Source organism: Rutidosis leptorrhynchoides, chromosome 2, assembly GCF_046630445.1.
Source record: "Rutidosis leptorrhynchoides isolate AG116_Rl617_1_P2 chromosome 2, CSIRO_AGI_Rlap_v1, whole genome shotgun sequence".
NCBI classification, from domain to species: Eukaryota; Viridiplantae; Streptophyta; class Magnoliopsida; order Asterales; family Asteraceae; genus Rutidosis; species Rutidosis leptorrhynchoides.
In genome coordinates this window covers 608,771,450-608,843,538 of record NC_092334.1, presented here as the reverse complement: position 1 = coordinate 608,843,538, position 72,089 = coordinate 608,771,450, and the positions used below count along the sequence as shown (strand labels likewise).

Sequence of the window (72,089 nt, the reverse complement as noted above, 5' to 3'; positions counted from 1 at the left end):
CTATCATGTCGACACATCTATATATATTTCGGAACAACCATAGACACTCTATATGTGAATGTTGGAGTTAGCTATACAAGGTTGATGTTGATTCCAAAATATATATAGTTTGAGTTGTGATCAATACTGAGATACGTATACACTGGGTCGTGGATTGATTCAAGATAATATTTATCGATTTATTTCTGTACATCTAACTGTGGACAACTAGTTGTAGGTTACTAACGAGGACAGCTGACTTAATAAACTTAAAACATCAAAATATATTAAAAGTGTTGTAAATATATTTTGAACATACTTTGATATATATGTATATATTGTTATAGGTTCGTGAATCAACCAGTGGCCAAGTCTTACTTCCCGACGAAGTAAAAATCTGTGAAAGTGAGTTATAGTCCCACTTTTAAAATCTAATATTTTTGGGATGAGAATACATGCAGGTTTTATAAATGATTTACAAAATAGACACAAGTACGTGAAACTACATTCTATGGTTGAATTATCGAAATCGAATATGCCCCCTTTTATTAAGTCTGGTAATCTAAGAATTAGGGAACAGACACCCTAATTGACGCGAATCCTAAAGATAGATCTATTGGGCCTAACAAACCCCATCCAAAGTACCGGATGCTTTAGTACTTCGAAATTTATATCATATCCGAAGGGTGTCCCGGAATGATGGGGATATTCTTATATATGCATCTTGTTAATGTCGGTTACCAGGTGTTCACCATATGAATGATTTTTATCTCTATGTATGGGATGTGTATTGAAATATGAAAAATCTTGTGGTCTATTATTATGATTTGATATATATAGGTTAAACCTATAACTCACCAACATTTTTGTTGACGTTTTAAGCATGTTTATTCTCAGGTGAGTATTAAGAGCTTCCGCTGTCGCATACTTAAATAAGGACGAGATTTGGAGTCCATGCTTGTATGATATTGTGTAAAAACTGCATTCAAGAAACTTATTTTGTTGTAACATATTTGTATTGTAAACCATTATGTAATGGTCGTGTGTAAACAAGATATTTTAGATTATCATTATTTGATAATCTACGTAAAGCTTTTTAAACCTTTATTGATGAAATAAAGGTTATGGTTTGTTTTAAAATGAATGCAGTCTTTGAAAAAACGTCTCATATAGAGGTCAAAAAGAGTAGCGTCGGAAAAAGATCGAAAAATAAAAATAAGAAAGAAAAAGAGTAACTTATAGAACTTAAAAACACTCGACTAACCCAACCTTATTACTATCACTAACTTAAAATTATAATCGCAAATTGAGATTACTAATTGGAATGATAATTGATACATAGGTAAAAGGTGTCTAAAAATATTAAAGCTTACAAGAAAAACTATATCCCAAATGGCAATAACTTAAAAAGAAACTAAAACTTAAAAAGACGTCGCAAAATTCTAAAGCACCTAAATCTTAGTCTAAAGAAAAAGCAATTAAGGGATTTTACGGCAAAGCCTAAAAATCTATAAATAAAAATAACTATGGCAAAAACTAAGTTTAAATCTAAAAACTAGCGAAAAATACAAATATTACGCTAAAACAATTAAAAAGGAAAAATATAAAAATATACTAAAAGTTGTAAAAAGTACAATTTTTATAAAAATATTATTTTTATATTATTTATTTTATAAAACTATTACTTTTATATATATAAATAAAACTAATTAAAAATAATTATTACAAATTAATTAAATCTTAAACTAAATAATAAATTAATTAACCCTAAATACTAATTAATTAATAATAATAATTAAAACTCCGTAATAAATGCCAAATTAGGGTTGCTGTGTGCCCGTGTCAGACGGCTCCGCGAGTCGCAGTTGGTCTGGTTTAATAACTCCGCTAGTCGCGGAAGGTTCAGGCTCAGACGAGATGCAGGTCAAAATTCAACAGGTCAGTTTTATTTATATTTTATTTATTTATTTTTTCTGTTTTAAATAAAATATATTTATATAAATTTAATAAAACTTATATTTTAAAACCTAAAATAAAAATAGAAATATTTTATAATTTTATAAATAAAACGCTTAAAACTAGATTTATAAACTTTTTTTTTCGGTTTTTGATTTTATGTTTTAAATAAAAACAAAATATTTAAATAAAACTTATGTTTTTATAAAATAAAAATAAAGAAACTTTATAAAACTTAAATATTTAACAAACTCTTAAAAATATTTATATTTTTGTTTTTCTTTTCTATGTTTTCGAATATTTAAAACGTATTTTTACAAAAACGTATTTTTACAAAAACGTATTTTTATAAAAGTAAACTAAAAATAAAAATCTTTTTTTTTTAATATTTAGCGTTGCGCTTTCGGCTATTAATTTCCCCGGCAGCGGCGCCAAAAATAACTTGATGTTATGCGAGGTGTATATAAAATAGCTTTATATTTTACAAGGAAATACTATTAAATACGATACAATTTTACACAAGATATTTATTTTTTTTATTGAATGGATATACTTAAACCTTGCTACAACACTTATAAGCAGTGTACCTAATCGTAAAGTAGTGTAGTTTTTAGTAAGTCCGGTTCGTTCCACAGGGAAAATCTTTAAACAAAGCTTAACGCTATATTAGTTTACTTTTATAAAAATACAAATATATATATAAGTAATATTATTATTATAAAGGGGGGTTTTTTTACCGTTTAATGACCGGTTTGTCGATTTTAAAACTTTAGTTGCAGTTAACACCAAATGTAAAATGTTAAATAAATAAAAGACTTAATTTAAAGCGTAAAGTAAATAACGATAATGAAATTGCGAATAATAAAAGTGCGATAAAATAAACTTGCGATAATTAAAAAGTGCAATTAAATACAATAACAATAAAAGTGCGATAATTAGAATTGCAATTAAATATAAAATAAAGGAAATTAAATATGAAATAAAAGAATTATGCTTATTTAAACTTCCGTAATCATGATGTTTGACGTGTTGATTTTAGTTTTATGCCCATGGGTTAATTCTCCTTTGTCCTGGATTATTTAATATGTCCATATGGATTTGTCCATAATAGTCCATCAGTCATAAATATAAAGAGCGAAAGCCTTCATCAAATTATTCTTATTCCCGAAGTCAAATATTCCAACTAATTGGGGATTCGAATTGTAACAAGGTTTTAATACTTTGTTTAATGAATACACCAGGTTATCGACTGCGTGTAAACCAAGGTTTTACTACTTTGTTAACAATTACACCAATTACCCTTGAATGTAATTCACTCCTGTTTCAACAAGTCTATTAACTATTAATCCAGTTCCGTGTCCGGTAAAATGAATAATTATTGGTATTTATAGATATCCCGCCCACCGTACCCAGTCAAGCGTATGTGGTTATATATAAATACGTCGAATTATAAGTTTGTATATTAAATTAACAAGGTATTGTTTAGTTAATATAAAACCCATTAATAGCCCATAGTCTAATTTCCACAAGTGTCGTTCTTTTATCCAAACCCCAATTATGGTACAAAGCCCAATAACCCAATTTTAGTAATTAGCCCAACATCATGATTACTTCGGATTAAATAAGCATAATAATAACTTAGCTACGAGACATTAAATTAAAAAGGTTGAACATAACTTACAATGATTAAAAGTAGCGTAGCGTTACACGGACAGAATTTCGACTTACACCATTACAACATTCGCTAACATACCCTTATTATTTGGATTAAAATTAAAATTAAAATTAAAATATAAATTATAAATATAAATATTACGTATATAGATAGAGAGATTGATATATATTGGATTAAAAATGATCAGAATTCGTTGGGTTTTATAGGGAGTTTCAGTTTTTGGGGCTCCGCGACTCGCGGCCCATTCCTTCTTCAAACTCCGCGAGTCGCGGAGATCGTTTTTACAGCTCACCCACATTTGGCTCTTTGTTTGCCGACGATTTATTTTATAAATATAATATATATATAATTAATATAATTAATTATATATTATATTATATTTATATACATAATTAACTTGTAATTTTTAGTCCGTTGCGTCGAGCGTTGAGAGTTGACTCTGGTCCCGGTTCCGGATTTTCGAACGTCCTTGCGTACTATTTTATATCTTGTACTTTGCATTTTGAATCTTGTATTCTTGTAATTTCGAGACGTTTCTTATCAATAATTGGAACCTCTTTGATTGTATTTTGTATTTTTGAGCTTTTTGGTCGTTTGCGTCTTCAATTCGTCGAATCTGTCTTTTGTCTTCACCTTTTATTATTTAAACGAATATCACTTGTAAATAGAACAATTGCAACTAAAAGCTTGTCTTTCTTGAGGAATAATACTATGAAATATATGTTCGTTTTTAGCATTATCAAATATTCCCACACTTGAGCGTTTCTTGTCCTCAAGCAATATAGTCTTGAAATACTAGAATCACTTCTTTATTTCTTCACACTTTGTACATCAGTGATTTCTTTACGGCGGTATAAACAATAGTAGTAACGATATGGTTTACAGTCCCACATGACTATAAAATTTAGATCCATTAAGGAAATTGGATCTTTATGAAAATATTTGATCTTTTGAAAATTAAATCTAGTTTTTACCCTAGATAAGTTTTCCAGAATAACCCTTCACCGGTGTTTGCAAATTATTTTTGTGGGTTTGGTGGGTTTCAGATTTGAAAATTTTAGTTTAAAACTTGCGGTTTTGTGTCACCCACTTGCTAACCTTGTATTAGGAAAGCAACACGTCCAGTTTACTTGTCCCGTATATTACCATTTGGTAAACTACCGTCCGGTTGTCAAGGAAAGCGTTGAACAAGCAACTGTTAAGGCAATGTCCCCTGACATGCTTTTAATTATGGTCTATAACGTGTCGGACGCAATTACTATCCTTTGTAGGAGCAATAGTAAAGCTCACCCTTTTAATTTGTCGGTCTCGCACAAGGTCCTGTCTTTGACCATGCTATGCAACCACCGTTCTTACGGTTGACACCCGATTTAGTTCAGGTGACCTAATGAATTCCAGGTGAATTCCTAGGATTTTACGTTCAATGGTAATGAACGCATTGAAAATGGGTTTTCAGAAAACAAATCGGTTTATAATTTGATCAAAATATTTTCTCGTTCAAGCTCGAGTTTAGATATCATTGAATTCCATGAGTTTGTAATTCTCAATCTTTAAGGTCAATCTCTAGGATTGAGTAATATCAGTCTTAAAAGCTGATTTTTAATCTTTAAGGAGATTATCCTTTCTGGGGATCTGATTCATTATTCTTATCCAGCTAATTTGCACGGTGCCCCCCCATTGTACGAGATAAATCCTTCTCATGGTTAGGATAAATCTGACCACTTGGCGACCCTGTTTAATGCTGAGGTCCGTGGATTTCCTGCTGATTTTAGTGATGACTTTTCTAGATTTTTCATCAACCTACAGCTGGTCTGGATGACAACTTCCTGACCTAAATCAAGAAGTGCGTTTCTTTTTCGAAAGACTTTACTTCCTTTTAATGATGGAATTGATTCATCGTGTAGATCCATCTCTTCTTTTCTTTCATCGGGTAAAACAATTTAGTTTAGTCCAAAGCAAAAGTATTTTCAGTTATTTGTTACAGAAATATGTGACATATGTTTAAAATATCTTGGTAAATTTTCCCACACTTGGCTTTTATTTTCCTTTTTATTGTCCTCTATTCCATTTTAAATGAATTTTAACATTTTGGTTTGTTTCTCAATTTATGTCCTTTCCGAGGTAACAATAATTTCGGTGTTAAAACCTAGTTTTATCATTCATAAATATGTATAAACATGATTTTGAGTTCATTTAATTGAAAATTTTGAAAAATTTTACTAGAATTGGGTAGTCAGTATATAAGACTAGGGCTGTTCTTTATTATCAGAGAGCACTAGATTCTAATACAACTACTGCTTTACTAGTATTTTTAATGGTAACCAAGTGTATAAAGTAAAAATTTTAAAATCCGAAAGAATTTAACCCCTTCCCACACTTAAGATCTTGCAATGCCCTCATTTGCAAGAAATCGGTAACAATTTAAATTATTGAGGGTGATTTGTGTGAAAATGATTAAATTTTACCAAAGTTTCCAAACATATTTGTGTTTGCTTGCTGAATGATAAATGGTGTATATCATTTTTTCATTCCGTCTTGTTGTTATTTCACATATATTTTGCATCTTGTCGTCAAAATTAGTTGCTTTTGCTGAACTTAATGCCAGTCTTTGAAAATGCGTTGTTTTACCCTGTTGTGTACATAAGATAAACTGCATACATATATATATATATTTTTGAAGTTTGGTATATTATCCCACATTTAAAAATTATTAAAATCTAATAATAAAATTTAGAAAATAATAAAACTATTACAAATCCAACATAAGTATTAAATGTATCAACATTTCAAATAATAAAATAAATAAAAAACTAAGTAGACTAGGGATGATACTGATACCAGAAGGGGTTCCATGCATAACCATATGTGCTATAAAATGCTTCGGCTGGGTTATACGTAGGATACGGTGGTTGAATCTCTATAGACCAGGGAGGGAATATGGGCGATGGAGTAGGAATATAGTTTCTACCTATATGTTGGCAATAAGCTATGATTTGGTTTTGATGAACTTGCCAATCTTAAAATGCTCTATGTCTAGCATTTTCATACTCTTGTGAAGCTATAAACCTTTGCATTTCTGCCATTTCATTTCCCCCTCCTACATTACCATGTTGTTGGTTTCTCTCAACCTGTGGATGTCTACCATTATATCGTACTGCGGCGTTATTTCGCCTCTTCAAAACTTTCGCACCATGGTATAAATTTAAACCTATTGTATCTCGGGGTTCTGGTTCTTTGATTAGTAATCCCCCCGACTTACATCCACACCGAGATATTCAGCAATCAAAGTAATAAATATACCACCTCCTATTATGCTATGCGGTCTCATCCCCCTAACCATAGCTGATAAATAATAACCCACACAATAAGGTATACTTACAGCTCTTTGTGGGTCTCGAATACACATGTGGTAAAACAAATCCTGTTCATTTACCTTTTCCTTATTCTTACCTCTTTGTGTAATCGAATTAGCTAAAAACCTATGAATTACTCTTAACTCTGCTCTATCTATATCCAAATAAGAGTAATTTCCCCCTTTAAATCGGTGATGGCTAGTCATTTGACTCCATACACCATGCGTATCAAAATTTTCGTCTATCTTTCTACCATTTAGTATCAACCCTCTACAATCGGCAGATGCTAACTCCTCAGGCGTATATATACGTAAAGCCTGAGCCATGTCTAGTAAAGACATGTGGCGCATCGAACCTCCTAACAAAAATCTAATAAAAGATCGATCGGTTAAACTAGCTACCCGATCATTTAATTCTATACTACACAACAATTCTTCACACCATACTTTATATACAGGTCTACGCATGTTGAATAACCGTACCCAATCGTTAAAAGTAGAATTACCATACCTCTGTGCAAGTAATTCGCTAATTGGCCCGGCCAATTCTACAGCTTCTAGTGGTCCCCATTCTATGACCCTAGGTACCTCAACAGCTTTAGAATGAAGAGTATGCAAACCCCTTTGGTATTTTGGATAATCTATCCAAAGTCTGTCAAATCTCAGGTTCGGGTGCAAATCTTCCAAGTGCATATCAGAAAATGTCATGACTGGATGAGGTATATCTTGTTTGTAGTAGTTATCCACCTCCTGTTGTTCCGTATTCTCAGTAGGAGCATTGCGAGCTTGGGATGAAGATTCACCCCTTTCAGTCTGCAAAACACATCAAACACAATTTTTGTGCATCCAAATATGCATTAGTGTCAGCAAAATCATCAATCAAAATAATTACAATGACATGATCAATTTATATCAAACTTAAGCTCATTTTCATATTTTCATCAAATCTACATTTTTTCAATTAAGCATATACGAAAATGTTCGCCAAGTTCATAAGCATTCAACTCAAATAACATGTCAAAATAATCATTACTAGCAATTAAACAAGTTTCAAATGGCATTATCTCTCAAAAATCAAGTTCATGAATTTTAGACTTGAAAAAGTCCACTTTAATTCTCAAAATCATGTTTAGGCTCAAAGTTTGGATCATTTAACTACCTAAACATGTTACACTACTTAATTTAGCAACAATTCATGACAAAAATTGGCCATAACCTGTTTATATCAAAAAGCCCCAAATTGCTCAAGAACACAAACCCTAGATTACTCAAAATTTGAAGTTTAAGGCTTCTAATCATGTTAAATAGCATCAATCTAGGTTATACAAGCATCATACATAAACAATTTAAGCATAATTACACTAAAAAGCATCAAAATCAAATTGGGGAAAAAATTGCTCAAGAACACTAATTTTCGGATTAAATGGTGTTTATGTGTAGAAATTTACCGTTTTTCTTGAGTAATTCCTTGATAGCATCCTTCTCAACATGATTTTAGTAAAATATTTGATGATTAACGGTCAAAAATTGCGAATTTGGGAGTGTTTTCTCGGGTTTTCGCGGGTTATTTTCGCAGTATTTGTGGTGTGGGGATGTTCAACTGATCAGTTTTTGCGTTTTATTTTTTTCCTGTATTTTGATCCCTCCGCGAGTCGCGGTGTTTGACCCTTCAAACTCCGCGAGTCGCGGAGTTTGTATTTTTTTTTATATATCTTATACTAATTAAAACAATTAAGTAATTAATTTTAAAATTTTGTTTCCCTTGTTATTTAGGGTGAGGTCGTTTCGGATCGATGTCCTAGTCCGTCCCTCGACAAAATTTTAAAATTTGTCTTTTTGTAGCGATTGTTTTAAAAGCTTAGATTTTTTTAGTTTTTTAATGTTTTTGTCATACTTTAATTCAATAAGCTTAAAAATAATGATAATAAAAGTTCTCGTCCCTCCTTCGGGTAAAGCAATTTCGGTTCAAAGACCTAGTCTTCAACTTACAACGAATTTTAAAAATCATATTTTTAACTTAATGAGATAAAGTAAATTTTTGTTTTTAAATTCACACAACTTAAATATAAAATTCATAAAATTCAAAATTAATATTAAAAATTCACACTAAACTTGAAATTTGAAATGCATAAAATTAAAAATTCATATTTTAAAAATTAAAAATTCACACCAAACTAAATTTAAAAATTCATATTATAAATTCATACCAAACTTAATTTAAAAATTCATATTATAAATTCACACCAAACTTATATTAATTTTTCAAATATTTACAATTTTAAATATATTGATTTTACAAAGTTTACAATATTAATTTAAGATTTATATATTAATTTTAAAAACATGGTAAAAATAAAATTAAAAATCTTTTTGGCTTTTATCCCACTTTAATCAATCAAATATTATCAAAAATATGCGCCCCTCTTTTCGGTAAAGTAATTTCGGTTCCAAGACCTAATTTAACTCATGACGAATTTTTGAAATATTTTGGGTTGATTGATTAAAGATATTTATACCTTCAGAATAAACTTTAAATTTCGCAGTGATGTAATAAATTTTTGAATGATATCAATAATTTCGGTCGCCAAACCTAATTTTATTTAATACCAATTTAATACTTTATAGCGAATAAATTAGCGTTTATTATCAAAAGGTTAAAAATAAAAATAAAAACAAAAAAAAACTGTACAGACTTACCTGTGAGATAGTATTCTTAGTTATACAATCTATCCCACTCATAAGATAGTCGGTTTAATTGGTTTTCCATGGCTACATAGGCGTAACCTCGAGCATTCAGTGTTTTTTCTTCTAAACATATGAACGGTCCGTCTCTGCATAAAGTTACAAATTCGTTATTTGAATAGGTTTGATTATTTGAACATTTACCTCCATGTGACCATTTTCCGCATTTGTGACATCTTTCTAGGTGTCGTGCTCTTCTTTTCGCTGCGAATTTTGATTTTCCTTTACCAAATTGTAACTTATTATCTTCGCATCTGGATTCTTTTCTTACTCCGTCCAATCTTTCTCTGATTACTGATACTATTTCACTCGGAAGTATGTCATTATTACGTTTAGTGATCAAAGCGTGTAGCATTAGACCATGGTTTAATTCACAGGAAGTCCTCATTTCGTAAAAACCTAAAAAAAAAAAAATCAGAATGGGGGGAGAAGACTAGTTCTTTAGGGTCTGCTAGGGAAAGACCATTCGAGTTCCATTTTCGAGAACTACACGAAAACAGACAATCTAACTCTAACAGAAATACATATTATCCTTTAAAGACTTGATTCTCCCCACACTTAGTTAGCTGTGTTATCGAAATTGTGATTAACTTCATTGTCGAATTCCATCGGACTATCTATGTAGTGTTTAACTCTGTGACCATTAACTTTAAATTCAATCCCATTTGAATTTATTAATTCTATCGTTCCGTATGGGAAAACTTTTTTGACTATGAATGGTCCAGACCATCTTGATTTCAATTTTCCAGGAAATAGCTTGAATCGTGAATTGAAAAGAAGAACTCTGTCTCCTTCTTTGAATTCTTTTAAACTTCTGATTCTTTTATCATGCCATTTCTTCGTTCTTTCCTTATAGATTAACGAATTTTCGTATGCTTCATGTCTTAATTCTTCTAATTCGTTTAGTTGACTTAATTGTAGACGTCCGGCTTCATGTAAATCAAGATTACATGTCTTCAAAGCCCAAAATGCTTTGTGTTCAATTTCTACTGGAAGATGACATGCTTTTCCATAAACAAGTCTAAAAGGTGTGGTTCCAATTGGAGTTTTGTAGGCTGTTCTAAAAGCCCAGAGTGCATCCTCCAATTTAATGGACCATTCCTTCGGATTTGATACTACGGTTTTTTCTAGAATACGTTTTAAAGCTCGGTTGGTATTTTCAACTTGTCCACTTGTTTGTAGATGATAATCAGTGGAGATTTTATGAGTTACTCCATATCTTTTAAGAACTTTCTCAAGTTGATTATTACAGAAATGAGTTCCCCGATCACTTATTAAAGCTTTCGGTGTTCCAAACCTTGCAAAAAGACGTTTTAAAAAGTTGACTACAACTCGTGCATCGTTAGTTGGGAGAGCTTGTGCTTCCGCCTATTTAGATACATAATCAATGGCAACGAGAATGTAGAGATTATTATGAGATTTTGGAAATGGACCCATAAAGTCAATACCCCAAATGTCAAATACTTCACATACTTGAATGACATTTTGTGGCATTTCATCACGTTGACTTATTTTTCCGGCCCTTTGACAAGCATCACAGGATTTGCAAAGAAGGTGTGCGTCTTTGTAAATTGTAGGCCAATAGAATCCAGCATCGTAAACTTTCCTTGCTGTTAGTTGAGGCCCATAATGCCCTCCTGTTGGTCATGTGTGACAATGGTTTAAAATTTTACTAGCTTCATCTCTGAATACACATCGGCGTATTATTCCATCGGGACAACTTTTAAACAGATGTGGATCTTCCCAAAAATAGTGTTTTATATCACTGAAGAATTTCTTTCGTTTTTGGTACGATAATCCTTTTTCAAGGAATCCACAAACTAAGTAGTTTGCATAGTCTGCAAACCATGGAATTTCATTATAATCTATCTTCAATAGATATTCATCAGAAAAGTTGTCTTGTATGGCCGATTCATTTAGAACTTCTAATTCAGGATTTTCAAGACGAGAAAGATGATCAGCGGCGAGATTTTCTGCTCCTCTTTTATCTCGGATTTCAATATCAAACTCTTGTAAGAGTAAGATCCAACGGATTAATCTTGGTTTGGCATCTTGTTTCAAAAATAGGTATCTAAGAGCAGAATGGTCGGTATAGACCACCGTTTTAGCTAGAACGAGATATGATCGAAATTTATCAAAAGCAAAGACAATAGCAAGGAGTTCTTTTTCAGTAGTTGTGTAATTTGTTTGTGCTCCTTGTAACGTCTTACTAGCATAATATATAGGTTGAAATCGTTTTTCAATCCTTTGTCCTAAAACGGCTCCCATTGCAAAATCACTTGCATCGCACATTAATTCAAACGGTAGATTCCAATTTGGTGTTATCATGATCGGCGCATTAGTGAGTTTCTCTTTAAGAATATTAAAAGATTTGATCCATTCATCTGAAAAGATGAATGGAGCATCCTTTTCTAGGAGTTTATTCATAGGAGTGGCAATTTTAGAAAAATCTTTTATGAAACGTCGGTAAAAACCGGCATGCCCTAGAAAACTCCTAACTCCTCTAACATTGGTGGGATGTGGAAGTTTAGCAATTATATCTACTTTAGCTCTATCCACTTCAATTCCTTCTTTTGAAATTTTATGTCCAAGAACGATGCCTTCTTTAACCATAAAATGGCATTTCTCCCAATTAAGAACTAGATTTGATTGTTCGCATCTAATAAGCATTCGTTCAAGATTAGCTAGACATGTTTCAAATGTATCACAGAAGACTGAAAAGTCATCCATGAAAACTTCCATGCATTCTTCTATCATGTCGTGAAAAATCGCCATCATGCACCTTTGAAAGGTTGCAGGGGCGTTGCAAAGTCCAAATGGCATGCGTTTGTAAGCAAAGGTACCATAAGGGCACGTGAATGTGGTTTTTTCTTGATCCTCGGGTGCTATTGGAATTTGAAAATATCCGGAAAATCCATCTAGAAAACAATAGTAACTATTTCCGGCTAATCTTTCCAACATTTGATCAATAAAAGGTAAGGGAAAGTGATCTTTTCTGGTGGCGTCATTTAATTTTCTATAATCAATACACACACGCCATCCTGTTACAGTCCTAGTAGGAATAAGCTCATTTTTCTCATTTGTAATGACAGTCATGCCACCCTTCTTAGGCACGCATTGAACTGGGCTTACCCATGGACTATCAGAAATTGGATATATCAAACCTGCATCTAACAGTTTAATAATTTCTTTCTTAACTACATCTTGCATATTAGGATTTAGTCTTCGTTAGCGTTGCACATACGTTTTATGACCTTCTTCCATAAAGATTTTATGTGTGCAATACGAAGGACTTATTCCTTTAATATCATGAATCTTCCATGCAATGGCTGGTTTATGAGCTTTCAACATAGAAATGAGTTGTGATTTCTCATTTTCAGTAAGAGAAGATGATATTATTACAGGTAATTCAGATTCACCATGTAAATAAGCGTATTCCAAATGGTTTGGAAGTGGCTTTAACTCTAATTTCGGAGGTTCTTCTATCGATGATTTGTATCGATATCTGTCTTCTTCTTTTAGCATTTGAATTTCTTCTATTGTTGGTTCATATCCATTAGCTATAAGTGTAGCTAACATTTCAACTTCATCAATTGGTTCAGTTCCTTCTCCTAAAGAACATTCTCCTGTTCCTTGTAATTCTGAAAATTCTTCTAATAATTCTGCATGTGCATCTATAGTTTGAATATAATAACATGTATCATCTGCAGATTGTGGTTGTTGCATTGCTCTATCAACTGAAAAGGTAACACTCTCATCCTCTATACTTAGGGTCAATTTCTTACCGAACACGTCTATCATTGCTTTAGCCGTGTTTAAGAATGGTCTTCCTAATATGAGAGGAACTTGAGAATCTTCTTCCATGTCCAGAACAACAAAATCTACTGGAAATACTAAAGTACCAACTTTAACTAGCATATTCTCCATTATCCCTCTAGGATATTTTATTGATCTATCGGCTAGTTGTATGCTTATTCTTGTTGGTTTCAATTCTCCAAGGTCTAGTTTAGCGTATAGTGAATACGGCATTAAATTTATACTAGCACCTAAGTCTGCCAATGCTTCTATTGAACTAAGACTACCCAGAAAACATGAAATTGTGAAACTTCCTGGATCAGATAGTTTTTCTGGTATCTTATTCAACAGCACTGCTGAACAATTAGCATTCATAGTAACGGCCGAGAGTTCTTCCATTTTCTTTCTATTTGAGATTAGATCTTTCAAGAATTTAGCATATCTAGGCATTCCTGAAATTACATCAATGAAAGGAAGATTTACATTTATCTATTTAAACATATCCAAGAATTTGGATTGCTCGGCTTCAAGTTTCTCTTTCTTCATTTTACTCGGATAAGGAAGTGGTGGTTGGTATGGTTTAACATAAGGTTTAGCCTTAACTGTGTTATCTTCATTAACCTTTTCAACTACCGGTTCTTTTTCCTTATCTTGTTCAGGTTGTGGTTCTTGTGGAGTAGGAATAGCTTCATCAGAAGTTACAGGTATTTCAGGTGGTTTAAGTGTTGTACCACTTCTTGTGATAATGTCTTTAGCTGTTTCATTCTGGGGGTTTGCATTTGTATCACTAGGTAAACTTTCCGGTTTTCTTTCACCTATTAACCTTGCTAGGTTACTTACTTCTTGTTCCAGATTTTGAATAGAAGCTTGTTGATTTCTAAATGCTTGAGCATTTTGTTCATTGGTTTGTTTTTGAGATGTGAAAAACTGCGTTTGAGTTTCAACTAGCTTTGTCATCATATCTTCTAAATTCGGCTTTTTATCATCGGGTTGTTGTGGTTTGTTTTGAAAATTAGGTCTTTGCTGATTGTAATTATTGTTGGATACTTGTTGATTGCTAGGACCTTGTTGGTTGTTGTATGGAATATTTCGGTTATAGTTCTGATTTTGATTGTAGATCGGTCTTGGCGGTTGATAATTATTCTGATAATTATTTCCAGGCCTTTGGTTTATGTATGAAATATTCTCTCTTTGTTCCATTCTTAATTCAATACAGAGACAATCTTTTGTTAAATGTGGTCCTCCACACTGCTCACAACTAATTCGTATTGAGTGAATATCCTTAGTCATCTTTTCCATTCGTCTCTCCACAACATCTATCTTTGCGGAAATGGAATCTAAGTCATGGCTAGAATCGGCTCTAGCTGCTTTAGATGATCTAACGATATCTTTTTCTTGGTGCCACTCATGTGAGTGGGAAGCAGTGTTATCAATAATTTTATAAGCATCAGTTTCGGTTTTCTTCATAATGGAACCACCAGCTGCTATATCTATGTCTTTTCTTGTAGTGATGTCGCATCCTTGGTAGAATATTTGTACTATTTAACAGGTGTCTAAACCATGTTGCGGACATCCTCTTAATAACTTTCCAAATCTTGTCCACGCCTCATATAGAGTTTCATTTGGCTTCTGTGTGAACGTAACAATTTCTCCTTGAAGTCTTACGGCTTTAGATGCCGGAAAGAATTGTTTAAGAAATTTTTCAACTAAAACGTCCCATGTATCAATCGCCCCTTCAGGTAACGATTCCAACCAATCTTTGGCTTCTTCCTTTAAAGTCCAGGGAAATAACATGAGATATATCTGTTCATCCTCAACTTCTCTTATTTTAAATAGAGTGCAGATCCTATTAAAGGTACGAAGATGTTCATTTAGATCTTCCTTTGGCGCACCACTAAATTGGCATTGATTAGTCACCATATGTAGAATTTGTCCTTTGATTTCATAATCTGGCGCATTAATGTCTAGATGAGTAATTGCGTGACCTTGGCCAGTACGTTTAGCTCTCATTCGGTCTTCCATACTTAAAGGTTCTAGATTCTCCATAATTGAATTTGTTGAATCGGAATCAATAGAGGATTCTGATTTAATGGTTCGTTCCTCAACAATCTCTGTTTGAATGATTGGTGGTTCCGGAGGAAAATTTAATGGTTCAGGATCTATGAATCGTCCCTGAATATTCTCCGGATTCTCAATTGTGAGGTCGAGTTCAAAAAATGGATTATCGGAAATTTGAATTGGAGTACTTGGTCGACTGGATGACGATTCTAAAGAAAAATCAACGGCGGTAATATTTGCTAAATGTCTTGATCTAGTTACAGGTGGTGAACGTACAAAAGGTGGTGAACGTCTTGCTCGGTGCATTCACTGAATATCCTATTAGTTTTTAAAAGGAAAGAAAAATTATATAAGTTATCCAATCAATAGACTTTTCTGATTTTGCCCACGTTTCGAATAGCCAAAAGATGCAGCAGAGGGGCAGGATTCGTTTGGTCTCAATATAATTGAGGACTGTTTGGCTCCAATAACCCGGTCCACGTACAAATCCAACTATTGCTACGAACCAGAAAATTTTGATGTCTATCAATTTAACCACTTAAAATAAATTTTCGTAATTTTAAGAAATTTAGATAAGAAGTAGAATAATAAAAAAAATCTATGTCCTAAAACTAGAATAGCGAGAAATAAGAAAGAAAAAGAGTAGCGTCGGAAAAAGATCGAAAAATAAAAATAAGAAAGAAAAAGAGTAACTTATAGAACTTAAAAACACTCGACTAACCCAACCTTATTACTATCACTAACTTAAAATTATAATCGCAAATTGAGATTACTAATTGGAATGATAATTGATACATAGGTAAAAGGTGTCTAAAAATATTAAAGCTTACAAGAAAAACTATATCTCAAATGGCAATAACTTAAAAAGAAACTAAAACTTAAAAAGGCGTCGCAAAATTCTAAAGCACCTAAATCTTAGTCTAAAGAAAAAGCACTTAAGGGATTTTACGGCAAAGCCTAAAAATCTATAAATAAAAATAACTATGGCAAAAACTAAGTTTAAATCTAAAAACTAGCGAAAAATACAAATATTACGCTAAAACAATTAAAAAGGCAAAATATAAAAATATACTAAAAGTTGTAAAAAGTACAATTTTTATAAAAATATTATTTTTATATTATTTATTTTATAAAACTATTACTTTTATATATATAAATAAAACTAATTAAAAATAATTATTACAAATTAATTAAATCTTAAACTAAATAATAAATTAATTAACCCTAAATACTAATTAATTAATAATAATAATTAAAACTCCGTAATAAATGCCAAATTAGGGTTGCTGTGTGCCCGTGTCAGACGGCTCCGTGAGTCGCGGTTGGTCTGGTTCAATAACTCCGCGAGTCGCGGAGGGTTCAGGCTCAGACGAGATGCAGGTCAAAATTCAACAGGTCAGTTTTATTTATATTTTATTTATTTATTTTTTCTGTTTTAAATAAAATATATTTATATAAATTTAATAAAACTTATATTTTAAAACCTAAAATAAAAATAGAAATATTTTATAGTTTTATAAATAAAACGCTTAAAACTAGATTTATAAATGTTTTTTTTTTCGGTTTTTGATTTTATGTTTTAAATAAAAACAAAATATTTAAATAAAACTTATGTTTTTATAAAATAAAAATAAAGAAACTTTATAAAACTTAAATATTTAACAAACTCTTAAAAATATTTATATTTTTATTTTTATTTTCTATGTTTTCGAATATTTAAAACGTATTTTTATAAAAGTAAACTAAAAATAAAAATCTTTTTTTTAATATTTAGCGTTGCGTTTTCGGCGTTTAATTTCCCCGGCAGCGGCGCCAAAAATAACTTGATGTTATGCGAGGTGTATATAAAATAGCTTTATATTTTACAAGAAAATACTATTAAATACGATACAATTTTACACAAGATATTTTTTTTTTATTGAATGGATATACTTAAACCTTGCTACAACACTTATAGGCAGTGTACCTAATCGTAAAGTAGTGTAGTTTTTAGTAAGTCCGGTTCATTCCACAGGGGAAATCTTTAAACAAAGTTTAACGCTATATTAGTTTACTTTTATAAAAATACAAATATATATATAAGTAATATTATTATTATAAAGGGGGGTTTTTTTACCGTTTAATGACCGGTTTGTCGATTTTAAAACTTTAGTCGCAGTTAACACCAAATGTAAAATGTTAAATAAATAAAAGACTTAATTTAAAGCGTAAAGTAAATAACGATAATGAAATTGCGAATAATAAAAGTGCGATAAAATAAACTTGCGATAATTAAAAAGTGCAATTAAATACAATAACAATAAAAGTGCGATAATTAGAATTGCAATTAAATATAAAATAAAGGAAATTAAATATGAAATAAAAGAATTATGCTTATTTAAACTTCCGTAATCATGATGTTTGACGTGTTGATTTTAGTTTTATGCCCATGGGTTAATTGTCCTTTGTCCTGGATTATTTAATATGTCCATACGGATTTGTCCATAATAGTCCATCAGTCATAAATATAAAGAGCGAAAGCCTTCGTCAAATTATTCTTATTCCCGAAGTCAAATATTCCAACTAATTGGGGATTCGAATTGTAACAAGGTTTTAATACTTTGTTTAATGAATACACTAGGTTATCGACTGCGTGTAAACCAAGGTTTTACTACTTTGTTAACAATTACACCAATTACCCTTTTATGTAATTCACCCCTGTTTCAACAAGTCTATTAACTATTAATCCAGTTCCGTGTCCGGTAAAATGAATAATTATTGGTATTTATAGATATCCCGCCCACCGTACCCAGTCAAGCGTATGTGGTTATATATAAATACGTCGAATTATAAGTTTGTATATTAAATTAACAAGGTATTGTTTAGTTAATATAAAACCCATTAATTGCCCATAGTCTAATTTCCACAAGTGTCGTTCTTTTATCCAAACCCCAATTATGGTACAAAGCCCAATTACCCAATTTTAGTAATTAGCCCAACATCATGATTACTTCGGATTAAATAAGCATAATAATAACTTAGCTACGAGACATTAAATTAAAAATGTTGAACATAACTTACAATGATTAAAAGTAGCGTAGTGTTACACGGACAGAATTTCGACTTACACCATTACAACATTCGCTAACATACCCTTATTGAAATGTCCCGTTCTTATTGATTAAAAACGTTCCATATTAATTGATTTCGTTGCGAGGTTTTGACCTCTATATGAGACGTTTTTCAAAGACTGCATTCATTTTAAAACAAACCATAACCTTTATTTCATCAATAAAGGTTTAAAAAGCTTTACGTAGATTATCAAATAATGATAATCTAAAATATCCTGTTTACACACGACCATTACATAATGGTTTACAATACAAATATGTTACAACAAAAAGTTTCTTGAATGCAGTTTTTACACAATATCATACAAGCATGGACTCCAAATCTCGTCCTTATTTAAGTATGCGACAGCGGAAGCTCTTAATAATCACCTGAGAATAAACATGCTTAAAACGTCAACAAAAATGTTGGTGAGTTATAGGTTTAACCTATATATATCAAATCATAATAATAGACCACAAGATTTCATATTTCAATACACATCCCATACATAGAGATAAAAATCATTCATATGGTGAACACCTGGTAACCGACATTAACAAGATGCATATATAAGAATATCCCCATCATTCCGGGACACCCTTCGGATATGATATAAATTTCGAAGTACTAAAGCATCCGGTACTTTGGATGGGGCTTGTTGGGCCCGATAGATCTATCTTTAGGATTCGCGTCAATTAGGGTGTCTGTTCCCTAATTCTTAGATTACCAGACTTAATAAAAAGGGGCATATTCGATTTCGATAATTCAATCATAGAATGTAGTTTCACGTACTTGTGTCTATTTTGTAAATCATTTATAAAACCTGCATGTATTCTCATCCCAAAAATATTAGATTTTAAAAGTGGGACTATAACTCACTTTCACAGATTTTTACTTCGTCGGGAAGTAAGACTTGGCCACTGGTTGATTCACGAACCTATAACAATATATACATATATATCAAAGTATGTTCAAAATATATTTACAACACTTTTAATATATTTTGATGTTTTAAGTTTATTAAGTCAGCTGTCCTCGTTAGTAACCTACAACTAGTTGTCCACAGTTAGATGTACAGAAATAAATAAATATTATCTTGAATCAATCCACGACCCAGTGTATACGTATCTCAGTATTGATCACAACTCAAACTATATATATTTTGGAATCAACCTCAACCCTGTATAGCTAACTCCAACATTCACATATAGAGTGTCTATGGTTGTTCCGAAATATATATAGATGTGTCGACATGATAGGTCGAAACATTGTATACGTGTCTATGGTATCTCAAGATTACATAATATACAATACAAGTTGATTAAGTTATGGTTGGAATAGATTTGTTACCAATTTTCACGTAGCTAAAATGAGAAAAATTATCCAATCTTGTTTTACCCATAACTTCTTCATTTTAAATCCGTTTTGAGTGAATCAAATTGCGATGGTTTCATATTGAACTCTATTTTATGAATCTAAACAGAAAAGTATAGGTTTATAGTCAGAAAAAGAAGTTACAATTCGTTTTTGTAAAGGTAGTCATTTCAGTCGAAAGAACGACGTCTAGATGACCATTTTAGAAAACATACTTCCACTTTGAGTTTAACCATAATTTTTGGATATAGTTTCATGTTCATAATAAAAATCATTTTCTCAGAATAAAAACTTTTAAATCAAAGTTTATCATAGTTTTTAATTAACTAACCCAAAACAGCCCGCGGTGTTACTACGACGGCGTAAATCCGGTTTTACGGTGTTTTTCGTGTTTCCAGGTTTTAAATCATTAAGTTAGCATATCATATAGATATAGAACATGTGTTTAGTTGATTTTAAAAGTCAAGTTAGAAGGATTAACTTTTGTTTGCGAACAAGTTTAGAATTAACTAAACTATGTTCTAGTGATTACAAGTTTAAACCTTCGAATAAGATAGCTTTATATGTATGAATCGAATGATGTTATGAACATCATTACTACCTTAAGTTCCTTGGATAAACCTACTGGAAAAGAGAAAAATGGATCTAGCTTCAATGGATCCTTGGATGGCTCGAAGTTCTTGAAGCAAAATCATGACACGAAAACAAGTTCAAGTAAGATCATCACTTGAAATAAGATTGTTATAGTTATAGAAATTGAACCAAAGTTTGAATATGATTATTACCTTGTATTAGAATGATAACCTACTGTAAGAAACAAAGATTTCTTGAGGTTGGATGATCACCTTACAAGATTGGAAGTGAGCTAGCAAACTTGAAAGTATTCTTGATTTTATGAAACTAGAACTTTTGGAATTTATGAAGAACACTTAGAACTTGAAGATAGAACTTGAGAGAGATCAATTAGATGAAGAAAATTGAAGAATGAAAGTGTTTGTAGGTGTTTTTGGTCGTTGGTATATGGATTAGATATAAAGGATATGTAATTTTGTTTTCATGTAAATAAGTCATGAATGATTACTCATATTTTTGTAATTTTATGAGATATTTCATGCTAGTTGCCAAATGATGGTTCCCACATGTGTTAGGTGACTCACATGGGCTGCTAAGAGCTGATCATTGGAGTGTATATACCAATAGTACATACATCTAAAAGCTGTGTATTGTACGAGTACGAATACGGGTGCATACGAGTAGAATTGTTGATGAAACTGAACGATGATGTAATTGTAAGCATTTTTGTTAAGTAGAAGTATTTTGATAAGTGTCTTGAAGTCTTTCAAAAGTGTATGAATACATATTAAAACACTACATGTATATACATTTTAACTGAGTCGTTAAGTCATCGTTAGTCGTTACATGTAAATGTTGTTTTGAAACCTTTAGGTTAACGATCTTGTTAAATGTTGTTAACCCAATGTTTATAATATCAAAAGAGATTTTAAATTATTATATTATCATGATATTATGATGTACGAATATCTCTTAATATGATATATATACATTAAATGTCGTTACAACGATAATCGTTACATATATGTCTCGTTTCAAAATCATTAAGTTAGTAGTCTTGTTTTTACATATGTAGTTCATTGTTAATATATTTAATGATATGTTTACTTATCATAATATCATGTTAACTATATATATAACCATATATATGTCATCATATAGTTTTTACAAGTTTTAACGTTCGTGAATCACCGGTCAACTTGGGTGGTCAATTGTCTATATGAAACCTATTTCAATTAATCAAGTCTTAACAAGTTTGATTGCTTAACATGTTGGAAACATTTAATCATGTAAATATCAATCTCAATTAATATATATAAACATGGAAAAGTTCGGGTCACTACAGTACCTACCCGTTAAATAAATTTCGTCCCGAAATTTTAAGCTGTTGAAGGTGTTGACGAATCTTCTGGAAATAGATGCGGGTATTTCTTCTTCATCTGATCTTCACGCTTCCAGGTGAACTCGGGTCCTCTACGAGCATTCCATCGAACCTTAACAATTGGTATCTTGTTTTGCTTAAGTCTTTTAACCTCACGATCCATTATTTCGACGGGTTCTTCGATGAATTGAAGTTTTTCGTTGATTTGGATTTCATCTAACGGAATAGTGAGATCTTATTTAGCAAAACATTTCTTCAAATTCGAGACGTGGAAAGTGTTATGTACAGCCGCGAGTTGTTGAGGTAACTCAAGTCGGTAAGCTACTGGTCCGACACGATCAATAATCTTGAATGGTCCAATATACCTTGGATTTAATTTCCCTCGTTTACCAAATCGAACAACGCCTTTCCAAGGTGCAACTTTAAGCATGACCATCTCTCCAATTTCAAATTCTATATCTTTTCTTTTAATGTCAGCGTAGCTCTTTTGTCGACTTTGGGCGGTTTTCAACCGTTGTTGAATTTGGATGATCTTCTCGGTAGTTTCTTGTATAATCTCTGGACCCGTAATCTGTCTATCCCCTACTTCATTCCAACAAATCGGAGACCTGCACTTTCTACCATAAAGTGCTTCAAACGGCGCCATCTCAATGCTTGAATGGTAGCTGTTGTTGTAGGAAAATTCTGCTAATGGTAGATGTCGATCCCAACTGTTTCCGAAATCAATAACACATGCTCGTAGCATGTCTTCAAGCGTTTGTATTGTCCTTTCGCTCTGCCCATCAGTTTGTGGATGATAGGCAGTACTCATGTCTAGACGAGTTCCTAATGCTTGTTGTAACGTCTACCAGAATCTTGAAATAAATCTGCCATCCCTATCAGAGATAATAGAGATTGGTATTCCATGTCTGGAGACGACTTCCTTCAAATACAGTCGTGCTAACTTCTCCATCTTGTCATCTTCTCTTATTGTCAGGAAGTGTGCTGATTTGGTGAGACGATCAACTATTACCCAAATAGTATCAAAACCACTTGCAGTCCTTGGCAATTTAGTGATGAAATCCATGGTAATGTTTTCCCATTTCCATTCCGGGATTTCGGGTTGTTGAAGTAGACCTGATGGTTTCTGATGCTCAGCTTTGACCTTAGAACACGTCAAACATTCTCCTACGTATTTAGCAACATCGGCTTTCATACCCGGCCACCAAAAATGTTTCTTGAGATCCTTGTACATCTTCCCCGTTCCAGGATGTATTGAGTATCTGGTTTTATGAGCTTCTCTAAGTACCATTTCTCTCATATCTCCAAATTTTGGTACCCAAATCCTTTCAGCCCTATACCGGGTTCCGTCTTCCCGAATATTAAGATGCTTCTCCGATCCTTTGGGTATTTCATCCTTTAAATTTCCCTTTTTTAAAACTCCTTGTTGCGCCTCCTTTATTTGAGTAGTAAGGTTATTATGAATCATTATATTCATAGATTTTACTCGAATGGGTTCTCTGTCCTTCCTGCTCAAGGCATCGGCTACCACATTTGCCTTCCCCGGGTGGTAACGAATCTCAAAGTCGTAATCATTCAATAATTCAATCCACCTACGTTGCCTCATATTCAGTTGTTTCTGATTAAATATGTGTTGAAGACTTTTGTGGTCGGTATATATAATACTTTTGACCCCATATAAGTAGTGCCTCCAAGTCTTTAATGCAAAAACAACCGCGCCTAATTCCAAATCATGCGTCGTATAATTTTGTTCGTGAATCTTCAATTGTCTAGACGCATAAGCAATCACCTTCGTTCGTTGCATTAATACACAACCGAGACCTTGCTTTGATGCATCACAATAAATCACAAAATCATCATTCCCTTCAGGCAATGACAATATAGGTGCCGTAGTTAGCTTTTTCTTCAATAACTGAAACGCTTTCTCTTGTTCATCATTCCATTCAAATTTCTTCCCTTTATGCGTTAATACAGTCAAGGGTTTTGCTATTCTGGAAAAGTCTTGGATGAACCTTCTGTAGTAACCAGCTAGTCCTAAAAATTGGCGTATGTGTTTCGGAGTTTTCGGGGTTTCCCACTTTTCAACAGTTTCTATCTTTGCCGGATCCACCTTAATACCTTCTTTGTTCACTATGTGACCGAGGAATTGAACTTCTTCCAACCAAAATGCACACTTTGAAAACTTAGCGTACAATTCTTTCTTCCTCAATACTTCTAACACCTTTCTCAAATGTTCACCGTGTTCTTGGTCATTCTTTGAGTAAATAAGTATGTCATCAATGAAAACAATGACAAACTTGTCAAGGTATGGTCCACACACTCGGTTCATAAGGTCCATGAACACAGCTGGTGCATTAGTTAAACCAAACGGCATGACCATAAACTCGTAATGACCGTAACGTGTTCTGAAAGCATTCTTTGGAATATCATCTTCTTTCACCCGCATTTGATGATACCCGGAACGTAAGTCAATCTTTGAATAAACAGACGAGCCTTGTAGTTGATCAAATAAGTCTTCGATTCTCGGTAGTGGGTAGCGGTTCTTGATGGTAAGTTTGTTCAACTCTCGGTAGTCGATACACAACCTGAATGTACCATCTTTCTTCTTGACAAACAAAACAGGAGCTCCCCACGGTGATGTGCTTGGTCGAATGAAACCATGCTCTAAAAGTTCTTGTAATTGGCTTTGCAGTTCTTTCATCTCGCTGGGTGCGAGTCTGTAAGGAGCACGAGCTATTGGTGCAGCTCCTGGTACAAGATCTATTTGAAATTCAACGGATCGATGTGGGGGTAATCCCGGTAATTCTTTCGGAAATACATCGGGAAATTCTTTTGCGACGGGAACATCATTGATGCTCTTTTCTTCAGTTTGTACTTTCTCGACGTGTGCTAGAACAGCATAGCAACCTTTTCTTATTAGTTTTTGTGCCTTCAAATTACTAATAAGATGTAGCTTCGTGTTGCCCTTTTCTCCGTACACCATTAAGGGTTTTCCTTTTTCTCGTATAATGCGAATTGCATTTTTGTAACAAACAATCTCTGCTTTCACTTCTTTCAACCAGTCCATACCGATTATCACATCAAAACTCCCTAACTCTACTGGTATCAAGTCAATCTTAAATGTTTCGCTAACCAGTTTAATTTCTCGATTCCGACATATATTATCTGCTGAAATTAATTTACCATTTGCTAATTCGAGTAAAAATTTACTATCCAAAGGCGTTAATGGACAACTTAATTTAGCACAAAAATCTCTACTCATATAGCTTCTATCCGCACCCGAATCAAATAAAACGTAAGCAGATTTATTGTCAATAAGAAACGTACCCGTAACAAGCTCCGGGTCTTCCTGTGCCTCTGCCGCATTAATATTGAAAACTCTTCCGCGGCCTTGTCCATTCGTGTTCTCCTGGTTCGGGCAATTTCTAATAATGTGGCCCGGTTTTCCACATTTATAACAAACTACATTGGCATAACTTGCTCCGACACTACTTGCTCCGCCATTACTCGTTCCGACACCATTTGTTCCTTTCGTTCTATTAACCCCTGGTCCGTAGACCTCACACTTCGCCGCGCTATGACCATTTCTTTTACACTTGTTGCAAAATTTGGTGCAGAACCCCGAGTGATACTTTTCACACCTTTGGCATAGCTGCTTCTGATTGTTGTTGTTGTTGCGGTTATTATTGTTGCTGGGATGATTGTTGTAGTTGCTGTTGTTGTTGTTGTTGTTGTTGTTGTTGGGCCGTTTGTTGGGCCGTTTGTTGTAGTTGCGATTGATGTTGCGATTGTTGGGATAATTGTTGCGATTATTGTTGTTGTTGTATTGGTGATTCTTATCACCGTTTTCCTCCCACTTTCTTTTGACTTGCTTCACATTGGCCTCTTCAGCAGTCTGTTCTTTAATTCTTTCTTCAATCTGGTTCACTAGTTTGTGAGCCATTCTACATGCCTGTTGTATGGAGGCGGGCTCGTGTGAACTTATATCTTCTTGGATTCTTTCCGGTAATCCTTTCACAAACGCGTCGATCTTCTCTTCCTCATCTTCGAACGCTCCCGGACACAATAGGCACAATTCTGTGAATCGTCTTTCGTACGTGGTAATATCAAATCCTTGGGTTCGTAATCCTCTAAGTTCTGTCTTGAGCTTATTGACCTCGGTTCTGGGACGGTACTTCTCGTTCATCAAGTGCTTGAATGCTGACCACGGTAGTGCGTAAGCATCATCTTGTCCCACTTGCTCTAGATAGGTATTCCACCATGTTAACGCAGAACCTGTGAAGGTATGCGTAGCGTACTTCACTTTGTCCTCTTCAGTACACTTACTTATGGCAAACACCGATTCGACCTTCTCGGTCCACCGTTTCAATCCGATCGGTCCTTCGGTTCCATCAAATTCCAAAGGTTTGCAGGCAGTGAATTCTTTGTAGGTGCATCCTACACGATTTCCTGTACTGCTAGATCCAAGGTTATTGTTGGTATGTAGCGCAGCCTGTACTGCGGCTATGTTTGAAGCTAGAAAAGTACGGAATTCCTCTTCATTCATATTCACGGTGTGTCGAGTAGTCGGTGCCATTTCCTTCAAAATAGTCAAATGGAACAAGTTAATCATACAGAATATTAAGAGTAGTTAATAGTATTTCGTAGCATAATATGAACTCATTTATAAAAGCTTTTTCTTCATATTAGCGTTTTATAAGTTTAAATTCGGGTAGTACCTACCCGTTAAGTTCATACTTAGTAGCTAATATACAATTCAACTACTACAATTCTATATGAAAAACTGATTGTAATAATATTTCGCGTTCAAACTTTTATACAATATTTTACAAACTTACAATACCGCTTATTTTACATAAAGCATGAAATATAGCACACAATAACTTTGATACAAGATAGTTGTGAAGATAATTCTAGCTAGTACACAAGTCGTTCAGCAAAGGCAATAAAGATACGTAATTCATACGTCCAGAAACAAGTCATGCATTCTGGTTTTACTAGGACTACTTCCCATCCTTGGTCTTGTGGAACATAACCGTTATGGCCGTTGATAAGACAGCGTGTTGTAACGTCGTCAAAGGGACGAGGGTTACGTAATGTCCAACAGTCCCGTAACAATCTAAAAACCTCATTTCTTACCCCAATTACCGACTCCGTCACTTGTGGAAACGTTTTGTTTAATAGTTGTAGCCCGATGTTCTTGTTCTCACTTTGGTGAGAAGCGAACATTACTAATCCGTAAGCATAACATGCTTCTTTATGTTGCATGTTAGCCGCTTTTTCTAAATCACGAAGTCCAATATTCGGATATATTGAGTCAAAATAATTTCTTAACCCGTTGCGTAAAATAGCATTTGGGTTCCCTGCAATATATACGTCAAAGTAAACACATCGTAACTTATGGGTTTCCCAATGTGATATCCCCCATCTTTCAAACGAAAGTCTCTTATAAACCAAGACATTCTATGAACGTTCTTCGAATGTCTTACAAACTGATCTCGCCTTAAATAGTTGTGCCGAGAAATTCTGACCGACTCTAGACAAGATTTCATCAATCATGTCTCCGGGTAGGTCTCTTAAAATATTGGGTTGTCTATCCATTTTGTGTTTTTAAACTGTAAAATAGACAAGAGTTAGATTCATAAAAAAATACTTATTAATACAAGCAATTTTTACATATATCATAAAGCATAAGCACACTATATTACATATATTACACCACAGGAATACAACTATCTTATTCCGACTCACTCGTTTCTTCTTCTTCGGTTTTGGTTCGTTTTGCTAAGTTTCTAGGGATATATGATGTTCCCCTAATACGAGCCGTCGTTGTCCACATTGGTTTAGAAAAACCTGGTGGTTTAGAGGTTCCCGGGTCATTGTTACAACTTAAGGACTTCGGGGGTTGACGATACATATAAAGTTCATCGGGGTTGGAATTAGATTTCTCTATTTTTATGCCCTTTCTCTTATTATTTTCTTTTGCCTTTTTAAATTCAGTTGGGGTAATTTCTATAACATCATCGGAATTCTCGTCGGAATCCGATTCATCGGAGAATTGGTAATCCTCCCAATATTTTGCTTCCTTGGCGGAAACACCATTGACCATAATTAACCTTGGTCGGTTGGTTGAGGATTCTCTTTTACTTAACCATTTTATTATTTCCTCCACCGGTTCTATTTCTTCTTCCGGTTCCGATTCTTCTTCCGGTTCCGATTCTTCTTCCGGTTCCGACTCTTCTTCCGGTTCCTCTTCGGGAACTTGTGAATCAGTCCACGAATCATTCCAATTTACATTTGACTCTTCATTATTATTAGGTGAGTCAATGGGACTTGTTCTAGAGGTAGACATCTATCACATAATATCAAAAAAGTTAAGAGATTAATATATCACATAATATTCATATGTTAAAAATATATAGTTTCCAACAAAAATGTTAAGCAATCATTTTTAAAGAAAACACGGTCGAAGTCCAGACTCACTAATGCATCCTAACAAACTCGATAAGACACACTAATGCAAATTTTCTGGTTCTCTAAGACCAACGCTCGGATACCAACTGAAATGTCCCGTTCTTATTGATTAAAAACGTTCCATATTAATTGATTTCGTTGCGAGGTTTTGACCTCTATATGAGACGTTTTTCAAAGACTGCATTCATTTTAAAACAAACCATAACCTTTATTTCATCAATAAAGGTTTAAAAAGCTTTACGTAGATTATCAAATAATGATAATCTAAAATATCCTGTTTACACACGACCATTACATAATGGTTTACAATACAAATATGTTACAACAAAAAGTTTCTTGAATGCAGTTTTTACACAATATCATACAAGCATGGACTCCAAATCTCGTCCTTATTTAAGTATACGACAGCGGAAGCTCTTAATAATCACCTGAGAATAAACATGCTTAAAACGTCAACAAAAATGTTGGTGAGTTATAGGTTTAACCTATATATATCAAATCATAATAATAGACCACAAGATTTCATATTTCAATACACATCCCATACATAGAGATAAAAATCATTCATATGGTGAACACCTGGTAACCGACATTAACAAGATGCATATATAAGAATATCCCCATCATTCCGGGACACTCTTCGGATATGATATAAATTTCGAAGTACTAAAGCATCCGGTACTTTGGATGGGGCTTGTTGGGCCCGATAGATCTATCTTTAGGATTCGCGTCAATTAGGGTGTCTGTTCCCTAATTCTTAGATTACCAGACTTAATAAAAAGGGGCATATTCGATTTCGATAATTCAACCATAGAATGTAGTTTCACGTACTTGTGTCTATTTTGTAAATCATTTATAAAACCTGCATGTATTCTCATCCCAAAAATATTAGATTTTAAAAGTGGGACTATAACTCACTTTCACAGATTTTTACTTCGTCGGAAAGTAAGACTTGGCCACTGGTTGATTCACGAACCTATAACAATATATACATATATATCAAAGTATGTTCAAAATATATTTACAACACTTTTAATATATTTTGATGTTTTAAGTTTATTAAGTCAGCTGTCCTCGTTAGTAACCTACAACTAGTTGTCCACAGTTAGATGTACAGAAATAAATAAATATTATCTTGAATCAATCCACGACCCAGTGTATACGTATCTCAGTATTGATCACAACTCAAACTATATATATTTTGGAATCAACCTCAACCCTGTATAGCTAACTCCAACATTCACATATAGAGTGTCTATGGTTGTTCCGAAATATATATAGATGTGTCGACATGATAGGTCGAAACATTGTATACGTGTCTATGGTATCTCAAGATTACATAATATACAATACAAGTTGATTAAGTTATGGTTGGAATAGATTTGTTACCAATTTTCACGTAGCTAAAATGAGAAAAATTATCCAATCTTGTTTTACCCATAACTTCTTCATTTTAAATCCGTTTTGAGTGAATCAAATTGCTATGGTTTCATATTGAACTCTATTTTATGAATCTAAACAGAAAAGTATAGGTTTATAGTCGGAAAAAGAAGTTACAAGTCGTTTTTGTAAAGGTAGTCATTTCAGTCGAAAGAACGACGTCTAGATGACCATTTTAGAAAACATACTTCCACTTTGAGTTTAACCATAATTTTTGGATATAGTTTCATGTTCATAATAAAAATCATTTTCTCAGAATAAAAACTTTTAAATCAAAGTTTATCATAGTTTTTAATTAACTAACCCAAAACAGCCCGTGGTGTTACTACGACGGCGTAAATCCGGTTTTACGGTGTTTTTCGTGTTTTCAGGTTTTAAATCATTAAGTTAGCATATCATATAGATATAGAACATGTGTTTAGTTGATTTTAAAAGTCAAGTTAGAAGGATTAACTTTTGTTTGCGAACAAGTTTAGAATTAACTAAACTATGTTCTAGTGATTACAAGTTTAAACCTTCGAATAAGATAGCTTTATATGTATGAATCGAATGATGTTATGAACATCATTACTACCTTAAGTTCCTTGGATAAACCTACTGGAAAAGAGAAAAATGGATCTAGCTTCAATGGATCCTTGGATGGCTCGAAGTTCTTGAAGCAAAATCATGACACGAAAACAAGTTCAAGTAAGATCATCACTTGAAATAAGATTGTTATAGTTATAGAAATTGAACCAAAGTTTGAATATGATTATTACCTTGTATTAGAATGATAACCTACTGTAAGAAACAAAGATTTCTTGAGGTTGGATGATCACCTTACAAGATTGGAAGTGAGCTAGCAAACTTGAAAGTATTCTTGATTTTATGAAACTAGAACTTTTGGAATTTATGAAGAACACTTAGAACTTGAAGATAGAACTTGAGAGAGATCAATTAGATGAAGAAAATTGAAGAATAAAAGTGTTTGTAGGTGTTTTTGGTCGTTGGTATATGGATTAGATATAAAGGATATGTAATTTTGTTTTTATGTAAATAAGTCATGAATGATTACTCATATTTTTGTAATTTTATGAGATATTTCATGCTAGTTGCCAAATGATGGTTCCCACATGTGTTAGGTGACTCACATGGGCTGCTAAGAGCTGATCATTGGAGTGTATATACCAATAGTACATACATCTAAAAGTTGTGTATTGTACGAGTACGAATACGGGTGCATACGAGTAGAATTGTTGATGAAACTGAACGAGGATGTAATTGTAAGCATTTTTGTTAAGTAGAAGTATTTTGATAAGTGTCTTGAAGTCTTTCAAAAGTGTATGAATACATATTAAAACACTACATGTATATACATTTTAACTGAGTCGTTAAGTCATCGTTAGTCGTTACATGTAAATGTTGTTTTGAAACCTTTAGGTTAACGATCTTGTTAAATGTTGTTAACCCAATGTTTATAATATCAAAAGAGATTTTAAATTATTATATTATCATGATATTATGATGTACGAATATCTCTTAATATGATATATATACATTAAATGTCGTTACAACGATAATCGTTACATATATGTCTCGTTTCAAAATCATTAAGTTAGTAGTCTTGTTTTTACATATGTAGTTCATTGTTAATATATTTAATGATATGTTTACTTATCATAATATCATGTTAACTATATATATAACCATATATATGTCATCATATAGTTTTTACAAGTTTTAACGTTCGTGAATCACCGGTCAACTTGGGTGGTCAATTGTCTATATGAAACCTATTTCAATTAATCAAGTCTTAACAAGTTTGATTGCTTAACATGTTGGAAACATTTAATCATGTAAATATCAATCTCAATTAATATATATAAACATGGAAAAGTTCGGGTCACTACACTTATTATTAGGATTAAAATTAAAATTAAAATTAAAATATAAATTATAAATATAAATATTACGTATATAGATAGAGAGATTGATATATATTGGATTAAAAATGATCAGAATTCGTTGGGTTTTATAGGGAGTTTCAGTTTTTGGGGCTATGCGACTCGCGGCCCATTCCTTCTTCAAACTCCGCGAGTCGCGGAGATCGTTTTTACAGCTCACCCACATTTGGCTCTTTGTTTGCCGACGATTTATTTTATAAATATAATATATATATAATTAATATAATTAATTATATATTATATTATATTTATATACATAATTAACTTGTAATTTTTAGTCCGTTGCGTCGAGCGTTGAGAGTTGACTCTGGTCCCGGTTCCGGATTTTCGAACGTCCTTGCGTACTATTTTATATCTTGTACTTTGCGTTTTGAATCTTGTATTCTTGTAATTTCGAGACGTTTCTTATCAATAATTGGAACCTCTTTGATTGTATTTTGTATTTTTGAGCTTTTTGGTCGTTTGCGTCTTCAATTCGTCGAATCTGTCTTTTGTCTTCACCTTTTATTATTTAAACGAATATCACTTGTAAATAGAACAATTGCAACTAAAAGCTTGTCTTTCTTGAAGAATAATACTATGAAATATATGTTCGTTTTTAGCATTATCAGTATCGCCGGTTGGGTAACTAGATCACGACGGTAGAACTAAATAGCCGTCAATAGGTGACGAATTGTAGATCACGACATCTACCGACGAATTTTTTAGGATGGATGAACTGCAGCCTTTTTAGTTTTTACGTCTAGGTTTTACAGTAATAGAGAATATGATACGATGCAGGTCACGAGAGAGGCATATGAATCTCAAGGTTAACGGACGTTTACATAAACTAACAGCAGGGACTAAATTGGGAACGAAAATGGCATTTAGGGACTACTAAAAATGAGTTTCATTGAGAGGGACTAAAAAAAGAAAACGAACAAACACAGGGACGAATTTAGCAATTTTCTCTTTATTTTAATTTTAACACAGATTTTATTAAGATATTTTTTTCATGTTTTTATTTAATAAATTCACTCTTATCATGCGTTAAATACTGTACATACTAAACATGATACGAGTAAAAGTATCAACCCTCATTGTTTATGTATTCATTCACTTAAGTAACAACTTAACAAGTGTAATGGTCAGAACTAAATAGTATTTTAGGTTAATTAATTCACTTGAAAAAAATTATCTTCTTAAAAAATATATAAAGAAACAACATATTACACGTAGGAAATACCATGTCAGCAAAACAGCGGTTAGCGCATGGTAGTTGAAATTGGCACACGCAAACCCGCGCCAAACTTAAGTAATCCACCATCTCCATCTAACGGCCATAATTCGTCCACGACAGTCAATTCAATTCCCTCTCAATTTCTTCCTCTACAATAAAAACGAAAATCACAAGTTTAATTGGTCAATTGTATCTCCACCACCACAATCACGCCATACACGGTTGTTAAAGATGACCTGTTTAGGAGTTCGTTACGGCGGAGCCGGACATCGATTACTTCACAAACCGGCAACCGGTTTTCTCGACAATCAGTCCGGTCCAATTTCCGGATCTAACCGCCTGCATTCTCTCTCAATTCCAAAATCACCGATTTCTAGAATCTCTACGGCGGCGACTGGTACTCTGACCGCCGTAACTGTTTCCGATTTCGATCGTACAGATAAATTCGACGAATGGATGAGGAATTCGGTGACGGAAATCGTTAAGAATGTAAAACAAGCGCCGTTGTTAGTTCAGATTTACGCCGATGGCGACGTAGTAAAAACAGAGACTGCGGTGACGGCGGAGGATTGGCCGGATGTGGTTAAACGGACACCATCGTCGCCGGACGGAATAATACTGGTGGAAGAGCTCCGGGAGAAGATCGATATGGACGATTCCGGCGACGGAGATGATGGAACGAAAGCGTTCGGTGTATTGATTCAAGGAAGAGATCGAATTAAGTCTTCGGCGTGTTATTTGTTGAAAACGTGTAGAGTGAATGGAGGAATGGGATTATTTTGCACACATTTTTGTTTGATGAAAGTTCATAGTTTCGGTAAAAGTGTTAATTCACAGTTTAATGATTGTTGGTTGTTACAATGAAGCTTTGTTGGTTTGAGTTTCAAAGGTATATAGGAAGGATATAGCAGATGGTGTAAGTGTATATTGTACATTGTGATCATGAATTTATTTGATTAAGATGATCATTTGAATTGGGGGAATTGAATTGTTAAATATATAAATTTGACTATTTTAGTGTTACTGTTGTATTTGATTTGAGGACAGTTAAAAGTTGGTTATGCTTGGTAGATATTATATTACACGTGAATTAACAATGCATAATGAATAAATAAGCAAACTTTGAACATTTAGCTCTGTTCAATTGTATGATGGTGTTACAGTTAACTCAAAACGATAACTTGATATGAAAGTTAGAATATTTCATGAAGATGTTAGTACAGCAATGCGCAATATGAATAGTAGTTCGATTTGGATTTGACCTGATAATACATTACTATAATAACAGATATGTAAAGCTTAATAAGCAGGATAAGTATTCGAATTCGAATTTTAGAGCTCAGTTTTGCATTGTAATATTAGTAGCATTCCTAGAAAAGGCAATACCTGATCACAGGCAATTTGCAGCTTATGAGTAGGCTTAATTCGATAGTAGCCTGAACCAAGAGGATACTTAAAAGGGATCTGTTAGGTTGATTAGCCTTTACACTGGTTGCTTCATTGTCTATAAATATGACCACTTTAGATTATGTATGGGCTATTCTCATTTGTCCCATATATATAGGGTCCTTTATACCAAAACTGAAGATTTTAAGGAAGAACGGGTCGGACTGGTCTAAGCAAACCAGATAGACCCTTCGAAAAAGTCTGTTCATTTATAAGCTCTGTGTAAAACAAATGTAGAATCACAATGACATGAAACTATGAAAGCATCTAAAGAAGAAGTGCAAGAAAATGTTTTGCTTTTATTCCAAACTGTAACTGTTACCAAGACTCAGTTTCTTTGCAATCGGCAAAAGAAATTCAATTACAAAGGTAATACATAGACACAATCTAAAGAACAAGTACAAGAAATTGTTTTGCTATTATTCCAAACTCTGGTTGTTACAGAATTTTAACTAAATACGACATGGGATTGAGTATGAATGAAAATGCAAGTATAATTAAGTTAATCTTGTTACGGAAGATTATCCCAAGTCAAAAATGATCAAAAACAGGGTGGATTTTCTACTGATTGCAGAAAATTGGATGTTGAATAAATAGCAGCGGCAGCAGCCCGTACAGCTAAAACCTTGTCTAGGGCTGGTTCTGCTTTCGGATATCTACATGTCAACAGAAATACATTAAATGTGCGTTTGATAACAGAATGATTAAGCGCTAAATGATTTAAAATCTAAATGATCCAACGGTTCTTGATTGAACTTGATTACAATAATCTGTTTGATAATCGTTCTAAAAGAACTTTATAAATCATGTAAAATCAACATATTAACTTTATAAACGAATATATAAATGCATATAACTGTTTTGGATATAAATTGAGAAGGATATTAAAGGACTGATTGTATTATGCACACAAAATATAAGTCTGAAACTTACATGTAGTTAGATTGCAAAGTACCCTGCTGTTGCGAACCATTTGCTGGAGGATACTGAAACAGGCCGTGTTCACAACGCATCAACATATCCCTCACTTGATTCAATGAGTACTCCTGGTATGTATAAAATTGATACGATAAATTTCAAAAAAAAAGTAGGTAATAATCAGAGATATTGCACGAATATATAATGACAAACATTTTATAAATGCGCGACTCACCAGATTTTTCTCTTCTTCAGAAAGTGATTTATCCATCTGATCAAAAAGGGCAGTCCATCTGAGTTTATGCATCTCATTATTTGTTTTATTTGTTGAATCGACAACCGAAGATTCATTTTCTTGATTAGAAGATAAGTAGTAACTAGATATCAAGGAAGGAAGCTCTGTTTGGATTACATATTGAACTCGTTTCTTGCTATGCCTTAAAGCTGAAATAACAGCAAGTAACAAATGTTTATTAGCTTAGATTCAGCATCCTTGTAACATTTTAACAAAAGTGTTAAATGAATGAAAATTGAAAAGACCACATTACCCTCTAAACGGCCTTTGATGTCCTGATGAAGAAGTTCCAACCACTGAGAAGCTACATTTGCAGCTGCAAAAAAATAATAGTTTCCTAAAACTCAATATCACATATTGATTAATTATATATATTCATACACACACGCACACACACAAACACACACACACACACACACATAAAAAAACTAACCTTTAACAGAAAGTGAATCGACGGTAGAGACAGTTGCAGACTCATCATTTGACAATGTACTCATATTCTCTGATGTCATAGTTGAAGTCGATGAAAGCTTCAGCCTAAGTACATCATCTTCACATTTTTTGTTGGTGTACAAAATATTTTTAGTCCCATCAACCTTCTTACGTTCATTATTTTTGTTTTTTGTTGTAGATCTCACAAGATTCTCAATTATGGAATGAACTTGTTTTCTGTTACGTACATGATTTATAATCCCGGGATTCAACTCATTCAGAAGCCCACTTGGAGCAGCTACTTTTGCAAATTTATTAACTTGTTCTCTTTTCGCCATTTCTATCTTTTTCATGATCACAGATTCGTTTTTTTGTTTCCTGCCACGAGGTTTTGGCATTGGTGGGACCCATACACCGCCATGGGAAGATGAAAGAAAGCCATTTTGTTTCATTTGTTTCCAAATTTTCATCGAGTCTTTCTCGACCATTGAGCCACAAGTGCTACCACACTCGGACAAAGTATCTCGCAATTCTACACTTTCATTGTTTTTATAGAGATGAAACGGTTCTTGATTATAAGAACTTGAAGCATCTTCTCCATTGAGATCAAGACACAAACCTTTTCGTTTCCCACAAATTTGCGTTGATGCAATTTCTTGTGATGGTACATAGTCTAATTTAGTAGTGAGGTCAAGTGTTGAAAGAACGTTTTTCGTCGAATCCCCTATTCCAAAAAAAGAAAAAAAAAAAAAAAAACAAAATTATTATATCAGATTTTCAGATTCCAGGGTTACTAATTTCTTGTTAAAGTAATTAACTCTTCCATCTAGCTTATTTGGTTCTCCATCATAAAATAATCATTGTCCCAAGTATTAACAAAATGCAACAATTTATTAACAAATAACTAAAATTAGGACAAATTCTGCAGATGCAAACGAAACATACTGATAAATTCTTTAATTGATAGCAAAGTGACATAACTTGTAATAATTTATAGCTCACAAGTATACATGTGAAATACTTGTATACATATGTGCATATCATCATCAATCATCAAAAGTATAAAAGTAGAAGAAATTACCTTTAGCCCCGGATCGAAAATCGCAAAGTTTGGATCTTTGTTCTCCAAATTCTCCATATTTCATCTTCTGCAAAAACCAAATTACATCAATTTCAATAAATACCGGAAACACATTTCTTTTACTACATATTTATCAATTTTAACCTAATTCTCCAAAAATTGAACAAACCTTAAATTGAGGTCTCACAACGTCACCGTTATCCATCGGTATGCTTAGACTATCGCCAATTGAAGATGTAAGATGATAGAAAGCATGAATCAGTTCCAATTAGGGTTAGGGTTTGATGTTAAGATGAACAAGTATATAAGCAGAAAAAGAAAAAAAAATGGTTTGAAATTGAAGAAAAGCGCGGTTTTTTTTTTAATTGTGAAAGAGTTACAAATCTTGTGACAAAATGCAAAAGTAAGCAATCACGTGTCTAGATTCACACTCAACTGTGTATGAGAGAGATTCCATTTTAATTTTAGAATTCCATTAAAACTTAATTTAAAAAATATAATAATATAATGAACAAATTAATGATGCAGAAATAAAGATGCAAGCGTATGTTTGTGGGTTTCAAATTCAAAATTTACACGATTATTTTTCAATAATCGATAAATTTTGCCGCGTTTCAAGATCTATTCCTGAATGTTAAATTAAATTCCTGATGTTAATTAATGCTGTTACATGTGTATTATTAATTAATGAGAAAATTGCGCGTATAGTCTCTGTGGTTTGTAACATCCATCGTGAATAGACAAAGTTGGTGATTTGAGCGTGGATGGTCCTTGTAACTTAAAAGTGGAGCAAAGATTGCCCAGTTCACTAACACTGTTAATCTTTTCCGTTAAAACTGAATCATGTGCCAAGCATGTGAGGGTATTTTCGTCATTTAGTCCCCTCCTCCCCTTTATATTTTTTCCTTTACATGTTTTTCTTTCATTCCCTTCGTTATCATCTTCGTCCCCTCCCTACCTTATCAATTAATTTCATTTTACGTTTCATAAATATAAATACTCCATAAATAAGTGGAAAAATTAAACACATCTCTTACTCAAGATCAAACAGATCTGGAACAAAATGTTTTAAGCATATATGGAATAAAAAATCAAGCACATCTTCAGATCTGGAAAAAAAAGCAAACACACTTTCAGATCTGGAACAAAAAATCAAGCAGATCTTCGATATCCATAAGCCAAAATCCGGGTTCAATAATACCCACTACACAAACAAAATTCGGCGAGCATCCACCATCAATTTGTGACTTCTGTAATCACGTTTCCATGAAATTCGTTGGATGTGGCCGAAGTGAGAGGTTAGTCGATATTTGATAAAGGCATAACTGCAATCACGTTTCCATTAAATTCGTTGGATGTGGCCGAAGTGACGAAAATTAACGGACAAAACGGAGGATTGAATTGAGAGGGTATCCCTCCGATATAGATCGTTGAGATGTTGTTGCCGGAAACAAGGTGATGATTTGATTTAAAGTTTATATTATTGTTACTGGAATTACTGTGAGGAAGTGGGTGCAGGTTAAAGAATAGGTTAGGGTTGAAAGGCTGTGAACGAATTGGTGGGAGAAAGGATGTTATCGGTGGTGGGCGGAGTGGTGGCGGTGTTGGTGGGAGGGTGGAAGGAGGTGGCGGGATATTGGGAGGGGTAGAGAGAATTTGAAGGGGCATTTTTAGCTATGCAAAATTGAGATGGTATTCAAATTATTTCAGCAATTAATTGACAAATAGTTACTGTAACAAGTCAAATATGAAGTGGTGTTGAAACTGTAGTAAAAAACCACTCAAAACTGAAAATACGTGTAAATACCGAAAATACTCTCACATGCTTGCACATGATTCAGTTTTTACGGAAAATGTTAACAATGTTAGTGAACTGGGCTATCATTGCTCCACTTTTAAGTCAGAGGGACTATCTACACTCAAATCACCAACTTTGTCTATCCACGCTGGGTGCTACAAACCACAGGGACTATCCGCGCAATTTTCTTTTAATTAATATTATAACTATATTGTATTATTATTATTATTATTATTATTATTATTATTATTATTGTTATTATTATTATTATTATTATTATTATTATTATTAAATTATTAATCTGCGTATCAAGTATTAAAAGATTAATTACTAATTATTATCAATTAATTATCATGAATTACTCGTATTATTATTGTATTATAATTTAAAATAATAACAATAATAGTGTGATTAAATTATTTTAATATATTAATATTTATTATTATTTTAACTCTGTATTAGTGTTTTCATTGAACCTCTTCTCGCCGGATCTGACCGGGGTGGCGGTTGATGGTGTCGAACCACTCTATTAGTGGTGACCACCGGTTGTTGTACTCGTATTCTGCTGTTGCTCTTCGTCGAAGAACCTGCTGGTGATGTTTTTATTCGAAATGGTGGTGTATGGTGATGTCCTACCATGTTGGTAGTGGCCACCGGAAGGTGCCTTTTCTGACTGGGATTCATGGTTGTTGTCAACCTTGTTAGAGGTCCTCCACCTCGTTGGTGGTGGTCTAGGACGATGAAAGGTGATGGTGGTCGAGGCAGATTTTATTCCGTTGACTTAACTAGTGGTTTCATTATCCTGTTGCTTTGGACATTCGTGGTTAATGGGTGGAGGGGTGTGTCGGTGGTAGACGGGTTTTGATAGTGGCAGGTGTTAGTGATTAATTTGTTGGGGGGGGGGGGGGGGGGGGTGTGTCTATATATATATATATAATTTAATACTCCTTTCGTTTCATTATATATGCCCACTATTGACTTTTTAAAGTACTTCTTTTTTCATTTTTGACTTCAAATGTATTTATTTGTATCATATAATATTTTATAAGAATTATTTTAAAGTGTTTTTCATTGATATAACGTTTGTTACTGTGTATTGAACACCATACCAAACGTTATATGTTGTTGATGATTTGTTCCCACGTCGTGATAAGGAATTAGGTAACGATTTTGAACCGGGCCTAACAGTAAACGACCATTTTGCCCTTAATTTAATATTGGTGATTAATATCAATGATTTTAATAATTATATGTTTAGAATTATATATGAGTTTGATTGAATGCGTTTTGTGATAAGGATCACATAACATATCTATTTTTGTGAGTTAGACCTCGTTGAGACCGCTTAATGATGTGCATGGTGTAACAGATAACTTGTAAATACCCATATAAGATGGGCAGTGAGTTTTAAACCCATTTAATGTTTACTTGCCGTGAACTCTTTCGTTTCCTAGTTTAGAAATAAAAACACAAGTACGCACTCTTTTACTCTAAAACCTAATATTTTGTTTCATGTAATCAACATCTAAGCTAGAAGATCAATTGGTTTATGCTCTCTTGTGATTCTTGCAACGCTTTCAGGTAATAACATGTGTGTATTAGATTAATTTGATGATGCTTTTGGTGGGTTTTATTTGTAAATCATAAGTTATGTTTGATTATTTATATATATTGTTTACAGCAACAGCAACAAAATCCAGTACCACATGAGTAGTGTATGGGGGAGGTTTTTGATCAAATTGATGTTATATATATCTAAGATACATGTTATGGTATGTTTTTGATGTGGTTTCATGGTTAGAACATGATAAAATCGTGATTTAGGGTATTTTAACTCGATAAACTGCTATTTATGGCTGTTCTCACCCACCAGGGCGACACCAGGGCGAAGGTCGTCCGACCGGGCGATACCAGGACGACGGTCGACCGACCGGGCGACACCAGGACGACGGTCGATCTACCAGGCGACACCAGAACGATGGTCGACCGACCGGGCGACACCAGGACGAAGTTCGACCAACAAGGGCAACACACCAGGACGGCGATCGATCGATCAGGTGGCCCACCAGGATGACGGTAGATCGATCAGTCGACCCCGACGAGATCTCAGCCACTAATGTTAGATTTTCAGTACGCGCGCGAAGCGCTAATTGCGCGATTTGAGGCTCGTACGCCCGTGTGAATGTTTTGCACGTAAAGGCATGTATAACATATTGTTCTGATTAAATGATGATTTTGATATATGTGTCCGATCACTAGTGCGCACCATTTGTCACGCAAGCAAATGACTAAGTTATGTAAATGGATTAGGTGCAATTTTGACCCATGTGATACGTTTGATTGTTTCAAACTATTATAGTGATATAACATCAATTAGAGAGGTATACTAACTTAGTGTACGATGTTCTTAGGGTGATAAAGTAGAGGTGAAGACTCGGTAATATTATACCACTAAGTTTTGCTGGTAATCGAGGAGTGAGACTATCCTTACGGATATTGGTGTTTAGTACTACCCGCTATTATGCTTAGTATATATATTATGATAATCTATGCATGTGTGTTGATTATTTTTGTTATGATAAGTAGTAGGTTATACTACTGTTGCCAGGTTGCCCGATTAGATCAAATGAGTAGACTGTCTGATTAGATTTTTCTATTAACTATGACGATGATACATATGCTTATATTGTATGTGGTTTACGTGCATATTTGTGAACTGTCCATGTATAGAAGGGACAAAACCGTCTGTGTATAGTAGGGACGGAAGAAGTCGATCGTGTATAGAAAGGTTGAGCTCAATTGTTATTATACTGAAAGTATATTGCAATTGACGCATTCGGACGTCATGAGAGGTATACTGTGTGACAATAACAAAAGCTATTGGTACAATTCTAGCACGAATAGCTAGTAGTTATAGACCTGGCAACGTCAACAATCCTCTTGAGTTGAATAGTTATTTAGTGCTATGTGTACACATGTAACTTTGTCATCGCAACCTAAGCGGCTAAGCCACACATAGACAAAATTACTTTAACTTCACTTTTTAAAAATTTAATCATTTTGTGGTCTAAATTAAAGTATATAGTCTAGTAGTCTATAGTCTATTTCATTCATCAACAAAAGTAATATTATCTTTATAGTTAAATTGAGTAATTTATGTTTCTTTTTTTTTTCAACCATTTACCATATTATTTTTATACCTATAAAACCTTCAATAACTTGTCACGTGATGTCGATTTTATTGAAGTGTCGATTGCATGTCTGGTGACGGGTAAAATATCTCATTGTTACGTAAGCTTAATACCAATTACATGGTGACTAAATGATCGGGGTACATACGATATCATCAATTAAAATTTTCATAAATACAAAAAAACATGAAATAAATGAATACCATAACCAAACCATACATTTAGTAATAACTGAAAATACATAATACATGTACATAATCGTAAGGTCATCGTAAACAAAAATATTACGTATTTTTTATTTTATTTTATTTTTGAAGGCCAAGCAAATTTTGTATTATATAAATTAGATATGAACATGATAGCTTCGAGTCTGCCATATAGTTAGCAGACATTGACCCGACGATTACAGATTGTAGTTCACGATCTTATATGTACAACTTATATACAAACAAATGACCCGACTTTGAGCAACAAAGTACTCGTTAACCTACACATGTTCTATTGTTGTTGAAAGGATTTATGAGCCATTGTTGCCACACTAACGAGTTAAATTTTGATCTTTTAGAAATTCATTCAAACTTTTAATTTGAATTTTGTTGAGAGTATTAGTACCGGAAGGACCTTGTTGTGAAAAAGTTTTTGGTTACGATTCTTCCATTGCATTGGGATCATTATTTTGACACCACTCACAATTAGTCCTAATTTATATCCCTATCATTTAACGCACAATTAGTAGTTGATCCAGTAAGTTTCAAGATCATGACAAATAGACAATATTTTGGTATTCCGTTTGTCATTAGACTGTGACATACAAATCCAGCTTTAAATGGTTAATTGTAATGTTTAAATATATATAGTAGTAAATTACGACGATCAACTAAACAGGTTTAGTTATCTATGATGCATTAGTAGACACTTAGACCACCCCCTATGGTTAGTTACCCGCCCATTAACCGCTCATTACCCGTAACTAACCATAGGCACCACTTAGTTACCCGCGTTAGTTACCCGCTTTCACCATAGATTTAACGGAAGAGTTATAGGAATTGCGGGTCCCAGTGCTTTTTATTGTTGGACTTGATGCTTTATTGCTTGTACGTTGTATATTAAGAGGAGTATTGTTTTAGCCATGATATGGAGTGTTTAGTTATGAGTTAGTTATAGGATATTTGTGTTGATGTGGCGCTGATGTGGAAGGTTAAGAGGATGAATAGTTTAGTTACGATAGGGAGTGTCCTTAGTCCCAACTACCATGTAAAAAAGACCGACGTAAATGGACACTAGTAAAATCAAATTTTACACAGAAGCATGGTCCTCCTAGCACAAAGATTTCAAGTCAATCTACCAAAGATTTCTTCTATCGTAAGGTGGAGGATAATTGAAGCCGGAAGCTAATATATAAACTTAAGGAACCGAATTCCAGTTTCATAATAATATACTTACAATTCACATAAAATGGTTAAAACTTACTCTATAGCTTCTTCATCTTGAACAGTTGATTTTGTTGATTTCAGAGTCTCAATCAGGTTACAGTGACAGTATGCCAGCTCCGACTGATGTACTAAATTAACTCTTGCGAAAATGATTTCCCGGCTGCAAGTGAATGATACTGTTGTTCAAACATTTGGTTGCAGTTTCTGCATATATCAGTATCACAGTAAAATTATGAAACAACCTTAAGAGGTCTTGCTTAAAGTAATGAGGTACTCCGTAATTATTATTATTAATCAGTCAGATATCAACTCAAGACTGTAGATGACGGTGTTTGGACGTGAATCTATTGTCTGAAGTTATAAGATAAAATAACAAAAAAACGTTCTTAGAACTAGAGGTGTAAATGATGCCGAGCTACTAGCGAGCTCGGCTTGTTAAAAGCATGATTTGAGCCAAGACGATTTGAGCCGAGCCTAAACGAGCTCGACTCGAGCTTCATATATCGAGCTCAAACAAGCTATCGAGCCTAAATGAGGTTGTATTAACTCATAGTGGGAACGAGTACCGAGTAGTACCATAAAAATAGAGGAAGCATCATTCTCGTTTGTCTTCCTCGATAACCTCAAACACGTGATCCGTGATAATCGCCGGTTTCCTCTCGAGTAACTCTCCCGCCACTTTAACTCCACTGCTGGTCAAAGAGATAGCCTCTTCTTCTATATCTTCAACCTCCGAGTATGAATATCTGCATATTTACATAACAATGTATAAGTATCCGAAAATATTCCCCTCTGTTTCATTTCAAAGAGCCAAAGTTAGTTTGCACTCATCTTGATGTAACTTTAGTGTTGATTTGAGATTTTAAAATTATTCAAAGTTAAAAAAAGAAAAAAAGAAAAAAAAAGAAAAAAAGATGCTACCTAGTAGGGTTATGAGAAGGAGACCAAAGAATGCATATGATAACCAGAAGTATATATGCCAATACTGCCCAAAAAGCTTGGATGAGCCAGGCTCGTCGCCATAACTCACTTAAAGGATCACTTGCATTAAAGTACAACTGAAATATAAAAGCATAAATAATAAATATTAATAGTCGATGATTCAAAAAGACTAGAAGAGTACAAAAGAAAGAATTGTAGTTGCCATAAGCCATAAAAACAATAATTTGTGTGTGGATGAAAGCAAATTGTCAACAACTAGACATTAAGTACTTCAAATTAACATAACAACATTATCAAGGATGGTTAACAAATGTAGGTTGAATAATTTAGGTATAAGGTTAAGTTAGACTTGTATCGTACCCGTGTTATGCGGCAGGGTTGTGGCTCAAAGAGAGACAGAAGAAAATTTGTGTGTTTGAAAGTGTGTAACATGTGTAACATGTGGAGTGTCTCTTTATATAGTAAGAATAGAAAATATGACGTTTGATTTTACGGAGCAAGAGTTGACAAGTTTGACCAATTTTTCGATGTTGACCAAATTCTCTTTATATAATAGTATAGATACGGAAATATTGAAACATACCATTAAATTGGGTTCTAATTGATCTCCAACAGGTCAAATTGGTTGATAGTCACCCAAAGTGTTTTCAAATGCTAAAAACACACTTTATTAAAAAAATAATTTTGTGTGTATCTTACGCGCTCTTTAACCAAGTGGTTGAGCGTTCAAGTCCCACTAGGTACAACGATGTAAGAGTAGGCATAGGGTGTTAAAATTTGCTTTTCAGAAATATATATAATCATCTATGAACTTTTACAAATTCATAAAATAGACGGGTCAAACCTACTCAGCCTGTTGATTTAAACCCGTATTGAGTTCTGACCTATTATCAAACCCACTGATTTTGCAACCTATAGTTATTTGCACAAAGGAAAAATACATACAAAATGTGCAGATACAAAATAAAATAGTAATGATTATGGAAGACGAGTAGAGTACCTCGTAGCCAATCCAAGCAACAGAAACCAAGACAGATACAGCTAAAGCATTAGTGAACTTTCGATATAGTTCAAGTTTGCCCATGCTTCTTCGTAACTAAGTCAACATAGTTAGAAATAGTAATTAAGTCAAAATTTAGCATATATCATGTTGTAGAGCATGAGTAAAAAACTAAACCCATCCATTTGAATTCACCACCCGATGCTAATTATCAGCTTTACATCATAAGCAAATATCAGAAAGAATAAAATTACATAAATTCAACAATGGTCAGAGTAAGCCAATAATTGGCATGAAATCAGTGAGTAATTGAGACTGAAGTATACATAAATTCATCAGCACCTGAATGAAGAAGCTGTATTTTCACAGTTGGCAGTTATTTCAATATAAGCTGAGCATCTCTTTGAGTAATATACCACATGAATAAAATGAAGTGACCATTTAATGAAAGTCATATGAGATATGAGAATTGGTTTAAGGTAATTATAAAATGACAGATTAACCAACACATTAACTAAAAGTCTAAAACAAAGAAGTCAAGAAATTCAAACTTCCATTTTAAAAATACTGTAAATATGCTATGGTATCTAAAGCCATTGTATACAGAAAAAAGATAGCACACACATTACAACCTGATACATACATATAGCATGCCTTAAATATGGTATACAGAACAAAGAGAGCACATTACAATTTACGAAGGATAAATATTTCAGAACAAATGTGCAATTTCAACTCATTTATGTGTAAATAGGTCTGTTCCAGTTATGTTATTGCTAAGCTTAACAAAGAATAAATACCTTGATATATAGAAAATGGGTCCAAAGTCCAAACCAACGTGCAATTTATCGAATACAATATTACAACCTTATAAAACATACTATCTAAAAAACTACACTATCACAAGACTAGTATAACTTTTATAATTATATTTGACATGTTAGTTACTCAAACGTACGTAGGTATTCTTATGTTATAACTGTTCCATGTCAAGCTGACCCAACCCGCATAAACTACCACATATTGACCCGCCCAGGCATATGCACGTATTGTTTACTATCAAACAAGAAATCAAGATGTCTAAGACTGCAATGAAGAAAACTGAAATAACAGTAAATTTACCTGAAGCTTTTCTAAAGTTTTAGACAATGATGAAAAGATCCAAAGAATGAAGCATGAATCCAGTAAAGCAACAGGAAGCACCAAAAAAACTCGCGCTTTCCCAGAAAAATCATTTACATTTCCAAGATTTTCAACAAGTTCAAGAGCTTCTGAAGCCAAAAAATATACCAAACCCAAAACCAACACTTTCAAAGTCACACCTCCTAACGTAGGTCGCACAACACCATAACCCATTGATACAACTAAAAGAAGAAGACGAGAAAACGTCTTCTTAAAAGCACTAAACGTGACTGCCCAAAGAGTAATCCCGACCGGTCTGCTTCCTGTAACATTAAAATTTGCATACTCATAATACCAAAGAGCCATCTCACACATTCCCAGACCAATTACAACTGTGATATGGTAATGCAACTGTATTACATCCTTCCAATGTTGCAAAAATCGAAGAAACCATACAAGACCGAGAATAAGGTAAGCTAAGGACATAAATCCATAAAATGGCATAAACGTTGTCATCTTCCCCGGTAGATAACCATCTGGATTTCTCCAAACAGTTCTTCCACTCATAATTGTACCCTTAAGTTGTGGATCACAATACATAAAGTAAAGATAATACATTCCCGTTCTATTGATCTCAATGGTTTGCAACATCATCTTTGCTTCTTCATTTTTGCCCTCGAATGGAGTTTGAATCCGTTTAGGCCAGCCAGGGTTATCAGGGTCTTGACGAATAATAACTTCGCCTACCTTGCACGAACCATCACTTGCAAGTTCAGGTGCACAACAAATTGCATCAGAGTTTAAATATGCACCTCCAATCTTATCTCTGTTTTTCACTTCAACAATTATAGCTTCAACCAAACCAGTACTCGGTTGCATCTCGTTCTGTATAGCAGCAACCTCTTTTGGTCTTCTAAATATTATAGACTCAAACCTAGATGCACGAACATGTTACAACACAAAAGGAAGAAAGCTTAACTTGGATTTACGCGGTTGCTTTATCTAACCAACAATTCAACATTTCAACTATAACATTTTGTTAAACTTATAAAAGAAGATGATGTATGCATACTAACAAATATATCAGCCCTACGCTTCAGAGTCCAAATTCTCCATTCAATTATGCAATAAGCGTTGATACTAAGCAACTAACTTGTAAATTATTTAATTCTTTTCGATGTTAAGGTTTACAATGGCAAAAATGTGCAATTATGCATACATTACGTACGGAGTATATAAATGTATAAATTGATATTATAGCAAAGAGTCATTTTAATTATTGATCAAACTAAGTATCTCCTTACTCAAAAGTTAACAAATTAAAATATCCAGTGATCTAAATTCAAAATCAAATACATATATTTACTAATATTATCCAAAATTTTAAAAGCAACACCAACTCAACTACATCAGATATTACACAATTACTCCCAAAATGTAAATAATAAATTAATCTAAACAGACAACATAAAATGATAATTAAAAATAAATAAATAAGTGTTTTACCTAATGAATGATTTGCCATTGATGAGTTTATTATCTTCGATAGATGATACATTGAGATGAACCTTAGAAGCATACATTCCTTCACTACCTCCGTGTAAAAAGAAGGAATTAAACCTAGGTATGAATCCTTCATTCTTATAATCATGGATCGAGCATTTTATTACAATTATTTTTAACGATAGATACAGAAACAGAAATATAATCCGTAAACAATTAGGTTTTAATCTCATTTTCTAAAAAGCTATTAAATCGCGTTTGAAAAATGATATTCCCTGTTTTTCCTATGAATGTGTAGGAAGAAGGTGAAGTTTAATGAGTGCTCCGTTACTGAACAACGGCGTTTATTTTTATCACAAAAAGTAAGGTAGTACCTTTTATTTTTTTGAAAAAATTGCACAGTTTGTCACTAATATTTAATTCAAATTTCATGTTAGCCACTAATATTTATTTTGAAAATGATTGGTTCCTAATGTATCCAAAAGTTCCATAGTTGGTCACCCTTTCAAATTTCTATCAAAATTAATTTATCAAGTGAGAGTATAATTGTCCACAGACATTGTGCTCCCTGCATAAATTGTCTGCATCTTCATCACAAGAACACAAGAAAACCCTATATCTATCTAAACTTAAATTTCTTTCAAAAAAAATTTCATTTCATCACCATGAAATTATAATCGAAAGTAAAACTAAACCAAAACATCATCAAATATGCAAAATCATAAGACTAGTGAAGAACTTCATCAAATATGCAGAAAACAAAAGTGAAGAACTTCATTATGAACACCAAAAATTGAAATCGAGATCTGAGGAGTTTTAGACTTTGAATCCTTCATGAATTATGTTCCAAATCATTTTCCTTACACTCGAAAATCAAAAACTGAACCTGAAATAACACAAGGAACTCGAATTTGAATCATGAAGATGAAGTTGACTTTTGCACTCGAACTTTGACTTCGAAATTCGTCCATGATTTTTTGAGTTCAGATTTGAGAATTTGAGGATAGCATCACGACGTGATTTGGAAAAACTCTGCATTTTACTTTTCCTCAAATCATTTCATATTGATCCGGAGACCAAATCATTGAATGACGAACACGAAGAACACAAGATCAATCTCCTTCAATTTGTTGATGTTAATCGATTATGAATGATCACGAAGCCTAGGATTTGGTGTAGGAACACATTTCTGAAATCAATTTGTTGTTTGAATGATTTGGTTTATAAACTTCGATCTCTATGTTAAAAAGTGGGTTTGGGATTTAAAGATGATGAATATATCTATGTTGAAAACTGGGTTTGGGATTTATAGATGATGATAAGTGATCTTTATGTATTATGAAATTAAAGAATTGAAGAAAGGTTTTAATATATGTTTTCATGTAGCCATGTTCTGTAAATGGAGCCCTATTACGATTTTATGTATTATGGAATCAAACACCTGTGCAAATAATATATCATTTATATTGGTAGTGGTGGATTAAAGTTAGAGAATAATTTTGATTTGGATTTAACTTTTAAGTTTTTGTTTAATTTTACTTTGATTTAAATTTCATGGTGATGAAATTTTTTTTGACAGAAATTTTAAGTTTTGTAATGTCTGGTCTTATTGTGATGAAGATGCAAAGCTGCAATTTATGAAGGGAGCACAATATGTGTAGATGATTATACCCTCACATGATGAAATTTTTTTAAAAGAAATTTGAAAGAGTGATCAACTATGGAACTTTTGCATACTTGAGTGACCAACCATCTTCAAAATAAACATTAGTGGCTAATATGAAATTTGAAGTAAACATGAGTGATTAACGGTGCAATTTTTTCTATTTTTTGTTATATTCCCCGTTCCAAATATTCCGTATAAATAAATTTGGGACAAAATTACTCAGGTCGTCCTTGAACTTATACCCAAATCACTAGCGTCGTCTTAAACTTTTTTTTCACTCGCGTCGTCACTGAACTTTCAAAAAATATCGCCCGTCATCCTTCCGTCTAGTTGCCGTCCCTTTCTTCTGTTAACCTGAACATGTGCCAGACATGTGAGGGTATATTTGTTATTTTAATCTTGATTTTTCCCTTTTCTACGCCTTTTGCCACTTTCCCTTCTCTTTCATTCCATTCTCTTCTCTTTCATTTCATTCGTGCCAAAATTATCACTTTCAAGAAACAAATTCATAAATCAAAAACCCTCTCATCATCATAAACAACTTCATCGTGATGATGGGTTTGTGTTGATATCTCAATCGAAATAAAACCACCGTGTGTTCATCATCATGAAAGAAGATCTGAACATACGAATCCATCGAACGACCATTCTCGTGACCGGAAAATGTAAACTTGCAAATCGAATGAAACTCTCAAATCGATGGAACCTACAAATCGAACGGAACCTGGAACAGAAATAGTCGGATCTGGAAATCTCGTTCGTGCCTGAGTTCATATTTGATTGTTTCCATTCGAAACGGAGTTCAGATCTGACCTGGAAATCTCGTTTGTACCTGGTTGGACTCAATCGTAGGAGGTGAGTTTCTGTATTTAAATGGAATGGGTCTACACTACACAGATCTATGCAAAAAACAAGAGATGATGAAGATGAAGTTTGAGATAATTTATATATGGAATGGGTTAGAGTATTGTTCAGTGATAAACGGGTTAAGATAAATTTATTGACTCCTTTTTTGTTTGCTTAATTTTGATTGATGTACCCAATTTGAATATAAATTATGTACTCTAAATATATACTCTGTACTTCGATTCATGTGTATGTTTCAAAGTTAAAGAAGATGGCTTCATGTCCAGGTGGTTGGTTGTGGGTTTAATGAGAATATAAAAGAAAAGGAAAAAGAAAAAAATGAAGAGAAAAAGATAAAAAGACTAAAATACCCTCACATGATATGCACATGTTTCAGGTTAACGGAGCAAAGAGACGGCAAGTAAATAGAAGGATGACGGGAGTGATTTCCAGATAGTTTAGTGACGACGTGAGTTCAAAAAAAGTTCCAAGGACGACGCGTGTGATTTGGGTACAAGTTCAAGGACGACGGGAATAATAATGTCTAAATTTGGTATTATACTAAATTACGGTAAAGGTAGTAATATTTTAATTAAAGTATGAGACAATTTCATGATTAGTCCCCAAGATTTATACCAAAAATCATATTGGGACCTAAAGTTTAATCGATCAAGGTTGATTCTAAATTTTAAAAATTGTACATGAACAGTCCTACAGTTAACTTACCGCTAAAACCTTCAAGTTAAGTGTACCACGTGATAAACACACGTTGGGTATTTTCGTCTTTTTGCTTATAGTTGAGTTGCCTAAACGGTTCAAGATATGCTTAGTAATAAAACAATTAAACTTAAACGCATCATGACGTAACCAGACCGAAAACATGGGTGCAAAATTGCATGAAGCTTTATAATTGCATGGTATACACAATTCAATCATCTTTTGCTTCACTCGCAAATGACCCACTAGAAACTACGAATTGGTTAGTTGATTCAAGTAAGCGATGATCAAAAGAACAAGAAATAATACGGCTGATACTATCATGATCTGAAACTTCGGACACCCACACTTCAGTTCTCGAGCACTTTTTATCCCCTAAATCGGCAAGCACCAAATCATGAATATAATTAACTTTAGTCGATTTGACTAAAGCAAACAAAGAACCAACGTTTCCTAAATTTGACGATGAACAAGCCACTTCAATGACCTCGGCAAAAAGCTCAGCAACATCCAAAACACTTTCATTCGAAGCAAACTTCACCGGGATACCCGTTATTTCGAGCCAAGCAAACCAAAAAAAGATTCGTCTAATCCAATAAAAGGGAAGATCAAAGCAAACTCTTTAGAATGTGAGTTAATGATATTATTGAAGCTCCCTTGATCCCCACATAGACACAAATAACCTATCGGTCCGAACAAACTAATGCGTGAAACATGAGCTTTATGCTCGATAAGAAAAGTCGAAACTTTTGATTCTTCCAAAGGAATTCTATCCACAATCAAAACAGATAAATGAAGATTGAATGAGAACAAGGGATTAATGTTGAGCTTACACCTCAGTTGAGCAATGGCCGGAGCACGCGATCTGCTCAAAGAACCGAAACTACCCGAGCTTTGTTGTTTTGGTCTACCCACAAAAATGGGACGTCCAAAGATCTTCGACTCATTCAAGTCCTTAATGGCCTTTGGTCTTCTCCTTCATTAGCAAAAGAAACGAAACGAAACAATATCGTCTAGAGGGACAAAACCTAACCTTCGATAACAAATCGATTTTTCCAAAAGCCGTTTCAACCATGTTTCGGTTAACGGTTCGGTCAATCCGCCCAATGAACACCGTCTTACTATCCGAATCTGAACAAACCCTCCTATTCTGTCTTGAGGTACCTGCATCGAAGTCCATGCCGGAGTGAACCACAACTGGAGGAATCGGCTCAGACCTTGAGATAACCGGTGGTAACGGCGAGTCATATGGAGCTGATGAAAAGAGATTTTGGGGCAGAAAATCTCCAAGAGTTGTATGCGAATTTGTAGTCAGTAGGGAAGAAGGGTTTGAAGCAAGATTACAGACGGTTGAGAAAGAAATTAGGGAAGGAGGTGACATTGAAAGAAAAATGGGTTATATAGCTTATGGAATAAGTGGTGCAAAGGATTAAGAGGGTTGTTGAGAAGGAACTGTAAGAGGAATTTAATGTGCGAGTGATCGGAAGGGGTAAGTGGAGGTGGCTGGATGGTGGATAATGGTGGTAAGTGGTGGTAAGTGGTGGTGGGTATTGGGAGGTGATCGTGGATAAAAGCTCGCAAAAGGTTATGCCATAAATGCATGAAAACGTTCATGGCATGAAATTGATGTATAATATGAATAACATGGATAATTGGATGGCGACCAAAAGGGTGTCGTTTGCAACTCTAGCGAGCAACCTCCCGATTCGGAACACGTTAGAAAACCGAGGAACGGAAGAAAGAAGAAATTGACTCACCAAGAGGAGATGGATAACTTTGGCGTGTTTATTAAAGATGCTTGATTAATTTTGTGGGTCGTAGGAGGTTCTTTCGATATTTAGATGGTCTTAAATCTTTCAGTTGTCGTCTAGATTGGTTTTCATATTTACTTCCTTTTCGGGTTTTTATCTTTTTTGTTTTCCAGCCTTTGTTAATGTATGTTGTTTGTGCTTGCGAGCTTTGTTGTTTGGTTATTGTTTGTTAGCTCTGTTCTTGATTTGTAAGTTCGGAGAAGGTTTCAGTACCAAATCTTCTCTTTTTCTGAGCTTTGCCAACACACTATTCTTTATCATCAAACTTTTGGCTGTTAAGGTCATTTACAGTTTTTGCTGCTTCATCAGCATTTTTCAAAATTTCGAGAACTAGATCGCAGTTTAGGGTGTTTTTTCAGAAACTTCACATTCGAAGTATGTAAGTCTTGGAGGTAGGCGTTATATGTATATATATATAACTGTTGGCGTAGAATTGCAGTGAAATTCGAGAATAATGATTCAAGCTTTTTAGTATGGCAACTATCATTACAAGATGCAGATGAGTACATGATAGAGTTTCAACGAATAAGTATAGTGATTTTTCGGAGAGGCTTAAAGATCAATGGAATTGCTGGTAAGTTTACTGCTAATGTGGCGAGATATAAAAGGTTCCCTGGTAACAATGATGAAGGGATAATCGTTATAATAAGGCTTATTCAAATGAACAATTGAAGGTGATTTGCTGGAGCTGTGACAAAACTGACTATTTTGAAAAGGGATTGAAAAGTTATTTTAGCTAATAAATGTCAAAGGGTCTGACACGGATACGTGTTAAACTATGACTTTGGTTTCGAGGGGTTTTTTTTCTTCAGGTACAAGATTGTGGGTAATATGTGGTTGGATCATCATCTCAATTGTTCATTATTTGAAGTGTCTTCAGGAATTTCGTGGTGTTGGGAACACAGATTGTAATCGTTAATATACGTATGATGTTCTAGGATTTTGAATGATACAATTATTTTTCTGGGTTCTATGAGTAAAAATGATGTCCTAGCACAGTTTTGAAGTCAAAGTATAACTTCAAAAGATGTAGGGATCTAAGAGTGATGTCTTCTTCTGTTAAATCTTGACTTGGATTTTGATTTGTCAAAATCAGAATATGTAATTAAATTTAAATGAGAATGGTTTTTTTGATTTCTACGAAAGAATGTATATCGTTGTGAAAGTAGTGAATATAGTTGATGATTGCTGAATCAGAATCGAATAATGAATCATATTAGTTGTGAATTTATATCTCATGGGTACTACCTACCCGTTAAAAGTTTCACAAGTAAAATTTTATACAAGGGAATTTTTATCACAGTCTTTATGAAAATATATATATATATATAAATATATATATATATATATATATATATATATATATATATATATATATATATATATGTATATTTTCTTCAGATGTAATATAGATTTAATGAGTTAATATCATATTAAGCTCATTTGATTTTCGGCTGGAACTAGAAATGAATTAATCTCTAACATTAGAGATTACATAATCTTCACAGAGTATTTCACTACTGTGGTCAATACTCCATTATTTATTCTTATTGATATTTCCTCAGTGAATCATGTTGATGCTCATAGAACTCTTGCTAACTTCGCAAGGTACAAATGATGTTTCTTAAAGAGTTTCGAGTATATCGAAGATGAAAGTGTAAAACCAAACATATAATTGAATAATACACTTGATTTATTATGAAACAGAATTCATTGAATTGAAACAGAAATTGTAGTTAACGATGGTTAAGTCGTTAATCGAAGGATTATAGTATGTTAGTAATATGAATTTAACCGAGTAGTATCTACCCTTTTTCAATTCATACATAATAGCTTAATACGAAAAGATTTATGATGGTTTCAATATATATATATATATATATATATATATATATATATATATATATATATATATATATATATATATATACACATATATATATATATACATATATATATATAAGGTATACATATAAATTCTTCAGAGGAATTGAGTTAATACGTCATAACTCGTTGATACAATATACTCGTTGTTGATTCGTAATGATGTCCACGGTGATTCTTGAACTGACGGAGCTTGTGATGTTATAGGTGTTGCTAGTGCTGATGATGCTGACGGTACTGACGGTGTTGGTGATGCTGACGGTACTGTTGATGCTGCTGGTAAACAAGTCTAGCTTGTAATTCGTGCACCATCCTTGTCAGGGTTTCTATTCTTCTCTGTATCATCTCTATCCATCCATTCATCTTGGTTTACGACTATGATTAGAATAAATAATCTCTTAAACTTTAGAGATTACATAATCACCGTAGAATATTTCTCCGATGAAGTTATGATTTAGTACTTCATCGTTTGTTGTTGTTGATATTTCTTGGTATCTACAGGGCGTATGACGCTGATGCCCGAGGTACGGATTGTGATGTTGAGGTGTGGGATGCGGATGTTTTGTTGGTGGTGGTAATGGTACCGTTGGTATTGATGATGGTGGTGCTGTTGATGCCGATGTTGCTGCTGGTGCTTGTAACCTTTGCACCATATTCTCCAAATCCAATACTCGAGCGCGAAGTGCGTTGACTTTTTCTATTACACCGGGATAATCGGTGGTTCGAACGAGCGGATGAATAAGATCTAGAATGTGAGATAGTATATAATCGTGACGAGATACTCTGGAAATGAGAGAGAAAATGGTATTACGAACAGGTTCGCCGGTAAGTGCTTCAGGTTCATCGCCAAGAGGGCAATGTGGTGGGTGGAAGGGATCGCCTTCTTCTTGTCTCCAATGATTAAGTAGACTACGAACCCATCCTCAATTCATCCAGAATAGATGATGGCTAATTGGTTGATCCATTCCAGTCACACTGCTTTCGGAGCTAGAGTGAAACTCCATATCGGAATCCGAGGGACTTGAACTAGTGGCGAATTCCATTTCGTACGATTGAATAAAGGATTTTTAGATATGAAATGATTTCCAGTTATCGGATGGTATTCTAATTACATAGAATATCTATATATATATAGAGCAAAAGATTTCGTAGATCACGGAGGAATTTACGGAATATGTCAGACAAAGTTTACAGTAACAGATACGCTAAGATATGAATTAGCAGATACGCTAAGATATGAATTTTGTCTATACACTATTCATGAAATCAATGCAGTATGATGTGTCTAGACTAAGGATGATAAGCATGTAATTTTCCGACAAGAAATGATAAGCAAAACTTTTTGACATGCAGACACGTTCAAAGTCCAGACTCACTAATGCATCTTAATAACTATCCGTTATGTAACATCCCGCATTTTTCCGGTAAATTATTTTTAAAGCCGTCTTTTTTATTTTTATTTTATTATTTAATATCCTCAGTATCTCAATTCGTATCCTCCATTACCTACATTCTTAAAATATTTTCGTTATTGGATTATAACGTCTCCCGTACTCCCATGTAATTCAAATATTCGTTCGGTTAATTCCCGCACCCGACTACAAACTAGAGGGACTAGTTTTGCCAAAAAGACAAAGAGGTGACTAGCACTTTGACTAGTCAACCTCCTCCCCATCTTTCTTTTTCATTTCTTTTCCAATTTCTTTTCATACTTCTCCATTTTTTCTCAATCCTTCAAAAAGGAAATCATCATCCATTTCAAATCGATCAAGCTTCAATCCAAACAAATTACATATTTGGAATCCTTGCATCTTCCCCTTCGATTCCATACCGATTTCATCAAATTTGGGTTAGGGTTTGATGAACTTGAAATGGACTTTTGATACGTTGAATGCCATGGATTATTATTGGTAAGTGTTTAGTTGGAATGTATGCTTCATTACCTTCAAAACGGCATATCATATGTGTGAATTGGTTTCCCGAAACTCAAAATGCAATTGATGAACTTGAAACTTTGAAAATGGACTTTTATTGTTCGCTTGATGAGTTTTCGGCTATTGTAAATGATGTTATTGTTGGACCATAAGTGCTTAGTTGTATTCCTCGTCAAATTACCTTCCCAACGGTATAAGATACTTGTCTTGATTGTTTGCGGATCATAAATGGTGATTGTTTGAAGTTAGGTTCGTGCATAAAACTTAAAAACTGCCAGAACTCTCTGCACAGGTAATGGCGCGGCGCGCCATATACCCGCGCGGCGCGCCATTATGGTCTGTCCAACTTTGTCAATTTTCGAATAATGTTTGCTATGCTACGCACCTCCGATTCACATGTAACTTGTTCTAACATGCTCATACATGATTAAAAACCTCAGAAAAATAGTTCGGGACTCGACCCGAACGTGTTGACTTTTTCGTTGACTTTGACCGACCAAAGTTTGACTTTTTGTCAAACTTAACCAAATGATTATGCAACTTTCCTAACTTGTTTATATACTTGTACCTTGCATGAAACTTGACAATTTGATTTCACATGCTACATAATCGAGTCGTAACGAGCCATAGGACTAATTGAACAACTTTGACCCTTCGTGACTATCGTTATTGATACAACCTACTTGTTTAGGTCGAGATTAGCTTTGTCTTTGCACGCGTTTACTCATTGAAGTACTTTATTGACTCTTGCGCTCAAGGTGAGATCATAGTCCCACCTTTTCAACAACTTTTATACTTTTAAATCGTGGGCTGAGAAAACATATACTTTGTTACATCTTGTACTACTTACTTTTATGTTTTGAACACAAGTGTGAAAACAAACATTCCACGTGCGAGTTAGAACAAAAATGCCTCAATTCGATTATCATTAGTTACACTTGCAGGGTGTAAGCGAGAACTTATATTGTGTGGCCATACGGGTTTAACAAACCCTCATTCGGACGGTTCGCTACCGTTATGCGGATGAAATATATTTTTGTGTTTTAGTGTGGGTTCTAGCACTGTGTGATGGGGTAACGTTGGTTAAGTTTTGATAATTGAGTGCTCGCGTATAACAACACTTTTGGAATGCAAATGATTTGGATAATCTACGTTATGGAAATACAAAATCTTGTGGTTCAAAAACAACGTTTAATACTTACTAAACCTATGATTTCACCAACGTTTTCGTTGACAGATTCTTCTATGTTTTCTCAGGTTTTGAATGCTTAGTGATACATGCTTCCGCACTCTTTTGATACTTGCTTGGATGTCGAGTATACATGCATTTTGGAGCATCTTTTGAACTTATTTAAACTGTGTCGCATAGTTTTCATTTGTACTTATAACGTTGTAACTTAACTTGTGGTCAATTATCTTTGTAAACTTTGAAACAATCTTTACACTTGAATGGATGCGACATATTTTGGGTCAAACGTCTGTTTTAAAGACTTATGACCAGGTAATGGGACCTACGTAGTCGACGCCGTCACTTGACGATTTGTCGGGGTCGTTACAAAGTGGTATCAGAGCCTTGGTTGTAGGGATTTAGAGTTCATTTGTGTCCACCCCGAGTCATAGGGTACATAGGTGAATCTAGACTACAACCGGCATATAGACTGAAGTAGGAATTACTTGACTATTTGTGCATCTATACTCGAACTCTTCTATCATATCTAACTCGTATTCGATCTTGATCTTACGTTGATAAATTTTGTTGACGCGCCACCTTGACTTTATGAGGTAATGTTAAATGCACATGAGAATCAGGGTAATATAATTTCCGGGATTATATTACGGTGATTCATATGGACATTCCGACATTATGACATAAAGAATTTAAGGCGAGTCAAGGAAAATTTTCTCTACATCATCTTTCCCTATCATGATTAGTATTATTGAGAATACTAATCAACGATATTCTTGTGTCTTGAAGGAACAATGCCTCCCCGTCGCGGGCCACGTAATGAAACTTCCGAACAAGCTTTTCAACGCATGATAGCCACCGCCATAGGTGCGGCTATGGCTAGTATCTCCTCCGACATCAATAACAACCACAACCACAACAACCATGGAGCCGGTAATTCAAACGAGGGTTGCTCCTACAAAACTTTCATGGGGTGCAAACCTCACACCTTCGATGGGACCGGAGGACCGGTTGTGCTCACCCGATGGTTTGAGCAAACAGAAGCCGTTTTTAGCATAAGCGGTTGTCGGGACCAAGACAAAGTCAAATATTCCACCCACACTTTCGTCGGTATCGCCCTCACATGGTGGAATACGTATGTGCTGTCGGTGGGTATCGATGAAGCTCACACTCTCTCATGGGCCGACTTAAAGAAAAAGATGATCACCGAATACTTCCCGCGCGAAGAGACCCGTAAGCTCGAACACGAACTAAGAACTTTAAGAGCGGTCGGGAATGACCTAAAGGCATATAATCAACGATTTTCTGAGCTATCCTTGATGTGCCCAAACCTCGTGACCCCCGAACCTCTAAGGGTTGAACTTTACATGGATGGTCTTCCCAAGAGCATCAAACAAGGAGTAATGTCATCCAAACCCAGTAATCACCAAGAGGCCCTGAATATGGCCCGTCAATTGATTGAAACGGTAGACGAGATTGAAGTGCCGGCACCTAAAGCCGAGGATGAGTCGGGTGACAACAAAAGAAAATGGGAAGCCCCCCAATCGAGCAACTACAACAACAACTTTGCCAAGGAACCTCTCACCCCCGTCGACAAGAAAAGTTATGCCGGGACACGACCTTTTTGCAACAAATGCCACAAGCATCATTTTGGTGAATGTAGCAAGCTAATTTGCCATCGGTGCCAAGGTAGTGGTCATATTGCCAAGTATTGTGGAAGTACCGCCCCCGTCACTCAAAAGGGGCCCGACGCACCAAAGCCGAGTATTTGCTACAAATGTGGCCAATCGGGTCATTTTAGGAATGAATGCCCAAAGAATAAAGCAAAAACCAACGCGCGCCGTTGAACTTACAACATCGACACCTAGGATGCCCGAGGCGATGATGGACTAGTCACGGGTACGTTTCTTCACAACAAACCGTATATTTCATACTTATTCGATTCGAGTACCGTTAGACGTTTTATAACCAAGGATTTGACTCGTGCTCTTTATATTCCACCTCTTTCCCCCAGATACTACTTAGACGATTTAAGTGACCGACGGAAAATATTGTGTGCCTATAAATTTTATCGGAGGATATGCGTTAAGAAATTGGACTCGACACCTATAGAACTAAGGAACTCAAAACCTATTCATTAAGGAGAAATTGTTGCCCTACATTTATGTATAGATTATTGTGAACTAAGTAACTTTCGGTTGGAAACCAATACTCTCTTCCTCGTATCCATTACCTCATGATTATTTGCGTGGATCCCGTGTATTCCAAATCGACCTCCGTTCTGGTTATCATCAATTGGGGGTTAAGGGAGGCGATGTCTCCTAAGCCATTTTCCGAGCTCGCAACGTTAGTTGTAAATCCCTCTTAGTACCGTTTGATTTATTTAGGACTCCATCCGTATTCATGAACCTCCTAAACCACGTATGCAACTTATCTAGACAAATCTGTTATCATATTTATAGATGACATCTTAACTTATTCAAGTAAAGAAGGCAAACGAACAACATCATCATCTTACGCTCGAACTTTGAGAAAAGAGCAACTCTATACCAAATTCTCCGAGTGAGAATTTCTGTTAAACGAAGTCAAATTTTCTAGACCATGATGTTAATGGTCAAGGCATTACAATCAATCTCGAAATCAAGCCACACGTAATCATGAAACTCTCTCAACTCAGACTTGTATTCGTAAAATCTTAGATCTCGCCTGTTATCACCGAAGATTCATTTCTGACTTTTCTCGTGTTACCCGACTTTTAAACTCGTTAACTCACTAAGGGAAAACTTTAAACCTCTCCTTGTTCGAACCTTGAGCGTGATTCTTCACACCAACATTTCTAGTTAAAAATCGTATAGCAACAGATGGAACTCAAACATGGAAATATTTCTACTTGAACGCCGAAAGGCATACTCTCTCGACTCAAAAATCAACATAACTAAAATTCGTTATTTTGCACGAAGAATTCGAATACTAAATTGTGGATCCGATCAATTTCTCGTCATCCCGTACCACACTACCTACCTCTGTTATTTCACCGTTACCGTATGATATTACTGGAATTTAAGATAACACACAATCCAACGATACTTCACTCTTCTTTGACTTAACGCCCTTGTGTTTCTGATAATCGACCAACTATTATTCAACCCCGAACTATACAACTACGTGTACTATCTCGTTTCTCTTTCAGACTTCAACTTTTGACAACTAGAGGCACGTTATGGCAACCTCGAGATGTAAGCTCATCCTATTCTAAGTCCTCATTTCACTCCTATCTTTATCGCTCGCATTTCTGTTTAAGGAAACTCCTTGTAACATTTCTCCATGGATAGAGAAACTCCTTATATTACATTAGTATTCGCCACGAGGGTGAATAGTCCTAACGAACATTTTTTTTTTCTCTCGAACCCTAACTGACTTGTTCAAACATATCTTAAGAGATTCTATTCCAACACGGTGTATCTTTGTCATTTATCCTGTATCAAAATACTCGTTTCACTTCTAGTGTTACAAGAAACCTTGGGAACTGCTTAGACACATGTACTGCGTATCTCCCACAACCGACGAACCGAGCAAACGTACGATTCAATCTTGGAAAGACATGTTACAGACTGGTATTGTCACCTTTAGTAGTTCCTCTAACAATGACAGCTATCACTCGTATACTAACGCCGCACTTCCGAAACCCTATATGACCGCAAATGTCATACCCCTATTTGTTGGACCAACGCATGTGGCAAACAAACACCGAAATCTGAACTACATCAGGAAACAACAATTGAGATCATTCAAGTCCGAGAAGGGCTCGAGACGACCCGTAGTCGCCCAAAAGAGTCATACCAAACTTAGATGAAAACCTCACGAATCCCAGTGTGTAACCGCATAATATTGAGAAACCGCACCTTGGAAAGGTGTAATCCATTTTGGGAAATCGAGAAAGGCTATATCCGCAATATCGAACCTTTTGAAACCTTGGGGCGTATTGGAACCGCTTCCTACCGTTTAGAACTTCCGACTCAATTAAGTTTCCGTTTACCCTACATTTCGTGTAACGAACTTAGAAACGTGTCCTGCGGAACAGGAACGTGCAATCCTTCTAGATGCACCAACTATTGATGACAAACTCCTCCTCATAGGAAAAACCGACTGAACTTGTGGATCGTAAAACCAAGCCCTAATACAACGTAACACCCCGACTATCCGGATTCGTGGAATGTCCAAGAAAGTACCTTCAATCATTCGTAGAGTTACTACACTAGGTCTCGAGTAAGAGACATCGACTGTTACTTCCAACTAAATTTCGGGACGAAATTTCTTTTGAGGTGTGGATAATGTAACATCCCGCATTTTTCCGTTAAATTATTTTTAAAGCCGTCTTTTTTTTTATTTTATTATTTAATATCCTCAGTATCTCGATTCGTATCCTCCATTACCTACATTCTTAAAATATTTTCATTATTGGATTATAACGTCTCCCGTACTCCCATGTAATTCAAATATTCGTTCGGTTAATTCCCGCACCCGACTACAAACTAGAGGGACTAGTTTTGCCAAAAAGACAAAGAGGTGACTAGCACTTTGACTAGTCAACCTCCTCCCCATCTTTCTTTTTCATTTCTTTTCCAATTTCTTTTCATACTTCTCCATTTTTTCTCAATCCTTCAAAAAGGAAATCATCATCCATTTCAAATCGATCAAGCTTCAATCCAAACAAATTACATATTTGGAATCCTTGCATCTTCCCCTTCGATTCCATACCGATTTCATCAAATTTGGGTTAGGGTTTGATGAACTTGAAATGGACTTTTGATACGTTGAATGCCATGGATTATTATTGGTAAGTGTTTAGTTGGAATGTATGCTTCATTACCTTCAAAACGGCATATCATATGTGTGAATTGGTTTCCCGAAACTCAAAATGCAATTGATGAACTTGAAACTTTGAAAATGGACTTTTATTGTTCGCTTGATGAGTTTTCGGCTATTGTAAATGATGTTATTGTTGGACCATAAGTGCTTAGTTGTATTCCTCGTCAAATTACCTTCCCAACGGTATAAGATACTTGTCTTGATTGTTTGCGGATCATAAATGGTGATTGTTTGAAGTTAGGTTCGTGCATAAAACTTAAAAACTGCCAGAACTCTCTGCACAGGTAATGGCGCGGCGCGCCATATACCCGCGCGGCGCGCCATTATGGTCTGTCCAACTTTGTCAATTTTCGAATAATGGTTGCTATGCTACGCACCTCTGATTCACATGTAACTTGTTCTAACATGCTCATACATGATTAAAAACCTCAGAAAAATAGTTCGGGACCCGACCCGAACGTGTTGACTTTTTCGTTGACTTTGACCGACCAAAGTTTGACTTTTTGTCAAACTTAACCAAATGATTATGCAACTTTCCTAACTTGTTTATATACTTGTTCCTTGCATGAAACTTGACAATTTGATTTCACATGCTACATAATCGAGTCGTAACGAGCCATAGGACTAATTGAACAACTTTGACCCTTCGTGACTATCGTTATTGATACAACCTACTTGTTTAGGTCGAGATTAGCTTTGTCTTTGCACGCGTTTACTCATTGAAGTACTTTATTGACTCTTGCGCTCAAGGTGAGATCATAGTCCCACCTTTTCAACAACTTTTATACTTTTAAATCGTGGGCTGAGAAAACATATACTTTGTTACATCTTGTACTACTTACTTTTATGTTTTGAACACAAGTGTGAAAACAAACATTCCACGTACGAGTTAGAACAAAAATGCCTCAATTCGATTATCATTAGTTACACTTGCAGGGTGTAAGCGAGAACTTATATTGTGTGGCCATACGGGTTTAACAAACCCTCATTCGGACGGTTCGCTACCGTTATGCGGATGAAATATATTTTTGTGTTTTAGTGTGGGTTCTAGCACTGTGTGATGGGGTAACGTTGGTTAAGTTTTGATAATTGAGTGCTCGCGTATAACAACACTTTTGGAATGCAAATGATTTGGATAATCTACGTTATGGAAATACAAAATCTTGTGGTTCAAAAACAACGTTTAATACTTACTAAACCTATGATTTCACCAACGTTTTCGTTGACAGATTCTTCTATGTTTTCTCAGGTTTTGAATGCTTAGTGATACATGCTTCCGCACTCTTTTGATACTTGCTTGGATGTCGAGTATACATGCATTTTGGAGCATCTTTTGAACTTATTTAAACTGTGTCGCATAGTTTTCATTTGTACTTATAACGTTGTAACTTAACTTGTGGTCAATTATCTTTGTAAACTTTGAAACAATCTTTACACTTGAATGGATGCGACATATTTTGGGTCAAACGTCTGTTTTAAAGACTTATGACCAGGTAATGGGACCTACGTAGTCGACGCCGTCACTTGACGATTTGTCGGGGTCGTTACACGTTAGACACACTAATGCAAGACCTTGTTCGCTTAGACCACCACTCTGATACCACATGAAGCGACCCGTCCTAATCCATAAGGACGAATACAATAACATATGGTTACATTGCGAGGTATTTGACCTTTATATGATACATTTTACAAACATTGCATTCGTTTTTAAAAGACAAACTTTCATTACATTGAAAGTTGACAGGCATGCATACCATTTCATAATATTCAAACTATAAATGACCTAATCTGTCATTTACTTAATCATAATCCTGATTGAACTCAACGACTTGAATGCAACGTCTTTTGAAATATGCCATGAATGACTCCAAGTAATATCTTTAAAATGAGCAAATGCACAGCGGAAGATTTCTTTATTACCTGAGAATAAACATGCTTAAAAGTGTCAACCAAAAAGGTTGGTGAGTTCATTAGTTTATCATAATCGATCATTTCCATAATTTTAATAGACCACAAGATTCTCATTTTTCCATAAATCTCATTATACTCACAAGTGCATAAAAATCATTCATATGATGGACACCTGATAACCGAACTAACAAGGATGCATATAGAATATCCCCCGCATACTCGCAAGTATGCTATATAACGACAATCACAATCACCTTTTTTTATCGAAGTACTAAAGCATTCCAAATTCCAGAATGGGGTTTGTTAGGCCCATAGATCTATCTTTAGGATTCGCGTCAATTAGGGGCAATTTCCCTAATTCTTAGGTTACCAGACTTGAAGGGGCGATATTCGATTTCGATAATCCAACCATAGAATGTAATTTCGATTACTTGTGTCTATTTCGTAAAACATTTATAAAAACAGCGCATGTATTCTCAGTCCCAAAAATATATATTGCAAAAGCATTTAAAAAAGGAGCAAATGAAACTCACAATACTGTATTTTGTAGTAAAAATACATATGACGACATTGAACAATGCAAGGTTGGTCTTGGATTCACGAACCTATATTAAGTATATATATATTTATATAATGATCAATATCTGTCTAACAATTTAGGTCAAGTCGGAGTGTATCACAATCCTAATGCTCGAGATTATCATGCAAGAGTCAACAAAAGTCAACTTGTCCCAAAACGACATCCAAAATCTATACATGTTTATTTTATAACTTAAATATAGTCGTTTTATATATTTAAATATATTTATCAGATTTTATTAGAGTAAATAATACAAGTCATTTATTAATAAATAAAATTTATATTAGAATTTATATATGATAAAAAAATATACTTTTATATATCTCAAGTAATAAAATTTATAAAATTCACTTAATATCATAAAAATATAGTGATATGTATTATTAATGTAGTTATATTACGTGTGATGAATATATATTTGTATCACATATTTAAATACTATAGATAATAATAATAATGAATAAAAGTTGTATTATTTTCAAATAATAATAATTATTATTATTATTTTACTAATAATAGTAATAACAACATTTATCTACTAGTGATGATATTAATTATAAAATGATAATTTTAATCATAATAATTTTTAATATTATTGATAATTTTTAATATTACCTATAACAATATTAATACTTTATATAAAATAATAATTCTATTCAAAATGATAATTTTTAATAATAATAATAATAATAATAATAATAATAATAATAATAATACTAAAATGATAATAATAATGATATTTTATAATAACAATGATGCGATAATTTTTATAAAATGATAGTTTTAACTTTAATGATACTTTTAATAATAATAATAATGATAATAATAAAAATTATATTTTATCTAAATCATAATCTTAACATTATTTGACTGAATCATAATACTTATACTCATTATTTCTTACTCGACTTGTTTAATAGCTTTTTGTGACGACCCGGAAATTTTCGACCAAATTTAAACTTAAATCTTATATGATTTCGACAAGATAAACAAAGTCTGTAATGTTGGGTTACAAAATTTTAAAACTATTTCATGATAACATTTGACCTTTGACTAATCCCAACGATTCACGAACAATTGTTGTTAATAAATATGTATATATATATATATATATATATATATATATATATATATATATATATATATATAAGTGTAATATTTTCAATTAATAAATTACACTTTAATCATTTGAATTAAAAATGTAAAACAATCATTAAGTTGTTATTAAACTTTAGTCCTCTTTTATATCGCATTCATAATAATGATAATAATAGAAATCATAATAATTAGATAATACTAATATTAGTTTTAACGATAATGATACTAATAAGTATTATATTACTCTTAATGATAATACTAATAATAATAATAATAATAATAATAACAATGATAATATTAATAATAACCTTAATGATAATAACGATAGTAATAATAGTAACAATAACAATTTTTAATGATAATACTTATATTAATAACCATAATGATAATAATAATAATAATAATAATAATAATAATAATAATAATAATAATAATAATAATAACTATTAGATAATAATAATAACGGCGATAATAACGATGATAGTAATAAAAATAATCATTTTAACAATAATACTTAAAATTATAGATAATTCAATTGACTAAATCCTTTAATCCGTTCATTGAAACCATACGCTTCCTAAATGAAAAGTTATTAATTTTTCTCCAGCTTTCCAACGACATGCATATCATATACCTTATCACAGTAGCATATGTATTAAATTTAAGATTCAACAAAAACTATCTAATGACAAAATTAAACATACAAGCATGCCTAATCATATATACTCGAGCACTAGTCAGGGATACACTATTAATATATTAAAGATAGGATATGAGTGCTCACGTATCAATATTGAGATTCAATATTGCAGGAAAGTACGTAGACGCAACGGAGACGATAAACACTAGGTTGACTTCACGAGCATACCCTCGAATAATACCCATAACCTCCCTAGCTATAACCCATAATTTCCTTAGCTCTATCCCGCTCGAAAAACCATTTTGAAGTAACTCGCTCATAACCTCGTCGTAGTATATTATGTATAATACTAATAATAATAATACTACTAATATTAATTAATAATAATAATCTTTGATAATAACAACTAATTATATGCAGAGTAATATAGAGAGAGAGATGGAGATGTTTGAGTGTGTTTACAATTCGTCAGAAACTCGAGTACTTAAACAACTTTTGTTGGATCCCTTGCTCATGCGATCGCATGAGAAGTGTATGGGGAACTCATACGATCGCATGAGGTCCCTGTTCAGTCCGTGATTGCTTTAAATTATCTTGCCGACACTTTTATTAAATATTTATATTTATTATATTTAATTTATCTAATTATTTATATATAATATTAAATTCACGTGCATAGTTAATTTGTAAATTTAGTTCCAATGACTCGTACGTTGTCACTCGACTTATGTCTCGATTTAGGTTTCTCGAACGTATTTTCATACGCCTAGAAAACTAGTACTTTATGTTTTGTGTAACGTACCTTTATATAACAAGACTCAAATCAATGAAAACTATCCTACTTAAAGTGTAAATTAATCATTTGAATGTTTTGGTCATTTGCTTTTATAAATTATCGTCTCGTTACATACATACATACATACATACATACATACATACATACATACATATATACATACATACATATATATATATATATATATATATATATATATATATATATATATATATATATATATATATATATATATATATATATATATATATATATAATAGTATCTTTTTAACTCAAAACGTTTTATAATTAATATTAAATTTATTACATTGAAAAATATGTATATATATTCACTTCGAAATATATATATGAAATATTTATTTAACAATATATAGTTTTTCAAATCTAATTATAGTTCAAAGTTCATTACATAATTTAATTTCGTTTTGAAATTATTATTTAGTAAACTTTTATCTTTTTGAAATAAGAAGTATATTTGCAAAATTTCAATGCAAAGCTTTAATTAAGTTCTTCAAAATTCATTAACAAAATATCTTATAAAACATTTTGATAATAGAGTTCTTTCTAAGCTGAAAACATTTTAGTACTAAATCAAATAAATATGATAACTTTTGTTTTCCAAAACAAGTATATATTTAAGAATCATTTTGTTAAAAGGTTAAAATAATGAAAATCGTTATATCATAAAACGTATTTGAAAAGTAAAATTATATATAAAAGGTTTCAAGTTTTTAAATTACTAATTGATGAAATGTGAAATAAAGTCCAAAGATTAAACGAACGTATGAAATCATTTTTAAGGTAAAACGTCGATATCTATTTTCTAAGTTATCTATATTCCCAAATTTCACTTTCACATAAAATAATATGAAAACTAAATTGTTAACAAAAGTCACGAGTGAAATATAGTAAAGCATGTATTGGAAATCAAATAAAAATCTTCACTAACTTTTGTTCTTACTTGTAAATCACTTTACCAATTATTCCGAATACCGTTAAAATGAAATGATCTCTTAATTCACAGTGGACCTCACAACAAATACCCGTAATCATAACACAAAGTAACAGATAACTCAATCATTTGGTATTATCTTTTAATTTCGTCGATAAATATATTAAACATATATTGAAACAATTACGTTTATGTAAAGTATTATACATCTAATACTTTGTTTAATGTTTTCAATTAATATAGCTATATATTATATATACATATCTATATACACATAAATGTTCGTGAATCGTTGAGAACAGTCAAAGGGTAAATGAATATATGAACACAGTTCAAAAGTTTTTGAGACTTCAACATTACAGACTTTGCTTATTGTGTCGGAATCATATAAAGATTAAGTTTAAATTTGGTCGGAAATTTCCGGGTTGTCACAGGTAAAGGGGATGGGGGTTTTACTTGGCCGTGCCCTTGAATCGGTTTAAAGGTTTCCTCCTGAGAAGCGATGGGGGCGGGGTTATTATCGCTGTGTCGGCATAGTCAAAATGGGAGATGATCGCAACGGGTGGTTTAAGTCCCCTCAGGTGATCCCAATCGTTGTCATAAAAAAAAGAATAATTGATATGGCCAAAACGGACGGTTTTATTTGTGCGGTGTCGTTAGGTCGCAACACGTCAGAATCAGCTACCAAAAGAGAGTAATGATTTTATCATTTATAATTAGCTGGGGTTTCCTAGCTATAACTCACCTACTTGTCTTCCTTTTAACGAGTAAGTGGTAAATATAACTCAGGTTCGTATTTTTGTATGTTTACTCAGTAACGTGGGGCAAAAGTGCCTATATAGATAACCCTAGTGACAAGAGGTGATAGATTAAGATTAACTAAATAAAACAATACTTGAACTTATAAAGATAGGGATAGATAGGCATGTAGAATAGAATTTCGATGGGGAATTATCACAAGAGTCCAACTTCCTAGAATAAACACTAAACCTCAATCAACTGGGCTATGAACCTAACTGATTTGTCACTAAGAGTTTAGGCCTCGAAGATTCTGGCTAAGACGGATATCCCTACTCCCAACGTTAACATAAAGGGTTTAAACGACCTTATGGATAGAATCCTAGGTACATGAACAAAGTGGTATACCCATAAAGGAAAGTCTCAACTTTTCTTAATCCTAGTTAGTCTAACTAAAGTAATATTCCACCACTTAACACTATGCTATGCCTTAACATTAACAGATGTGCAATCTTAGATATCCTAAGGTACTGCTAATTGGATTAGAGGTCTCTCCTTTGCGATCACTTATTCTACCCCGGAACATCTTACAACATCTCAAGAACATTGCTTCTGACGCGAATCATGCTTTTGAGCAAGCTAGTGTTCACTGAACTCTATAATGCCAGCTCTAATCACAACCTAAGTGGGCATCTCTTCTTTGACGAATACATGGTTATTCGTACGTAGGTACTATATCCCTATTGTGACGTTAAGCACACATAACTACTTACATCGTATCCTAGGGTTGATCAGGTCCTAATACTAGGTTATAGCCACGTGAATAAGCAGAAAGGGTGATCCATAAATTAAACTTCTAAACCGTCAGAGTTTCAGCATAACAGCATGATAAGTTTCAGATAAAGTATTCAACATATAATAAACATTTGTAACAGATAGATAAGCATGCAAGATGAAAGCAACTCAAGATAACAAAGTAACTTCATTAAATTAAGGAAAGCGTTCACCGTTTACAGACGAGATCTGGACCATTACAAGTGCTGACATCCTCTAGACCGCTCCTATTACAATCTTTGGCATTCGCCTCTGGGTACTTAATTTCCCGCTCGAAGGTGAGAAGTCCTTGAAAGCTCTAGTGAGAGAAAGTGTATTGTAGTGAGAGAGTGAAGAGAGGTGTGTTGAAATTGGATGACAAAAAGCCTTTAAATAGAATTGGATTTTACCTGCAAATGGCTGGCAGGCCATTTGATAAGCCGTTTGTAGGGCCCGTTTGCCAGGGCAAGCCGTTTAACGTGCCCGTTTGATCTGGGCGTATGGCAGGCCGTTTGCCATACTGGTGATAACGCCAAAATCATACATGTTTATTGCCGTTATTTCGATCCAAAGTTGTTCCATTTGTATGTAATTATTGTATTTATGTATTGTAATTCATGAGTATTTGTAAAAGTCCATTGTGAATGAATAAGTGAAGACCAACAGCGAAAACAAAGTTAAAACGAAGATTGATCGCGTAAAACAGCCTGAAAATGCTGATACAGGTCCAAATGCGGCGCATTTACCTCAGATGCGGCGCATCTCTGCACCAAATAACTCCCGACAGTTTCAGATGCGGGGCATTAGGATTTCTGGACCAAAACAGCATCAGATACGGCACATCTGAGAGGGATGCGGCGCATCCAAGCTAGATGCGGCGCATCTGTCCCAGATGCGGCGCATCTGGTCCCCTGCCGACAGTTCTGAGTGCAGAATCGAGCTGGAATCTACTGAACGTAAAGAGATGCGGCGCATCCCAGAGAGATGCTGCGCATCTGGTCACTTTCTGGCCAAAATACCTAACTTTTAAGCCTATTTAATGGAGCCTTTGGTTACATACTTCAAACACCTTCACTATTACGTTCTCCCTCAGTTCTAGTACAATTTTCAATGTAGTGACCCGAACTTTTCCATGTTTATATATATTAATTGAGATTGATATTTACATGATTAAATGTTTCCAACATGTTAAGCAATCAAACTTGTTAAGACTTGATTAATTGAAATATGTTTCATATAGACAATTGACCACCCAAGTTGACCGGTGATTCACGAACGTTAAAACTTGTAAAAAAACTATATGATGACATATATATGGATATATATATAGTTAACATGATACTATGATAAGTAAACATATCATTAAGTATATTAACAATGAATTACATATGTAAAAACAAGACTACTAACTTAATGATTTTTAAACGAGACAT

The 72,089-nt window shown here is 33.8% G+C and overlaps 3 protein-coding genes across 3 annotated transcripts; 1 reads left to right on the top strand and 2 right to left on the bottom strand.

Annotated features, from left to right (window-relative positions):
- The first annotated feature begins 33,253 nt into the window (after positions 1 to 33,253).
- Positions 33,254 to 34,107, top strand: LOC139893459 (uncharacterized). Its single transcript, XM_071876621.1, has one exon. It carries the CDS (start codon positions 33,283 to 33,285, stop codon positions 33,913 to 33,915), a length of 633 nt encoding a protein of 210 aa, XP_071732722.1. The 5' UTR covers positions 33,254 to 33,282; the 3' UTR covers positions 33,916 to 34,107.
- Positions 34,108 to 34,968: 861 nt separating this feature from the next.
- LOC139889997 (uncharacterized) lies at positions 34,969 to 37,428 on the bottom strand. The gene is made up of 7 exons (XM_071872905.1): positions 37,393 to 37,428; positions 37,224 to 37,290; positions 36,144 to 36,866; positions 35,964 to 36,026; positions 35,651 to 35,859; positions 35,431 to 35,543; positions 34,969 to 35,153 (listed from the first exon to the last, which is right to left on the bottom strand). The coding sequence occupies exons 1-7, from the start codon at positions 37,426 to 37,428 to the stop codon at positions 35,039 to 35,041; spliced, it is 1,326 nt and encodes a 441-aa protein (XP_071729006.1). The 3' UTR covers positions 34,969 to 35,038.
- Positions 37,429 to 43,592: 6,164 nt separating this feature from the next.
- On the bottom strand, positions 43,593 to 48,332 carry LOC139893458 (uncharacterized). Its single transcript, XM_071876620.1, has 6 exons — positions 48,216 to 48,332; positions 46,710 to 47,643; positions 45,588 to 45,683; positions 44,567 to 44,703; positions 44,222 to 44,391; positions 43,593 to 43,849 (listed from the first exon to the last, which is right to left on the bottom strand). The coding sequence occupies exons 1-5, from the start codon at positions 48,290 to 48,292 to the stop codon at positions 44,241 to 44,243; spliced, it is 1,395 nt and encodes a 464-aa protein (XP_071732721.1). The 5' UTR covers positions 48,293 to 48,332; the 3' UTR covers positions 43,593 to 43,849; positions 44,222 to 44,240.
- Between the last annotated feature and the right edge of the window lie 23,757 nt (positions 48,333 to 72,089).

Bases quoted from the DNA above. Each gene is read 5' to 3' on its own strand.
- LOC139893459 (XM_071876621.1), top strand. From the start codon at position 33,283: ATGACCTGTTTAGGAGTTCGTTACGGCGGAGCCGGACATCGATTACTT.
- LOC139889997 (XM_071872905.1), bottom strand. From the start codon at position 37,428: ATGGATAACGGTGACGTTGTGAGACCTCAATTTAAG. The intron at 36,867-37,223 runs GTAATTTCTTCT...TTTTTGGAATAG, and splicing joins TTTTCGATCCGGGGCTAAAG to GGGATTCGACGAAAAACGTT. The intron at 35,544-35,650 runs GTGAGTCGCGCA...TATACATACCAG, and splicing joins CTGAAGAAGAGAAAAATCTG to GAGTACTCATTGAATCAAGT.
- LOC139893458 (XM_071876620.1), bottom strand. From the start codon at position 48,292: ATGTATGCTTCTAAGGTTCATCTCAATGTATCATCTATCGAAGATAAT. The intron at 44,704-45,587 runs GTACTCTACTCG...TTTATATTTCAG, and splicing joins TTGCTTGGATTGGCTACGAG to TTGTACTTTAATGCAAGTGA. The intron at 44,392-44,566 runs GTAGCATCTTTT...GTAAATATGCAG, and splicing joins CCTTCTCATAACCCTACTAG to ATATTCATACTCGGAGGTTG.